At 40.0% G+C, this 60948-nt stretch overlaps 2 protein-coding genes across 5 annotated transcripts; one reads left to right on the top strand and one right to left on the bottom strand.

The window, feature by feature from the left end:
- Positions 1–242: 242 nt before the first annotated feature.
- On the top strand, positions 243–22347 carry ace (angiotensin I converting enzyme (peptidyl-dipeptidase A) 1). The gene is made up of 25 exons (XM_020651411.3): positions 243–873; positions 4886–5053; positions 5149–5236; positions 6276–6419; positions 6502–6693; positions 7929–8026; positions 8191–8360; positions 8993–9216; positions 9324–9468; positions 11478–11576; positions 12098–12220; positions 12310–12515; positions 12963–13099; positions 13372–13530; positions 15391–15478; positions 15606–15749; positions 16315–16506; positions 16905–17002; positions 17382–17554; positions 18600–18823; positions 18918–19062; positions 19173–19271; positions 19512–19634; positions 20831–21021; positions 21794–22347. Exons 1-25 carry the CDS (start codon positions 640–642, stop codon positions 21991–21993), a joined length of 3864 nt encoding a protein of 1287 aa, XP_020507067.1. The 5' UTR covers positions 243–639; the 3' UTR covers positions 21994–22347.
- Positions 22348–22398: 51 nt separating this feature from the next.
- Positions 22399–56019, bottom strand: itga3b (integrin, alpha 3b). Of its 4 annotated transcripts, none has more exons than XM_029280675.2 (26): positions 55658–56018; positions 38833–38960; positions 36887–36969; positions 36042–36291; positions 35771–35869; positions 35379–35583; positions 34761–34954; positions 34132–34220; positions 33576–33712; positions 33128–33214; positions 32971–33038; positions 32624–32766; positions 32290–32436; positions 32080–32177; positions 30938–31106; positions 30663–30737; positions 30477–30556; positions 30180–30257; positions 29963–30065; positions 29467–29640; positions 26692–26826; positions 25619–25732; positions 24755–24853; positions 24544–24669; positions 24224–24368; positions 23689–23828 (listed from the first exon to the last, which is right to left on the bottom strand). In XM_029280675.2, the coding sequence occupies exons 1-25, from the start codon at positions 55831–55833 to the stop codon at positions 24258–24260; spliced, it is 3168 nt and encodes a 1055-aa protein (XP_029136508.1). In that variant the 5' UTR covers positions 55834–56018; the 3' UTR covers positions 23689–23828; positions 24224–24257. The 4 variants fall into 4 exon arrangements, with proteins under 4 accessions (XP_065805379.1, XP_065805378.1, XP_029136508.1 ...); XM_020651413.3 differs by having other exon boundaries at positions 24211–24368; positions 55658–56017; XM_065949307.1 differs by lacking the exon at positions 24224–24368 and having other exon boundaries at positions 22399–23828; positions 32627–32766; positions 55658–56019.
- Positions 56020–60948: the final 4929 nt, after the last annotated feature.

Genomic DNA, 60948 nt, shown 5'->3' with positions numbered 1-60948 from the left:
CTCTCGCCTATTCAACCGTCAGCCTTCAATCCTGTCAGCCCCCCTCCTGTTTAATTCCCCTTATCCCCTCTCTCTTTCATTCCCTCTGCCTTTATTTCACCCACTCCCTCCCTCCCTCCGTTGTCACTAAGCTGAAGGAGGGAACTGAGAGCAAAGTATGTGGAGTCCCTCCCCAACACTCCAGTGCTGCTTCCTGGGGATCTGCCTCTCCACAGGCAGGCAGACACTTCTGATCTCTGATCTGCTGCAGACAGAGAAACTTGGATTTGATCAGAGATACATAGTGCAAGACTGGCAGGCTATTAAACACAGAGAGATACAGGAGAGGAAGAGGAGATGGTAAAGAAGGGAAGAGGAGGGGGGAATGTGTCCAGAGCTGTAAAGTGTTGAGAGGGAAGGCAGCAGAGGAGTGTGGGCTGGGTTACACTGGTACTTAAAAGACGCTCACTTTGGCTCCTGTGCATTTCACCAGCAGGCAGGCTTGGAGGGCTGAGAGGGGGAGACTTGAAGAAGCGCATGAGACAACAGCTCCAGGGGAAAGGTGCACTCTCACTTCATCGGAGCAAGTGTATTTTTAGCTTCTAACTCTTCCTTTTTTAAAGGGTTTTTCTTGCACTCTGTCTGTGGTGGAAGCTCACCATGGGCACCGGCTTGCACACATATGTGTGGACTGCGGTTCTGCTTGTGCCAGTCTTTGGACTCTCTGTGGCTCTGCCGAAAAGCTGGATGCCAGGGAACTACGAAAACACCAAAGACAATGCGTTAAAGTTCCTCAGCGACTACAACACCACTGCAGAGCAGGTGTTATTCCTCAGTGTGTCTGCCAGCTGGAACTACAACACCAACATCACTGAACACAACTCACAGCTTCAGGTAGGAGTCTTGATCTCGTTCTCTCACGCTGGTATGAAATTTGGCTCCTTTGCTGGAACCTTCTCGTCCAAATTCCTGCCTGGTCAGGGTCATGAATTGAGGATCTGAGCCCTGCTTGACTTGGAGATCACCCCTATTCATCCCTCTCCAGAATTACATGCTCAGTTTCCTCCCAGCGCAGCCAACTCAGCTTGTGTTTTACTGGAAATCTAAAATAGATCCCAACACCTGCCGCGCAAACGTCTACAAGTTTTGAATACATTTCTATGGGGTCTTGTGCACTATTATGTTGGCTGTTGGTTTAACCGTCTGTTGCATTATATTTTCTGCTTAAGAAGTTTCTGTATGTGCTGCAGGATGCAGTATTTCACACACTTATAGTCTTTTACACATCACCTTTGCAGGCTATGGGACGTTAGTTTGATAGTTTAAAAGGCTGCCATGGTTTGACAGTCTCATATCAACGTATGCTTGAAATGCATTTGCATGTCAGTAAAGACAAGGTCGAGAGTATGCCAGTAATAAAAGCAGGAGAAAAGCACAGTCAGGCAGAAAGTGAAATGCTGCAGGAGCTGATGAAACTGCAGAGGTGTGACCTTCCTTCAGGCAAGACAACAAAGTCATGCTCATAGATTCTGCAAACATACAAACTACGTCAGTCATATTCAAATTCATGAGTGCAGAGCTCGTATTTTTCCCCCCTATGTGTGCTTGGACAGCTGTCACAACGGGATTTCAGTACACTATCCTCAACAAATGAACAGGTGTAGCCCCCCCCTTCACCCTACACCAGTGTCAGCCAGGGTCAGGCTTCAGAATGTGCTATGCTCCCCGGAAAGGATGAAGCAGGATTGTAGCTGCCATGTATGAGTTAGATTTTTTTGTCCTGGGTGGGATCAAAGTGGATCAGGGTCTGAGCTGCATCTGATGTGGCAGTTAAGAGGGAAGCGGGGAGATCCAGCCTGACAGAGAAATGCTTAAATGATGATGTTCAAATCATTCAGACAATGGATTAAATTAAAACGTGCACTCTGCTCATGGCAACAGATACTCACTCTTTCTCCTTTGCAGCCTCAGAGGTGAGGGTGATTGGTTCACATCTAAACATGGAGAGTATAGAAGAATAACTATCAGAATAATACACTGTTCTAAACCTGAATTGTTTGGTGGATGGGTGTGGATGGATATTAATGACTCATGTCCTTTGAACCCAAACTGCCTTAATGTGTCACAATCCAGGAATCCAGTTTCTGTGTGAGAAACATGTAATTACAAGTGTGACAACTTGAAATACCAAAAGTAAATTTTTGTTACCAAGACAGAAGAACTACACCATGCCTCCTTACAAATTGTAACACTGATAGCAGCTGTGTAACACAAAGAGAGGGCAAGATAATGAGCAGAAAAAAAAGAAGTCTTATCTTTACTGTCTCTCTGTGGTGGAGAATGTGATTATCTGAGTGTTGGCAGGCATGGAAAAAAAAACACGATTGAGAAAAAGACAGAGATTGAGAGGAAGAGCACAAAGGTCTGAGTTAATACTTCAACTCGCTGTCACCTGCTTTCCCTCAAGAAAGCCTGTTATTTCAGTGAAGGCTGTGAGAAAGACAGATAAGGGAAGGCTTTAATGAAAACACAACTGGAGGGAAACTACTGTGCTGTCAGACTTTACAGGATGTGTTATGAACAACTGGTGAGCTGTGCACTAGATTGTTGCTCAGTGTGTCTCCAGATACGGTCTATTTTTTTTTTTTTAAGTCCGACCAATCAGGATGATGCATTTTTAACCTCAAAATGACAGAAATAAAAGTGTTGCAACAATAAAACAGATTTTTCCCCAGGCAAATACAATATTTGAGTTACAGTGCATGTGATACAAAGTAGTGTAAGCATACATTTGTGTCATTTTAAATAGGAGCAAATCAACGAGAAGCACATCTACTATCCATTCAATTTCCAAGCATAGCCCTGACCCCATCCATTCTATCAGGGCTGTTATTATACACTGAAGGTGTGTAGTGTGTCCATGACCTTCCATCGTGCCATAAAGAAAATCTCCTGACACGCATTGAGGCCATATATAAGCATGTGTATAAGAGACAAAGACATTTCTTTCTTTTTTTATATATCATCCCCTGCCCTGTCCTCGCTCCTTTTTATTGTTCCCAGAGGAAAGATGTAGTGTTTCAGCTGTCAGTGAAGAGACCAGGTAACAGATCATGTTTTAGGTATATAAATTTAAAAACAAGAGTGTGCAGACATGCTAGCAGCTCTATCATGAGGCTCTGCTGCTCACGGCCTATAGTCAGTATAAAACATGAACAAAAGCCGCTTTCACACACGCACTCCTGAAAATGTCTAAAAACAGACAGAAGACAAACCTTCCTGAAATCTCCTGTTGAAATGAGATCGCGGAGTACAACATACCGGCAAATAGAAAACATAATTAAGCAGTTTCATTCCATGCATGGAGATCACAATGGTTGTGTGATATAAAAGTTTTTTATTTTTATTTTTTATTTTCTATTAGGTGCAATAGAGTACTGGTGACATATACATAACAAATGAGGCACAAAAAAACAAACAGACAAGGTCAGGACAACGACTCCAAAATACAGTAAAAAAATAAAAATAAAATAAAATAAAATAAAACAAATAAAGACAGCAAAATACTAAGACATCAATAGACACACATCAGACTACAACCAGCATATACATTACAAAACTATATCAAATACCTAAGAAAGGATACAAGAAGTGAAAGAAGCGATAGAGAGAAGGAGAGAAGGGGAGGGAGAGAAGGTGCTTTATATGTGATATAAAAGTTATCACCCCCCCTGACTCGTTTGTTTGAATTTTCCTGAATATTTCCTGCAGCTTTCTTACAATGGCTCAACCCCACTTAATGCAGATAATTCACCACGGGGCTGGCAAGAAAATTTCCAATAAAGTTGGAGGGAGAACTTTGTCTACTTGCATTCACACATACGGCTTATCCTGAATGCTGTGATTTAAAAAAAACCCATCTGTAGTCTCAATGATGTCTCCCATTGATTTCTGAAGAGGCTTTATGAAACTTAATGATTGCATATGGGAAATGCTGACTCGACCTAACTTCAGGGCTGATCAGGAAGCAGGCATAAAAAGGTAGAATTGAGATAGGTTTAATTAGTTGCTGAAACACAGACATGTCACTTGTCTTACTCATCATGGGCGGCAGGAGTTCAGTCTGTAGGGACTTGGGTTGGGAACCAGAGGGTCGCCGGTTCAAGTCCCAGCATGGACCAAATATGGAAGTTGGTTTGGTAGCTGGAGAGCTGCCAGATTGCTTCCTGAGCACTGCTGAGGTGCCCTTGAGCAAGGCACCAAACCACCAGCTCAGCAGCGCCTGCCAGGGGCTGCTCCGTCACTCTGACATCTCTCCATTAGTGCATGTCCATAGGATCTTGTTTGTGCATGTGTGTGTATTTTCAGCCTATGTGTGTGTTGCATGACTTACAGAGTGTAAAAACAGAATTTCCCCTCGCGGTATCAATAAAAGTAAATCTTAAATCTTATCTTATCTTAAGCATATTCCAAATTATGACAAAAACACGTAACAAAGCTGTCAGGAGAGGGATTAGCTTAAGCTGGTTAACGGTGAAAATGCTTCAGTCTATCAATGGGCTCTAATGGGGATACCTTGGTTTGGACAATCGAGGAACCGCAGTTTTTTTGTACCTCTGCATTAGTTTCATTTTCAGTGGATCTGGGTCAGCTATAAGAAAAGTAAACCAAGGTACAGGCAGCATTACAAGTTTGACTTTACAATGTTGTTATATTAAGATATAATAGTATATTAATGCAGAGATGCAGTAATGCAGAGAACATTTATTGAGACTGAGACTGGACATAAGAAGTTGACATAGTCTCCTACTTTCAAAAGTGAAGCCAATGCAGATATTCCTGTCAGAGTTAAGAGTAATGAATCAATTCATCATTATTAATGACCTCCCCCTACTCTACTCCGTAGGTTCAAGCATCCCTTGATGAGCAGGCCTTCTCCTCAGCATGGGGTGAAAAGGCCAAGACGGTCTTCACTGAGTCCACTCTGAACTCTCTCACTCCTAGTGACAAGAAACTGATAGAGAAGATTAAGATCCTGGGTGCTGCCAATCTTCCCCAGAATGAGAGAGAGGAGGTTTGTCACTGCTTATATTGTCTACTAGGAAACTTGTATTCATGTTTTTGGATTTTCTGAGCACAAATCACAGACTTCTCTGTTTCTGTCTCCAGTATAACACCATTCTCAGCACCATGGACAACATTTATTCCACTGCCAAGGTGCATCCACAGCCTAACGTTAGCTGGAGCCTGGAACCTCGTGAGTACATCCAGTCAAACAGAAGGCCCTCAAAATGCATGAACTCTCACATACAGATGTTTAGGAGTCACTTAAAAAATAGCAGGAAAGGAGAAACGCTGAGGAATATGAAACAAACAGCGACGTGGAGGCGGGAAGCTTAGAAAGAAGTGCTTCAGATCTTATCTGCAGTTTGGAAAGAAACAGGATGGGCAAATGACTTCAGAGGGCTCTCCAAAGGAAGTGTTATGGATGTGCCCATGAGTGTTGAGTTAAAAGCTATAGAAACAACATGTTTGTGTTTCAACGCTGCCGGCTTCTGTTGTGAACAATGGCTCTGTGTTTTGTTTGCAACAACTGCCAAAACTAATTGTGAGAAACGCCTGTGAAGAAATACAGAATACAACCAGAGAGCAAAAAGCTATTATTTCTACTTAAAATGATCACGCTTGAACATAAGCAAGCTAATTTTACTGCCGTCAGGGTGTAGATTTTTGGTTTCCTTGAGTCTAAGGTGGAGCACGGTGATTCAAAGTGTGTGGTTCATCTCTTCACAAAAACATGGTGCCATTATAACAACAAACAGTCTCTTTTCCATCCTTAAAGCCATCCTCTGTCTTCACCTTTATTTCCCATTTTGAAGATAAATGTTGTTTGAAAAGAGGGTTAGAGTATCAAGGAGTCGCCGTAACTCAAAGCTAATCTCTTGTTTGTGCCCGTTCTGGATTTATCCTGTCAAGAGAGCATAAAGTCATCAAAACATCGATACATCTTGATTAGTTTAGTTTAGTTTGTTTGCACATTTTTTGAAAGAAGTTTCAAACAGAATAAAAAAACACGTGCAGGTGAGGTAGAAACCCATGAGGGCTTTATCTCAAAACCTCACCTCAAGAGATTAAACAAAGTTAAAATAAAATACAGTAAAAATAACAAAGTAAGAATATTTACTATCACAAATAAAATTTAACCAATTGAAAATTGTTTTAGGGAAAAGGATTAGGTAGCAGGCCATCACTCTTTTCACAGTGATTGAGGGTGTATTGTGTTTTTTTTATAAAAGATCTCACAGAAATCATGGCTAACTCCAGGAGCTACAAGAGGCTGCTGTACGCGTGGGAGGGCTGGCACAATGCGTCAGGCGTTCCTCTGAAGAAGTATTACCCAAAGTTTGTGCAGCTCAGCAACAAAGCGTCTCAAGCTGATGGTAAGAAACTCCACATGACCTTGAAATCACGTTTATAATGCTAAAAGAAATGCTAAAGAACATGACATTTGTTTCTGTTTAGGATTTGCAGACACAGGAGCTGACTGGCGCTCTTGGTATGAGACTAAGACCTTTGAGCAGGATTTAGAGGGACTCTACAGAACCATTGAACCGCTCTACCAGAACCTGCACGCCTTTGTGCGCCGCCAGCTCTACAACCAGTACGGCCCAAAATACATCAACCTTAAAGGACCTATTCCGGCTCACCTGCTAGGTACAACATAATGTTTGTTATGCTGTGAGCAAACACAATCTGTTGGTTAAACCGATAATATTTGTTGCTGATGGGCACTGGTGGATCAGTGGTTAGTGCGTGCGCCCCATGTATGGAGGCTGTGGTCCTCCAAGCGGGCAGCCCAGGTTCAAATCCAACCTGTGGCTCCTTTCCCGCATGTCATTCCCTACTCTCTCTCTCTCTGATTTCAGACTCTATCCACTGTCCTATCGCTCGAATAAAGGCACAAAACGCCCAAAAATAAATTTAAAAAAAGTGTTTCTGTTGGGACTGTAGGAAAACTGTTCGTTCTGAGGAAGAGAACTTTATCTAGTTTTTATGTCTCACAGAGGGTGCAGAGATTTACATGTGAAGGCAAAGAGGGTGTGTAGTTTCTCAATGCCAAAAAATTGTCTTGCAAAGTTACCTCAAAAATAAGTTACGTCATGAAAAATCAATCTGTGATGATACGCACTGTGGAGGCATTTTAACAAGAAGGAAGCCAGGATCCTCAAGTCTTTACTTAAGGGGAAAATAGGTTTTCAAAGGTCAGTTTTCAGGAAAAATAATCATAGAACATGATGCCTTTATTTAATTCTGTACAAAAATCATCTTCTTTATAATCTGCATTATTACATGCAACAGAACTATTGGTTACTTGAAAGTTTATTATAAATTGATCTTTTAATATAAATAAAGAATCGGGTACAAAAGCATTTTATTGATTCAATTTTTTTAGTTGACATCATAAAGTAACATCCAGCCTAAATCTCTGATGTGGCTTTCACATGTTTTGTCATTGCTCAGTGATTTATTTAAATCTGCCTAATGCCTACATTTTCTGTGATGAAATCTGTTGTTTGCTGCTGTGCCACAGTTATAACATCATTACAAGCGGAGGTAGTAAATGATATGGTATTTAAGAAAATATCAACAAATAAAACCACAGTGGTTTTCTTTGCATGCTTAATGCACCAAGCACAAGGTGAACATTTTGTTCGACAATCTTACAGAATGTAACTTGCCACATACCCCCAACCAATGCCAGTGATTTTCTTACCGTCCCCTCACATTAACTGCCTTTGTTTAATAAAGTCTTGGAAAGCGATCATAGATTTAATCACTCCTGTGGGCTGATCTCATTACTGTGAATGAGGCATTTCCTACGCTGCCTCCGAGCAGAGTATCTCATAACAAGAATTGTTGCTTAAGTGTGTTTTCTTCCTCACCCTCAGGAAATATGTGGGCCCAGACCTGGAACAATATTTATGGTATGATGATCCCATTTCCCGACAAACCCAACATAGACGTGACGGATGAAATGGTCAAACAAGTGAGTGTGGGGTGAAAGACTATGGAAAGAAAAATCCTACTTCAGGTCATGCTAGCACAAATTGTTAGCCAAAAACATCAGAAATCAAATTACTCAGTTCTTAGGTGATATAGTTTTATCTAAAAAGTTGACTTCTGATCTCTGGGATTGTTCCCCTTCGACAGGGCTATGATGCCAACCGCATGTTTCTTGTGGCCGAGGAGTTCTTCACCTCTTTGGGTTTGAAGGAGATGCCTGAGGAGTTCTGGAACAACTCCATGTTGGTGAAACCTGAAGGTCGAGAGGTTGTGTGTCACGCGTCTGCCTGGGACTTTTACAACCGCAAAGACTTCAGGTAAAATGCATTAATTCAATTAATACAAGTGGGCTATTAACTGTAGTTATACTAGTGTGGTTATACTGTCTTCATCGCAAAATGAATGAACATTTATTTACTTTAGATTTCAAAGAGACAGTGTTACACCTAAAGTTATGAGGGTGGAAAGAAAATAATCTTCAGAAAAGGTAAAGGGGTAATAATGGATTTGAAGTGTCTAAAAATGTAAATTCTGGTTTGCGGTTTTTGTTTTGGATTTTGAAAAATTCAAAAAATCTGAGAATTGAAAAAGACCAAGTACTTTGAGTTTTCTGTTGTATCTTTCATCACAAGAAGTACACTGATTTACACAAGTCTGTATATAGCTGTTTGCATCGCATGAACAGACTGACTTCTAGGGTTTTTTAAATTGGTTTTATTGGAAGTTTATTGGATATTATGTGTACACAATGAATACATATTATATTTAAAAATGTGAATTGAACCATAAGTTTCATGGTTAATGACAAATATGTTATTCTGCATGACTCAACACATTTTAGTTTTAGTGTGCACTGTATTTAGAGTGTTTTTACCTCACTGGTTGCCAATGTCATTAAACATGAAGATACAAAATCATTAATGAATGATATTCCTGTTTTATCTCCAAGGATCAAGCAGTGCACCACAGTGACAATGGAGCAGCTCTTCACAGTGCACCATGAGATGGGTCACGTCGAGTATTACCTGCAGTACAAAGACCAGCCTGTGGGCTACCGTCGCGGAGCTAACCCTGGTTTCCATGAAGCTATTGGCGATGTTTTGTCTCTGTCTGTTTCCACACCAAAACATCTGAACACCATTAATCTGCTGAAAAACGTGACCTCTGACATCGGTAAGGAAATGGATAACATGCCACCTAAATATCCTCACACAAAAGCAATAAGATGAATCATTCATCCTCAAATGTTAAAAAGAGTTGAACACCCTGTCTTCCTCCAGAAACTGACACCAACTACCTGTTAAAGATGGCTCTGGAAAAGATAGCCTTCCTTCCCTTTGGTTACCTGATTGATCAGTGGAGATGGGGTGTGTTCAGTGGACGAACACCTCCAGAGCGCTACAACGCAGACTGGTGGTACCTCAGGTAGGCTATGGTTTATTTTAAAAAGAAGACTTTACAATTTTCAGGAACAATGTGTAAAAACGTATTACTGAGAGTTAGATCGAAAAAATGGATACCACTCTCATGTCTCTAAAGTAAATATGAAGGAACATCAAATAGCAGGTTAGCATACTTAAGCAACACAATTGGAAACAAATACCGTATTTTCCGCACTATAAGGCGCACCGGATTATAAGGCGCACCTTCAATGAATGGCCTATTTTAGAACTGTTTTCATATATAGGGCGCACCGGATTATAAGGCGCATAGAATAGAACGTGTTTACAACTGAACAAGGCTGGGAGATATTGTGAATATATAAATATAGTATATTAGTGCATTCACAATAACTCAACGTTGTTCAAACGTTAATGTGCATATTCACAATATCTCCCAGCCTAGTTCAGTTGTAAACACGTAAAAGAAACACAGTCTGATACCGCTAATTCAAACGTTAGTGCATAACTCAACATTGTTCAGTTACGTATAACACGTAAAGCTCACTTTTTCAGTTCATTCCCCGTCCACGAATCCCTCGAATTCTTCTTCTTCAGTGTCCGAATTGAACAGTTGGGCGAGTACGGCATCCAACATACCCGGCTCCCTCTCGTCATTATCCGAGTCAGTGTCGCTGAGCGCCGTGTACAACCAGTATGGATCAACCAATTAACCAATTGATCCATATATAAGGAGCTCCGGATTATAAGGCGCACTGTCGTTTTTTGAGAAAATTAAAGGCTTTTAAGTGCGCCTTATAGTGCGGAAAATACGGTAGCTAATGTCTTGGTTGTTTGATCTGTAAAAAAACCCATAGTGAAACAACATGACAGGGCGAGGTCTTATAACTACTTGACTTGACTGTAACTGCGGTGGCCGGACTATAAAATATGCTTAGACATAAGCCTGACAGCTGTCAAGCCCGATGTTCAGAAGTTGGTGTCAGAGGGAAAATGTACTTTCTTATCCAAGTATTTCAGCCTTGTGGTTTTATTTTTATGTTTAATCAGCCACAATAATTTATATTCTGGGGGCCCGAATGGCAGTTGATGATCACTTTTTTTACAGGGTTTCACTGTCTCACTAGCGTTATGCTGAATGCCTTCATTTTTTGCTATCTGTGTCAAGCTGCAAAACAATGTTGACATCAAAATAGGGTTTAAGCTAGCTGTTTTCTAGCTTCTAGCTTCTTAAAGCTAAGCTAATCAGCTTACAATAGTCAATTATTTGACATGTTGAGAAAATCACTCGCATGAGATAATGGATTTTTTTTTTGTCCACTTGGGGAAAGGAACATGTAGTGAACAAAAATTCACATATTAGAATGTAAGTTGACGCGCCAATGTACATTTACTAATTTACACACTATACATTTTTTAACATTATTATTGGATATAAATCTAAGATTCACATGATTTGTTGGCTCCATTTTTGTTTCCAATTTTTGATTAATACTTGCTAATCAGTGCTCCACAATGTTCTACAGCTAGCCAACATGGTCAGTTCATTGTTAGATATTGATAGGTAGTTTATAGCAGGTACAAACATTGATATCGATATAGCAATATATGATTGTGATACGATTATCAAATGGCTTGTGAAAATATCAATAACTTAATAAAAAAATGTTATATATATTATATAATCTAAATAGATTTCCCTGTCCCATGATGCTAATGTGAACAGAGGTTAATTTGCCTATGAAGAAGTTGACAATTGTTAAATATTTATGAGGCTGTTATAGCTTCTTCTAACTGAACAAATACACTGAAACCTTATGAGAATGAGCAACAATAGATAAAGTCCAGCTGCTGTGTAGTAACGCCAGAAGACTGTGGTCGGGTCATACTCACTGGTTTTCATACTGAAGTGTATTTTTGTGATCTGATGAGTTCCTGGAAAAAGAGCACACATACCCAGGCTGATTAACTCAAAAACTCATGACTGTGTTATGTAACCCATGTTCTCAATCTGTCTCTTATTTCCTTTTAAAGGACAAAATATCAAGGCATCAGCGCACCCACCAGGCGTTCAGAGGAGCACTTTGATGCTGGGGCAAAATACCACATCCCTGGAAACACACCTTACATCAGGTAGCATCCTGTCCCAGCACCAATAAACCATGTACTACACACAGAAGAGATACAGACATCACTTCTAGTTATTTCACAACTTGTATTTCATCTTTTTGAATGCTTGGTTAAAACTTACAGAACAAAGACATCATAGAACGTGCCCCTGTTTTATTTTAGAGCACAATATCACATGGGCCAGCTTTCATGTATTAATGCACCAGGGAAATAAGTGAATAATGTAAATTGTATGACCATGCAAGAATGGCCGGTGAGCTGGGAATTACAGTATTTCATGCTGTAACCTGGACTGAATTAGAGGGTCTGGATGTGATTTAAACAATAAGAAAATCCTACATTAACAGGAAACAAAGACAGGAGGCTCCATAAGAAAAGCCTCTGACCTCAGATGTTTTGATAATTTAAAGATGTGAGAACTGACCAAAAAGTATGATACAATTTTTCATTTTGACATTTGAATTTGTTGTGTAAATGTAATTCACAAAAGAGATGACAAAGCATGTATTCCCTCCCCCCTGCAGGTATTTCGTCAGCTTCATCCTGCAATTCCAGCTTCACGAAAAACTGTGCGAGGCAGCCAATCACACCGGTCCTCTGCACACATGTGACATCTACCGATCCGCAGAAGCAGGGGCCATTTTGGAGTATGTGATTTGTTTACAAAGGGCATGAATACTGGTTTATATGATGACGCAGTGAAGGTGATCTATTGGCTTCATCTTCCATTCTCTAGGAAAATCCTCCAGGCCGGCTCCTCCAAACCTTGGCCTGAAGTGCTCAATGACGCCATTGGCACCAACAAGTTGGATGCCAACTCACTGATGAAATACTTTGACCCAATCATCCAGTGGCTGGTGAAGCAAAATGTGAATGAGACCTTGGGATGGCCTGACTTTAACTGGGTACCACCTATCCCTGAGGGCTACCCTGAGGACATCGGTAAGATGTTTGCTCCAATTAATAAAACTTAAATCAGAATAACAAGGATGAAATCAATACACATTACGGGAAAATACAATAAGCCTGGAAATAATCAGAAAATGAAAGAAAAGCACAATAAAAAAATTAGACCCACATCTACATTTGAATAAATAAACATGTTAGAAAGAGACGACAGGTTAAACACTGGAGATACATCTATACAATTGTGCAGAACGAACTAGATCAGGTGCAATGTTTTATTTTGCTCTGGTCAAAGGTCATGCAGTCTGATTAAAGACTTCCTCTGGATGCACACAGATATTACTGTTTTCTTTATATCCAAATCAGCCTGTTTGCACATTTGAACTCTAGGTGCGATGGTCTTTGTCAGACTTCATAATCTAGCGAATATATCCTTCATTCCTTGATTTCAGCTGATGTGTTTTTTTATTTTTTATAACTCAGACAAGAATACAGATGAGCTTGATGCAAAGGCATTTCTGAATGAGTACAACAGCACAGCTGAGGTTGTGTGGAACGCCTACACTGAGGCTTCCTGGAAGTACAACACGGACATCAACGAGGCCAATAAGCAGGCCATGGTGAGACCCGGACAGATCTACTTTGATTTAACGCTGTCAAGCATTTTGTCATGTTACATTGATATTATGAATTAGGTCAGGGAATCATTAAAGTGATTGCCTTATTCGAAATGTGTTTAATCAATAACTGATTAAGTGACTGTTTAACTCATCTATGCAGGGCTACCTTATTACCTATGTACCGATTTTTGACCATCCGTCCAATCACATGGCTTCCTCTGACACACAATGTAAAAAGACAGTAATGTAAATGTTTTCATCACTCATCTTAGCTCGAGAAGAACCTAGAGATGTCAACTCACACCCTGAAGTATGGACAGAGGGCCCGTCAGTACGACACCACTGACTTCCAGGACAGCTCGGTCAAACGCATCGTCAAGAAACTCAGCGACATCGAGAGGGCTGCACTGCCCTCTGCACAACTGGAAGAGGTATGAGGAAGAAGAAGATTCAGTCTGACAAATGTTTATTTAAAACAGAGCTGCTCTGGAGGCAGAAATAGTTCATTGGTTGAATTAAATCACAGTTGTCAGTTGTTCTTCAGTGCAAGAACGCCAAAAAACAATACTCTAAAGATGAATGCAAAAACTCTAAACTCACAAAGTGTATTTGTCTAATTTCTAGTCAGAAATATGTCATTACACTTGATATAAACAACTTTCACCTGACAAGTCCAGATAAACACGTTATTTCACAAAAGCAAAAAAGGAGTGCAGTAAGCACTGAATAAAGATATCATTTTAAGAAACCTAACAAGTATATTTTGCTTTACAAACAATTCAAGTCTTATTTTTTGCTTTTTATTTCTTGAAATTAGACCTTTATCCGGGCAAGCTGGACAAATGTGGCTTATAATGTAATGAGATATTTTTCAATAGAAATTAGACAAATACACTTGGTAAGTTATAAATTTTTTGCACTGTAGTTTGGAGGTTATTTGGAAAGCTCAGCCACATTCTGGAAATCTGTTTCTTCTTCAAGTCAATTTTTCTAGCAAACGTTAAAGCAGGGTTTCTCAACTGGTGGGTCAGGAGTTGGGACCCTTTCAATAGGTCACAGAGCCGTTTTCAGTGGGACATGAATGTGAATGTGTGCCTGGAATTTTTTTTTCTATGAAGCGCTTTTTAAACAAGTCCAAACTGTTTACTGAAATGAATCTGATTGGTTGGAAAACATCAGAAATTTGTGATTGTTCATGAGGAAGTTGGTGTTTGGCCTCGACTCCCGGGGCTAGAACCACTGTGCTAAAGTACGCCAGTTGGCACTAGGTCAGCTAACGTTAAACTGCGAATGAGAGAACTGATGGTTTGTTGCAGGATTGACTCTCACCCAGAATACACAAAGTAAGATCTAAAAAATTAACAGTATGTATCCAAGAGCAACTCAGCTGAGATGTAACTCTTAAGCTCAGGGTGGGGAGCTCCAATATTAACACAAGACATTCTGCCAAACCCTAAAAATGTCACTGCTTCCAGGATGATCAGCTACTCAACATGAAAGTCAATGGATAATTAAATAATCCAAAGGGACATGAGCTAATTTGATGTTAAACAACATAGCCTACTTGATAACTTAATAGTTAGCATTAGACAGCAGCTAATGCTAGCATTCAACTACTTCCTATCTAACAGTAGTGTCAGCCAGAGAGTTGCTAAGAAGTGGTTTTAAATAATCTGGTCTTGTTATACTTCCAAATTGTAAGGTTCCTAGCTAGGTGCAAAGTGGCTAAGCTAATAGCTAATAGGTCATCAAATGTCCCTCCAGATTTTCACTGTTCACTGTCGTTTCAGCTGCTAATCACTTTAGAAGAATTAAAATAAATTAGTTTTTTAGATTCCTACAAGTCAAATATGAATGTGTTGGAAAAGCTACACATTTTAAAATGTTTGTAACATTCTGTGGACACAAGAGGTGAAAAAACTCTGGATTTGTTTTTAAACCTGTTTTTATACTTGAGAGGAGCAATTTCACAAGCGCCGGCTGCCATGAATATGTTTGCTTGTGTGCTTGTTTGTTTAGCCTTTTGAGAACTGTATGTGTTGTTATGAAGACTCCTTTTGGACCAGACACACTCAGAACTTGAGCAAACTCAAAGCTTGTCTGCTCAGAAACACGTACGTAGTGTTACCATCGCCAATACTCAATTTGACCTTCAGGGTCACTTGTTCATGTTCATAGGATTTTCCCTCCAACTGAGCACCCCATAGAAAGCTAGCATCATCATTAAACAAATACGAAATGCTTATGGTTTAAGAGTGATCTAATACTTGATGCATGCCTTTACCCTTTAGTACAACAATCTTCTATCCAACATGGAGACCAAGTACAGTCTGGCTAAGGTCTGCAGAGAAAATCGGACGTGCCATCCACTGGATCCAGGTTAGAATACAGCAGCGTGCTTAGGATAAAGAATATATGGCACTCCTAGTTTAAAGACATTGATAATACAGTTTCTGTAACTTGTGAGAAATAGTCCATTAATTGCTTGTTTTCTTACTGGTTTCAGATCTCCAGAAGATCATGGCAGAGTCCAGGGATTACGATGAATTGTTGTTTGCCTGGAAAGGATGGAGAGATGCTGCCGGCAAAGTTCTGCGCCAGGATTACAAGAGATATGTTGAACTGGCCAACAAAGCTGCCACCCTCAACGGTATGAGCTTGAGGACTTGGATTTTGACCATCTTTAGATTCTTTCTTAGCTCGATCGCTTCTGCAAAGTTAGGCGGACTGGAGGAGGTAGAGGCACAATTTCATTCTGTAGAGCAGTAACACAATTTGCCTACCTACACTCCTGGAGAATAAAGACGCAGCAGTCTAAAATGTGATTTACAGATGCTAGTTTAGGGTTCAAGCTAAGAAATAGTTTGTTGGATAAACTTCAGTGTTGACTGATGTTGTCACCTCAAAGATGAGCTAGGTTTTTCCCCTGGTTTCTTGTGTTAAAGCATGCTGCACTTAGTTACATTTATCTCAATCAAGATCTTTTGTTGTTGTTCTGTTCTTTCTCTTTTTGCTAGCATTGGATTTTGGTAAACATGTTACCTAAGGCCAGCAAATCTAAATACTAAAAAGTCGTTTCTAAGCTTCCTCTTTTAATGTTAAACTAACTATTGGGGATATTTTGAAATTCTAAAAAAAATCTGATTAGTGAGAATTTGGAAATGATGGAAGTACACCTTACCGATAAATATTTTCATCCCTGGTAATGCCTGCAGGTCACACTGATAATGGGGCTTTCTGGCGCTCCCTGTATGAGACTCCAACCTTCGAGGAGGACCTGGAGACTCTGTGGAAGGAGCTGGAGCCTCTCTATCTGAATGTGCACGCCTATGTCCGCAGGGCTCTGTACAAAAAGTACGGCTCCAAGTATATCAACTTGAAGGGACCCATCCCTGCTCATCTGCTCGGTGAGTTACAAACAGAACTTTTAGTTTTCTATTTTATGAAGCTATACTGTGTGTATGCAAATATTTTAACTCTGATCATGGCTGCCTTTTGAGAGGTTGAGGCTAAAGTCTCCTCAGTCAAAATAGTCGGTGAATATTCCACTGAGGAATGTAAAGGATTCAAACACAGTAGACCAAACTCTTCTTTTATGTGGAAGCATACCACATCGATATTCTGCCGTTGACTGCAGTTGTATTTGGATTTTAGGTGGGATTTAATTTTCTTTCAAAAGCATCAAGCGTGAGATGGCGAGTGGCAGCTTCATACAGTCACAAATCCCACTCGCTCCAACTCTGGCAGATAAGAGCTCTGTGAAGCCAGAAATAGGATGTTTGATATCTGTCTTCTCTCCACTCAGGAAATATGTGGGCACAGACGTGGTCTGGCATAATGGATCTGGCCATGCCCTACCCACATGCTACGCAGGTTGATGCCACTCCTGCCATGGTAGCACAGGTGAATAAACACATGAATGCTGTTACATATGAGAGACCACAGCACACAGAAATACACGTGCGCTCTTCCAGCACTCACCATGCTGCTTTAGAGGTCAAGGGTCAGTTTGTATATTGAAGGCTAAATATAGATGCTTTTAGATGCATTTAATAAAGCAGCCATTCATTACTGACATGAAGTGTGCTCATAAATACTTTCAATGAGTTTTATCCTTCTTATAACTGTATTGTGTTTACACTAAAGTGCAGTCATCCATTTTCAAAATGTAGCTGTTTCCAAACATGAAGTATTTCATCGCCTCAAAACTATTTATACTATTCGGTATTTCTTTGCAAAATATATCCACATATTCACTGTCGCTTTGTTTTTTTCTGTTCAGGGCTGGAACGCCACCAGAATGTTCCAGGAATCCGACAATTTCTTCACCTCGCTGGGTCTGCTGCCGATGCCAAAGGAGTTCTGGGACAAATCCATGCTGGAGAAGCCGTCTGACGGACGCCAGGTGGTGTGCCACGCGTCTGCATGGGACTTCTACAACAGGAAAGACTTCAGGTAGGAAAAAACAAACTGCAGTGACATGATGTAATGTGGCCTAGCACAAACTTTATGAAGGAAGTTCAAAACTTGGGAATGAGTAAAGTAGCGATGCAGAAACTATCGTAAAGAAATTCAAAATTTTAAAAGACATCAAGGTTTTTGTTTTTTTTTATATTTTTTTGTTGGTCAAAACATTGGAGGTTTGCCTTCCCTGATTCAGTTATAATTACCTGTGGATGATTTACCATTAACAGTCTTGGTGTGATAGTGCTCTTGTTGATGTAGAAGACCATCTTTCCTCTCAATACACAGCATTAAGTAACTGTCATCCCTGCAGGGTAAAGTAGAGAAAATCACACTGAAAAAATCAAAAAGGAAATAGTTTCAAGATGTTTGATTTGTATTGCTCTTATTTATTGATTCTACTGTGTATTCAGAGGTTTGAAACTAGAGAGAGCCGGTATGAACTAAGGGGAACAGTTGTGTATAAAAAACCGAAAGTAAGGACAAACATAAAGAACAGGTGTATTTGGGTAAAAGGGCTTAACTTGTGGAATTAAAATTGTGTAGTTCACTTTCCAGATTTAAATTGTTGTTTAAAAAAATGGTGTTTAACAAATATAAAAGGTCGGTTTGATTATTTTTTGTGAGTGTGACTTCTGTTTTGTTTTTTGTTTGTGTCATTTGTTTTGTTTTGAAAGAAATTCTTGGAACAAATTTTGTTCTGATATGTTTTGTTTTGTTGTAACCAAACTAGTAGTGTCTTAAATAATGAGATTTGTAACAAGGGTAGGTATAATAAGCTAAAGCTTCAGCCTACACCTTTTTGTTCAAAATGTTTTTTCTTGTGACCGAAATAAATGATTACTACTACTACTACTACTGTGGAGGCAGCTAAATATATGCAGCACTAGAGTCCAAGACAAATATTCCATATTCCCAAGATATTCATACTTAAGATTTAAAAAGTACATTTTCAATAAAATGAAGTGCATGGAGGCCAGGAAGATATAATATAATATATAGATATAATAAGATGTTATGATGTCTGTACCTCAAGGATCAAACAGTGCACTGTGGTGACGATGGATGACCTGATCACGGTGCACCACGAGATGGGTCACGTCCAGTACTTTCTGCAGTACAAAGACCAGCCTGTGTCTTTCCGCGATGGAGCAAACCCCGGCTTCCATGAGGCTATCGGCGACGTGCTCGCCCTGTCTGTGTCCACGCCTGGACACCTGAAGAGCATCGGCCTCCTGGACAAAGTAGAAAACAATCACGGTGAGGGGGTCGAGACCACTAGTGCTGTTTAGTTACATGAACAACTAGTTTTATAAGAAGCTCATGATTTCACTGTTTTTGTACGTTCATCTAGAGAGCGAGATCAACTTCCTGATGAGCATGGCTCTCGACAAGATCGCCTTCCTGCCTTTTGGCTACCTGATGGATCAGTGGAGGTGGAAGGTGTTCGACGGACGCATCCCTTCAACTGAGTACAACAAGGAATGGTGGAACCTCAGGTAAAGTTCACCTGCATTTTAACTGCAAAATGTAAAATGATTTTTCATATAAAGTTATTTACTGTGTAATAAAGGATGGCATTAGTTTATTATTGGTTGTTACACTGCAGAATGAAGTACCAGGGTCTGTGTCCACCTGTGACCCGCACTGAGGATGACTTTGACCCAGGTGCAAAGTTCCACATCCCTGCTAATGTTCCCTATGTCAGGTAAATCTTCATGATTCATCAGAACAAACAGGAGAACTGATACTTTAGAAGCACAGACAAATGCCTTCACACACTCCCATGTCCCATGAAGAGATAAAAACACTTCACAGCCATAATGTGCTTTATGGCTTAAAAATGATCATTCACCATTATGAGCAACTGATGTGAGTCCGTTTTGACTGTTTTCCTGGTTCCTGCTCGCTCAGCCTTGAAATAAAGAGCTTAATGAATTTCCATTAGGTACTTTGTGAGCTTCATCATCCAGTTTCAGTTCCACAAAGCTCTGTGCAAAGCTGCTGAACATCAAGGGCCTCTACATACCTGCGATATCTACAAATCCCAGAAGGCAGGGAAGCTGATGGGGTAAGTACACACAACGTCATGTCACCACTGATTCTGTTCAGACGAGCTGCTTGTCAACAGGCAGGGCCGGCAACTGCTTGGGGGGACCCCAGGCCAATAATGGGCCCAAAGGGCTGACAAACTTTAAACCCGAGCAGTGGCTCCAAATGTGCACATTTTACAGTACGAAACCTCCCTAAGAGGGCCCCATCTGACAGCACTCACTCTCATTGCACTGATAAGCTTTACATGCATTGTTCCTGTGAAAACCTTTGTAGCCAAAGTCACAGAAGAACGAAGAGGAATTATCCAAATGGGAGCATAAAACAGAATGAGGAAAAAACAAAGCAAGACATCCGTACACATTTTTGACATCAGTAAGAGGCAAGGATAAAGTGTCCTCTTGAAATGCTGATGATGGTAACTATCCATAACATGAAGGTGAACGCTGATTGAAGGGCCACATGTACATTTTTGCCTAGGGCCCAATCAGACTCTGGAATCGCCACTGATTCTGTTCCCACTAAAATATCCAGCATCCAAATCCCATGGTATGTTTGTAAAATGAAAAAAAAACAACAACAATAATTACATAGAAATTTGAGTCAAATAACATTCATAATTCATTAGAAAAAATACATGTATAAGTACAGTATATGTGCCAACGGTAGAAGGACAGCACTTCTATGGCACTACTTGTATATATTCACTGTTCAACCCTCAAACACAGAATCCCACAGGAGAGCTACTCTGACACAAAGTTAGAACAATTATGAGGAAAAATCAAAGAATATAAGTATGTAAGAAAAAAAAACTTAAATAATGTGCAAGCTTTGGTAAATAATGTTTTCGATTCAGAATTTAAAAAAGTGAATGAACTGAAATGGAAAAAAAATGATGTACTTATCTAAAGTATTTAAAAATAGAGGTTGGGAAGTGAAAAAAAGTATACTTCTTAATAATCTGAAGGTCAAAGTGTGTTATTCAGTTTTGTACTTTTTTGTTCCTTATTGAATAGACATGATTACATCTTACAAACATGCAACAGCTCATTTTTTAATTGAAGCTTTATTTGGCTAGGTCAGTTCACTGAGGTCAGAGATCTCTTTACCCGTAGAAAATATTTCAGTGTTTGTCCAAGAAGGCAGCTGGAAAAATGTGCAGTTAAATCCATGTATGTTTGGATCCTCCTCTCTGACCTGCTCTCCTGTACACAGTGATGTGATGAAGCTCGGCTTCAGTAAACCTTGGCCCGAGGCGATGGCCATGATCACTGGCGAACCCAAAATGACCGCCCAGCCGCTCATGGAGTATTTCCAACCTCTCATTAAATGGCTTGAAGAGGAGAACAAGAAGAACAACGACGTTCGCGGGTGGCCCGAGTACGACTGGAAACCTTCAAGTACCGGTATGTCCAACACACTCATGTGAACAGAACAGAGCAAGCACTTTCATACCCCCATAGATACACAAATTAAAGTACACACATGTACGTAGGAAAAATGTGTGAAATTAGTTTTCCAATCTCAAAGCCAAATGTGTTTTGAACGCCTTCCCGGGAGAGAAACAGCGGTTGCAATGTCTCCACACAGAGGCATTCATGTTGTTTTTCTGCTCTGCTGAGGCTGAGGGGGGAATCAATCTGCAGCTCCTCTTGTTTTACTGATGAGATCCTGCTGAAAGGACATGTACAGATTAGATTGATGAGATTCTCAGCAACACAGAGAAAGAGATAGTAGGACACACAGAACACAGCTGTTTGCCGCACAGAACAAAGAGAGAAATAAGAATATAATGGAATGATGCAAAGGAAGTGACTTCATGTAGATTATGCTGTGTAAAACGGGGATAAGGTTCACCCTGCATGTCACTGTTTTGATAACTATCACATGGTGTTTTACAAAACAGAAATGTTGAGTTTCAACAAAGAGCGTGTCACACTTAAGAAGCATTAAATCCCTGAGTTTCATCCAGTTACAAAGCTGCACCAGCTGCATTTCCAGACCTGTCAAAGTCCATCTTGAGAAACAGAAAAGGAGCTAATAAAAGCAGAAAAAATTGGCAGATTTCAGCATGTAGGAACAGTGATTTCTTCTTTGAGCAGCATTTGTGTCGTTTCCTCAATTTGACTGAGGTTTTAGTGTAAATCTTACTAGTTTTTGTATTTGTTTACCCTACAGGTACAGGTGAACCTCCAGCTACTAAAGTGGACTTCCTGGGTATGAGTGTGAACAGCCCAGCTGCCGTAGCGGGCCAGTGGGTCCTGTTAGTCATAGGCATTGTCCTCTTGTTGGCCACGATTCTTTTGGCCTACAAATACAGGAAAGCAAAAAAGCCTGAAAAGTCCATTTCCATGTCGGAGCTCAGGCATAAGGACTAGTGGACAGTGACGGTTAACTGTAGCTAACTGTAGCTAACCCAGTGCCAACCTCAATGTGAACATCAGTGTTTGTGTGTACTGTACATCTGATTCAATCTGCCCTTCTTTTTTTGGTCTGCCTCCTTATCTAGTCTTGTATATTTATTGTATACACTCTGAGTCAAATTATTTTTGTCTATGCAAAAGATTATTACACTTTTGTAATTTATTTGCAATATTTGAATGTTTAGGGAGGAAATGTTGTAAATGAATGTTTGTAAAGTCATTAATTGTGTCAAGAATTTTTAAATATTTGATTTATTTTCCATCTTTTGTTGAATCCTCTGCATTTCTACAATAAAGACATTAAACATGTATTCTGCTTTTGTGTTCGACAGAAAATGATTGTAGCAATTCAACTGCAAAGATTGTTAAAAAACAATTTAATAACAAATGAAAACTGCACAGTAAAGAACAAAGCCACCACAGAAAACAGTGTGTGCATCAGCTTCAGCCCCTTCCCCTCTTCACGCTGAGTCTACAGAGTCTCTGTAGGAGCCGCAGTCACAACCTTGGCCTCTTAACACAGAGTACAGTGGTCCCATCAGAGACTGTCTCCTGGTCCAGTCTAGTTTCAGAGGGGCCACGAGTGCTTGGAAACAATCCAAGTGTCGGCTAACTGTGTCTTATGAAAAATAAAAAGCTGCAGGACAGTTAAACAACAAATCACATAAAAAGTAATTTAAAGAGCCAAATCTAAATAGCAATATTTACAATTACATTGTAAATCCATTTCTATAGTGTAGACAAATGTATCATGTATTTTCTACTCCAGTGTCGTAACTCCCTGTATTTGATATTTTTACACATATCCAGATAGTTTCTTAACAGTAATAAAACATGACAGTGTAATAAATAAGAAGTGTGCTCCCAGTACCTCATCGACATGTTAGCTAATTCTACATATGGTAAAGAAGCTATTGCTTTTCATCTTAATGCAGGGGGCTTAAATAAATGTAGCATTTAACAATGAGTACCTTTTTTATTCTTTGTACCTCTTTTTGTTTATTCCCATAAATCAGGGAAATAGTGAAAAATGCAAAGTCCCTTTTCTAGCTCCGTGCAATACCATGGACATTCACATAAAGATGCTCGTTCACCCATGGATGCTGCTTATATTCTAAGCAGCCTGAATGCGACTGATGTAGGTCTCACACAGACTTCAACCACTGACCACAAAGTGATGCCTGGGGACAGGAAAGGCAAGACATACACAATGACGGAATGTAACAAAAGACTCATTTTCTCTGATTAGAGAGGAAAATGGAGGAAAAAAGAAACCTCAACTCTGCTCAGAGGACTCGGAAAAACAAACACAAAGTTTGGTACATAAAAAGCCTGCAACATGATAGAAAACTTTTAGTCTTGAAGGCAACCCAGGTCCACTGTACAAGACTGCGTTCATTAAAAATACTTTACAAATTACAATCTCTGAAGCATATGTTTAGTGTATTGCACTGAAAAAGTTGGTGAAATCTACTAATAGTAAAAAAAAAAAGAAAAAAAAAAGAATTCTCTATCCAGAGTTGGTCCATGCACTGCAGTCCATGTGGCCCCGACAGACCTCAATGTTCTGTGTTTGGCCCGCGTCAAACCAGCGTGACAGTTAACGGTCCAAAGTAAAGGCCTCAGTAGTAGTAACGCTGCATCTCTGTCCAGTTGGTGATCCAATACTTTTTCTGCGGCTCCTCAGGCTGGAATCCCAGATTGAGCTGGTAGCGCTCAGCCTTGCAAATTCTCACCCCACGGTGCTTTGGCATTATCCGGTAGTAGATGGCTCGCTTGAAGAATCCAAGCTAGGGAAAGAGAGAGAGAGAGAGAGAGAGAGAGAGAGAGAGAGAGAGAGAGAGAGAGAGAGAGAGCAGAGAACGAGGCGACATTACAGAAGATACACTCTCAAATGGGAGAAGAGCTGAGATTTATGACTGATGGAGAGGAAGATTTAGGAGGAGGAAAATCAAGTAAAGTAGAAGAGAAACCCACACTGAGGGAATAAAGAGAAGAAAACAGTGATATAGAAAGATCAGAAATGCTATGCGTGTTAGCCTGTTAGCCTGAAACAGGGAAAGAAGCAGTGTTAGGTATGAGAGCAGACATAAAAGTGTTCAGCAGGTTGAATTACACCCCCAAGCTGAGCGCTGTAATTAAAGAGAGTCCACTTGAAGGGGTGTTTTTTACCCATCAGCCCTACTGGTGTGTGCTGTAGGGGGGACCCACGGGGGGCCTCAGTAGTCGTCAGTCAGCCTCTCTGTCTCAGAGGGCTGGATCTTCATCTCAGCCTTCTGGGCCTTGGCCTCATACATCTCCCTCCTGCTGGCACGCTGGAAGAAGCCACACTGCGAGGAGGAGGAAGGAGGAAGGAGGATGCATGGAGGAAGGAGGGTGAGTCAAAGGTTAGACTGATGGTGCGATAATGAGGCTGGTGTGGGTGATAAAGAAAATAAAAAAAACATGTGGAGAGATTCAGTTTTCAGTCTGTGCAATCAGTGCTGTGATGATTGACAGTCTCACCTTCCACAGTATAATAATGATTATTCCCAGTAGTAGAATTCCCGCCACAGCTGCCGAGATAATGATCCATAGTGGGAGCTCGTACGGCACCTCCACCCCCTCCACAGGTTCTATTTCTACTGAAAACTACAACAGATGCACACAGTTCAGTCAAACCCTCTTCATCATGATTATACTTATCTCTGTCCTTATTATTGTCATGATCATGTACCATGTTGGTCTGACTGTCCATCCTTAGTGTGGGTTTTTCTGTGATGAGCTTCAGTGTGGCTTGACCTTTGACCGTCACTCTCAGAGCATTGGGATAGTCCTGTACATGCACGCACACACATACACACACGCAAAACATTTTTAGGATTAAACAAAAAACTGTATTAGCTTGCTCGCAAGACAAAAAATGTAAGCCCTGCGTTTGTATCTGTGAGGCCACATTCAAGCTACAGACATGTGAGACAAATTGCTATCGTTAAGTATGACACTACTTAGGAATATCATGTACAAATCTTGACAAAACTAAGCATTGAACATGCAAGAGTATTTGTTTTATTTGACATGTTTACTTTAAAGGCTTTATATGTGATTTTTTGATTCCAGCAGATGTCGCCCTTGAGCACCAGCATGAAACCAAAACAACTTGCGCTGCATTGTTGTGTTAGCATGCTAATGCTAGCAATCTTTATTATGCTCGTATCTTCACACTGCATGTAAATTTACCTGAAATGAGCGTGATCTAGAAACACAGTTAAGCAGTGAGTACAGTATGTTATTCTTCTTTTCTCTAGTCCCTCAATTAAACAACTTTTAAACGCGAGGGGAGGAGTCAGCCGGACGTCCCAACGATGTAAACAAAGTGAAGATAGGACTCTGAAAACTCTGAAAACATCACAGACAGTGGGACTCGGGTGTTACACCCTTTGTAGACAGTCATGACTCACAGAGTTATTTTCAGAGGATATACTTGATTTATATTATATTTAAGTGTAAAAAATCACATATAAAGCCTTTAAGGCTTTGTGAACGCTTATGTAAGGGAGAGTAACATGTTCATGTGTGTGTTCATTGCTGCTTTGCTGACCTCCAGCATAGTGCCGTTCCACAAACGGGAGCGGACATAGATCTTCGTTGAGTCTGTCATGTTGAGCAGAGGACAGGTGAATGTCAGACATCTGGCCGTTCCCTTTGAGCATTCCTACAACACACAGGGAGAAAGAAGGTTTGCAAAATGTGTCATCACCGCCTGCATACGGTGAGAGTGTAGGGCTCCAAACAAAGACAGTCTAAAGTAAAGCTGAACATTCACTGCCTCACACATTCAGAATGTTTTATTCTGAGTTAAAGTAGGTTGTTGCAAACTGGTTCAGGCCACACTATTGGTAAAGTGCTAGAGATGACTGTGTGGGTCATTAATGATCTTACCGCCTATAATATCTAAGCAGATCTGAAAAAGTAGACCCTGACATGTGGAACAGATATACACCATCCCCAGAAGATGAATCTTTCTGTCCCTTGTCATCTTTTTACTTTTCTATTGGCTCAAACAGCAGGCTGACATTTGTGATTTGGAGTAAAAAGTCTCTGCAATTGCTTCATTTATTACTATGCTACATAGTACAGATATATGAATACACTCATCAAAACTCAGATGGTCTCTCTCTTAGAGGGTGCTCTGATTCACTGGAGACCTCTGCTTCTATATTTTGAGAAACTTCACCTGACAAGGTGTTATAGTAGTACACCATCGCCTGCCGATACAGATCCTTTCCCCTCGTGCCTGTCCAGCCCCCCCCCCCCCCCCCTCGTTTGTCTAGTCATTTTGTATTATTATTATTATTATTTTTTTGATACTACTCTTCTCAAATGTACTTTTATTTTTTCACGCTTATCTATTTATTTTTATTAAGTTATTGTATTTTATTTTTTGTGAGTTTTCCACTCTTGCACTTTTATTCTTGTCTTTGAACTAAGAGGTCTATTTGTTGAACTGGGAGTGTTGTTTATAGGGAGAAGTGATACTGGGTTTTTGAATGTTTCTGGGGAAAAAAAGAAAAATGTTGACTGCATCCTAATTGCGCTGTATGTCTTGAACTTACTTTAATAAAAATATGTTGAAAACAAACTCAGGTGGTCTTCTGACACAGGTTTTCTTACCAACAGGTAGGTCTCTTTGCGAGGACTGAGCAGCGTGATGGCTGCCTGTGGCTCTATAACATGCGGCTGCGTTGAATCATCAGTCTCATCCACCACAATCTGCCGTTTAATACGCCTTCGTTCCCTTTCTGACAACTGGAAGACAAGAAAGAGAGAAGGGAGGATGAAAGAAGGAAGCGAAGGAGACAGAGACATGACATCAGAGGGCTCGTGGTAATTACTGGTTTTGATAAAGACATTACCAAATTCTTCTCAGAATAGCAGTTTCATTCATTTCTACCGTCTAAATCGAGATCGCACGCATTGTGACTTTTCTATTTCGAGCTCTGTGAGGTTTGAGTGTGGCGACATCATGGATGTTTTTTCCAAGTAAGTGTATTTCTGAACAGCTGTGGTTTGGCTTTGAGACCATTTTCACACATCTTTTTCTGCCACTAACAGTTACTCATACTTCTCAGACAGCTTCACTTCCCTCTCGTGTCAGGAGGAATTACAATACATTTAACAAGGAAAAACACACAAAGTTAAAGGCTTTATATGTGATTTTGATCCAGCAGATGTCGCCCTTGAGCACCAGCATGAAACCAAAACAACTCACGCTGCATTGTTGTGTTAGCATGCTAATGCTAGCAATCTTTATTATGCTCGTATCTTCACACTGCATGTAAATTTACCTGAAATGAGCGTGATCTAGAAACACAGTTAAGCAGTGAGTACAGTATGTTATTCTTCTTTTCTCTAGTCCCTCAATTAAACAACTTTTATACACGAGGGGAGGAGTCAGCCGGCCGTCCTGGCGATGTAAACAAATTGAAGATAGGACTCTGAAAACTCTGAAAACATCACAGACAGTGGGACTCGGGTGTTACACCCATTGTAGACAGTCATGACTCACAGTTATTTTCAGAGGATATACTTGATTTCTATTACATTTAAGTGTGAAAAATCGCATATAAAGCCTTTAAAGTGACGCTTGCTTTCTATCAGTGTGGTTTCATGAATAGCCCTCTACAAAGTTCCCTTTTACATTATATTAAGGTTTATATGTGAATATTGAGCTGTGAGTTACTGTCACAATGTCCTTACATGAGAAACGCAATTTAAAATAGTAAATTGTTTAATACTCTCATGTCTCAGCATTTCTTCATTTGAAGTGCTAGCAAGCTATTAGCATGCTAGCATTAACGTTTAATTCAGAGGTTTCAGTCGTCAGTGTGTAAGTCAGTCTGTCAGTTATGTTTACATTTGTCTGAACATTTTGTTTGCGGCTTTTAAATTGATGGCATTTCTGTTCAGTTGGTCTGTCAGTGTGTTAATAATGTATTTGTTGTGTACTTTGCTGGAAACCTGACATTCAAATCCTCTTAACCTTTTACCCTCAACGGTTCTTCCTTCTAAGTGCAAATTGGCAAATGTTACCGCTGCACATTTCTTTTGTGTTAGCATGTTAGCATTCATGCATTAGCATTTCAATTTGACTCTTTCTTTGGTTAGTTATTTGCAGGCATGTTAGTATACAGGCATTAGTATTCAAGTTCAAGTTTGCAATAGTCTGTTGTCTCTGTCAGTTGGTCTGTCATTTAGGTTAGAAAGTGTTATTTGTCCAACTATTCCCAAATGTTACCCTAATGTTACCATCATGTTTATCACTGCAAGCAAATACGCTTTCTGGGAAATAAGGGAATGTTTAACCCTCAGACATCAGTTTAATTTACTACCCTCTTAAGTCACTAAGGACAAAAATGTCCACTTACAAAAAACTGATATAAAAATAGAACAGATTAATATTTTTTTCTCCTTTTTTCTACATAAATCTCTTAAACAACTTCAGCCCTGCTCAAAACTACCAAACATCCAATCATTTTTTAGGAATTTAACCCTTTAAATGCCAGTTTGGTTACATGATTCTGGCATTTAAAGGATTACATTCCTGATAATTATTTGATCGTTTTGAGCAGGGCTGAAGTCAAAAATATGAATCTGTTCTATTTTTATAGCAGTTTTTTGTAAGTGGACATTTTTGTCCTTAGTGACTTAAGAGGGTAGTAAACATGTTTCTCAGTGTTCTATTGATCTATTAAAAAATTAATCAAAAAAAATTTGTCAGGAGACTTTCTTACAAAAAATGGTTCCATATGCACTAACACAGACAAAATGATGGCCAGATGAAGAGGAAACATTTGACTAAATGGACAAAAATGTCCATAATGATGCTAGAGGGTTAAACCACGTGTACATCATTGCAAGAATTGTAGCATTCTGGCATTAGCAGTTTAGCTCATTGTCCTTCTGTAGCCTCGCAGAGTCACTAGCATGGATATAAAACCACTGTGTATGTTTCTGTGGCTAGAGGTCTTTACATGAAAGCCTGTTCCCCTCTCTTTATGGAACCTCATTTTGGCTTTTCAGACAGTAATGGGACATTTTCTGATGTGCGTATGTGTGTGGGCTGAATAAATAATGAGAGAACAGAAAAATCTTTGCATTGCTGACAGTACAAAGAGATAGGAAAGATTAGATGAGAAGGCATGACATGTATCAAAGGTCAAAGGCTGAATATAAATACAGGATGTTTTCATGTGGTTCTTCACTGGCTGAATCACTGGTATTGCTTTTGTTTTTTTTATAACTCTATTTTGGCCTCACAGGTAACAGTTCTGCTCTTTCAAGGTGTATCTGATCATACATTTGTCCATTTGGGGGAAAGAGGCTCATTTTAAAGCTTATATTTCAACTGGCTTTTGTAGAAACCAAAGTCTAAAAAAAGAGCCTTACAGTTAGATTAAGCGGGTTTATGACTTCTGGAGGGTTACATTCCACCTCCGATTCCCCTTTGACAACAATCTTGGTCAGGTACAGCAGCCACTTCCCGTTGGTGACTTCTATGGGCCACTCAAACTCCACTGCCAGGGTCCCCATGTCTCCCAGGCGCTGGCCCATCATGTTCACCTGGTGGTAAAAAAAGAAGAAACAAGAAATTAAATAAATGGTGTGAAAAAAAGAATATGGTTAAAAAAACAAAAAACAGTCAGCGCTTTGTCTGTGCCTCAGTATTTCGTAAATAGCATCCACCCCTGGTCTTGCATACACCACAAACCATGGCAAACATAACAGTCCCTTCCCCCGCAATATTAAACTAACTGAAGAAAAAAAAAGTTTGGCTTCAAAGACAGGGTGTGGTGAAGGAAATGTGGGTGAGCACCACACATATTATAGATGCCATATGCAATCCTGGAGGTCTAATGTAGTCCGAGTGGTGAAGGTGACTCACTTCAAAGGTGAACTCCACCAGACTGCCCACGTCACTGGTGTTGACCATGGCTGACTCGCCCATCACTGTGCCGCCGAACTCTGATTGCACCACAGATCTCACTCTGGTCAGGGTGACGGATAACGGAATGTGACATTAACAATGGTGGCATAAATGACATTTCTGTCCTCTTTACTGTATATGTAGTGGGCCGAGAGATGTTAGATAAGGGACTCACATGGAGAAGGAGGGGATGATGGTGTTTTCAATCAGCAGGCCTACAGGCACAGGCCTCAGGTCACTCTGCTGACTGAGGCTGTAGAAACAACACGTGTGTCAGTATGCTGTTTTGTAATTATGTTAGAGCATTTATGGAAACTCACAATTACAATGCAACTTTAACTTGTAAACCAAATTTAAGCACTACCTGCAGGGACATCTTTTGTGCTATATATGCCACGCAAGCTTTTAAATGTGATGTTATTTGATGAAAGAAGAAGAAGAAATCTTTGATGTTTCTGTATTAAGCTCTTACGTGGACAGAAGCAGCTGGGACTCAATCTCCTGTGTATACAGATCGATTCCTGACGTCTCAAACTTAAGGGCGAGTGACACCTGATTGAAAGGATGGAAAGTGTCAAACACATCTCAGAAGAGGAAAAAAACCTGAGATCCAAGACCTGTGGGGTAAAATCAACTTAAATAAAGTGTCCTGAATTACCTTTTCATTGCCTTTAAGTGGATTCCCCAGCTCACAAATAATTGTGCCTTCCAAAGTACATTCTACATCAACTTCCTAAAAGACATAATCAGCAAAAAAGACAAAAGGATGAGTGGAGGGTAAGAAAAATAAAGGATGCAAAGCTACTAAAATATGTAAATGGAAGAAAAAAAAAATATAACACTTTTTAGCAGTTGTGATTGAACACCAAGCAAGGCAAATAACTTGTGAAAAAAAGCAATTCTCAGTAATTTGCTGCCCTCTACTGGACGTACCGGAGACCTGACGCCTGAGTATTTGAGTGCGTCAGGGATGGTGATGTTGAGCATGGCCTGGTGTGCGTCTTCAGCCAGCCTCCCTCCGTCAGGAGTGTTAGACACTTCCACCATCAGTCTTATTATCTTTATGCTGCTATCAAACTGAAGGACCTGTAATTTACCCTGCCTAAAAATGGATGAGATGTGTTATTTATCCACATATTATTTTTTATCTTTATCTTTATCAAACTTATTTATTCTCGTTTATTTTCTTGGTTAAAACTAAAAAAAGCATTAGTTTCAGTATATAAGCTTTATATCGTGCTAATGCTAAAAGATAAACATTTGCAGTTGTAACACATTAATATGAAAACAAAAAAATACACTTTATATATCAGTATTCAAGGAATAGTTTGATATTTTTTTACTGCTTAGCAAAGACTAAGATGCAAAACCAAACACCTCTCATGTCTGTACGCTACGTGTGAAGCTATAGCTGGGATACAGTAGCTTAGCTTAGCATTAAGATAAGGGGAAACATGTAGCCTGACAGGTCAGAAATGTTAGGACTTATTTCACAATATGTAAAACAAATGACATGTAGCCAGTCCTCAGGCAAATGGAGTCAGTTAGTTATAGTTATTAAACCATACTTGAGGCAGTATGCTGAATATGAAGCTAACAGGTAAGGTTAGCATTTTAGAAATAGGAAATGTAGAGACAAGTAAAATGTCCTTTGTGGTCTGTCATGTTTACTCAAATAGACTTAGTTAAAGTTTTGCTTGGTGACAGACAGATGACAGTTAATAACATTCACGTCTGAATGCTAATATGAAGCTACAAACATTCCGGCTAGCCTGAAAAAAATTAAAATAAGAAAACAGGATGCCAAGCTCTGTCAAAAAGTATGCTGTGTGGTAAACAGTGAAATAAGAAAAGGTACCCTTAAGCTAGTTTAATATTTAATTCAAAGAAATGAGAGTGTGATCTACATTTTCCAGAAAAAACTTTTGGCTGGAACACAAACATTTCCCAAAATGTTGAACTTTTCTTGTTTAAATCAGATATTTCTGACATTCATTTAAAAGTGTTGTTTCAGTGTCAGTTTAAATACCTTATGGGGGCAAAGATCAATTCAATATTAAGAAAACTTAGTTCACCTGGGGTAAGGCTTGTCATCGTTGTCAACAAACTGGGCCTTCAGTTGTAGATTACTGCTGCACTGGTTGTCTGAGCCGCACTCCTTTTGAAAGTGAATCTGCAAGAAATTGGGAACGTAATATTACATGATACTTTTCACTACAAACTGTCATACATATATTTGCTATCAATAGTTAGCCTATGAATATAGACTATGCACAGCTACATACCTCCGTTCTTTGAGAAAGTTTCTGCTCCTGGCTTAGGGTTGGGAAGGAGTCCAGGTTCTCAAGGGAAGATGTGGATTTTGGTTTTTGTTCATGCAAGGACATGTTGAGGGAAAATACCACTGGCTCAAGTTTGTCCCTCACAGGCGCCTGTAGAGTCATCCAAGAATCTTATATTAGACTTTACAAGAAAAATGTTTATTCAGGACAACACTTAAAACAACTATTTAAATATCTATAGCTGTAAATAAATCCCCCATTAAGAATGCATAAGGAATATTATTTTGTTTGTCAAGAACACACACACACAATAAGGTATAGTGATATGACTCCTTACCACTACGGACAGGCTCAGCGTCTGACACTTAGATTTTGAAGATGGCACACTCAGTGTATCTGTATATGTGTCATGCTTGTTGTTCACAAAACGAACACGAGGGCTTCTTCTCTCCACGTCGGCCTCCACTGTGTACCTCACCTCTTAACAAAGTAAAACACATACAGCTTATCATAAGCATGTATTTCATGTATTTAGCTAAAAGTAAAACAGTTATAAAACGTGCAAGAATTCCACAGAAAATCAGCGCTCTGCAGCTTTTAAACTCTTGCTGAAAAACACACGACATGGTATGCCTTTAAAATGAAAATAAAAATCAATTCTTGAAGTAAAGAGATATGTCCTACTTAAGTTTTTCTTGAAGTCTTTGTTTCCATTGCTCAAAGTGAAAGACATACACAGAGTCACTGTGATGCTGTAAAACACAAAGAAAAATAAGTCTTTTTTTCCAAACAAAACTGAAAATGGCAGTTTCTGAATGTGATATTCTGAGGAAGATCTCACCATGGTTTGTTTTCTGGACACTGATTAGGGTCCACAATCTTTGGCTCGACAGTGAAGTCCCTAGTTAAGTGGATGACTGGGCGAGCCCTAAAAAGAAATGGAAAGAGAAATCAGGTTTTAAAAAGGTTACATGCGATAAAAACAGGTCCCACAACTACTTTTTACAATGAGACATCAACAATTAGTACAAAAACATCATCCATCCTTTCTTCTATAACACAGTGGATAAGATCAAAACTTGTATCAGTGCACAGTATTGTAATCTTAAGAACTAAGTTATAGAAAACTGCATAAGCATGAATGAAATATTCTGAGTAAAATGTAAAGATCAAAAATGATTGTAAGACTATTTTCACAACTTGCACTGGTTGTAACTTTTAATTTAAGCACAACAAACAAAAACAAAGAGGAAAAGTCTTCACCCAACAATGCAGAGTTTTATGCTGACCTGAGCAGGGCTATGCGGTCGTCTAGTGAGCCGACTAAGATGTCAGGATAACTATTGCCATCCATGTCCATCCCTCCATTGAGGGAGTAGCCGAAGGTCTTAAATCCTCCGTTCCCAACAGATTTACCCTCGATCACCTGCAGGGGGCAGCAATGGCACACGGGAGATCAACATGACAAACCTGGGCAGTCCCTATAAGATGAAGATTGTATGGAAGCCTATTTCCGCCAGTAAAAAAAATAAAAATGAAAACTTGGCTTTGTTGAAATTTTTTATGAGATAGTTCAAAATTATGACATAATAAAGTCATAATTATGACATTCAAGGATGCATCTCGGTTACATTGAAGACTGCATGAATGTACATACAGGCCCCTGGAGCAGAAGTCACGGAATAAACCACTTGAGAAAGGGACACAATAAACAAAGAGAAAATTTTGATCTTTATCTCATAATTTCAACTTTTTTCAACAAATTTTCAATTTTTATTTTTTTAACTGGCGGAAATGGGCTTCCATAAGATTGAAGTTGGTCCATGCGATAAAATCAGATGTTACCTGGCTTGGCTCTTCTGAGACTCCCTTTTTGCTTCCCATCCATATGTAGACCTTTCCTGTATCGTGGAACGGAGCTCCAATAGCAAGGTCTGCACACGTGAACAGTAGAGTGAAAAAATTAAAGGCAACATGAGAGGGCATGCTACAAAAAATGTCTACCTCTAGATGGCAGCATAGCACTAGTTAATGATTTGTCCAACATTGTAGAGGCAGAGTAAAGTTTCTGGCAACAACTTCACCAACTTCCAAGGTGCATGGAGAATGAAAAAAGTTTGAAGAGGTCAAAAAAGCTCATGCAAGGAACCCACCACTTCCTTTCTACAACAGCTAGACTACAGAAAACAAGTTGATAATATAAAGGCATGTACATAGTTTATACAATAACTAATAACCATAAGTTCCCACCTAACCATTTCCCATACAACTTTGAATCTATAGCACTTTTAAAACACCCAGTTACAACGTGCGTCACAAACACGGAAGTGAAAACATCCAAAATCTAAAGTAAATATAAATATTATTTCTTAGAATTTTTTTTTTTGTTGGTTTAACAAATGTAGTGTTGGCACACAAGGTTACACTTTTACACAAGGTCTGTACTTGATTTGCCTTTGTGTTCAGAGACTTGCCTTGGAATCCGTCTTGGTTGACGTCACCAATGGCAGCCACTGAAAAACCAAATGCAGAACCTGTTTGACCCTTCAGCACCACTGAGGCAGTCTTCTGGAAAGATCCATTTTCATTCATGAAGATGTACACAGCTCCTCCTTGATGCTTCATCCGGTCAAAGTAAAATGGGGCACCAACGATCAGGTCATTCCAGCTGTAAAGGGAAAAACACATGCATGCACACACAAGTCTTTAAGATCCTACAAGGGTTCACTGGTGCTTTAAAGGAGACACATGATTTCACCATGATGTCATCGCGAACACCTTATCTCTGCTGCTGAAAGGACAGGTTTTCATCCGAGCTCGTGCATACATCAATGTCATGCATTCTCTACATAGCATTACAGAGCACTGAAGCGTGAGGCAGCTCAAAGCACAAGAAACAGATACAGACAATCCACTGACACGTTTGAACAAAACACTTCTACTCTCCTGTTTCTTTGTTATCCTTCCTAAATGTAATCCTTGTCTCTGTGAAACCTACTATTAGTGTAATTAAGTGCATCTTGTAGGGTCTCATAGTATAAGAAAAGAAAAGGTTAAATAATGAGTTTTCACTGTGATGTGCACAAACGTACTCGTCATTGTTGAGGTCTGTGACAGCCAGGCTGCTCCCAAAGTATGAGCCCACTTGTTCCCCCAGGATGATGAGCACCGGCTTGATGCTATTGTCAGTCTTTTCCCCGAACACTACAGAGCCCTTGGATTCATCCCTGGGAGACCCTGTAACCACTGTGTAATCGTCATGACTCAGTAGCTTTTTCTCCTCTACAACTGAATAACCTGCAGGAGATAATATTCAGAGTTGTTGTTAAATTGTCATGGTACATTCTTAAATTTAACACAAAAAACTTTGAGATACCACAGATGGAATTTAATCTGACACTTTTTCTAAAAATCATTTAAATTGTTCTGGGTCCTCAGTGATTTTTCAATGATAATGATGCAAAAAAACCCTCTTTATATTTACCCATATAACTGTATCGTCTATTTAACTGTCCAAAGTCTTTTACTGCAGAGTCCCAGGCATTCACTGGATCTGGATCCCTCCATGCTACATGAACATTTCCTTTATAAAAAGATGGATTAGATAAAAATGTCACATCATTTCATGTACAAGTTTCTCAGACAGAAAAAATCCCAGTGTTCGAAGAGCATTAAGGAGACTCGCAGAGGGTTTAATTTCTGCTTCAAATGAAAATCAATCGATTTTTAGCCAGCATAAACCCTTCAGTGCTCACCTTGCCACAAATAGCTGCCCGTAGCTCCGATGTAGACATCACTCTCTGTCATGCCTCCTGAGATGCCCATATTGCACATCCCCTCCAGCTCCAGGTCGAAGCCAGGGTTGCAGACCTCATAACTGTAAGTTTGCCATTCGTCGTTGGGGTCAAACGTCAGGTCGTTACTCCTGACGTAGCACTTTCCAATCATGCGCCGCTGCTCCTCACTGCCGCTCTGGACGATCTTTACATAGCGATGCCCGCATGCCTGGAGAGCAGAGAAGAGGTTGGATTTGAACCCCCCAGGTTGGATTTGAACCCGTGCCGCCCGCTTGGAGGACTACAGCCTCCATACATGGGGCGTGTGCACTAACCACTGTGCCACCAGCGCCCCAATTAAAGTTATTTTAATGGTATATTCTGCTTATATTGTATAGAACAGCTGAAGACGGACAGGAACGGTTGGGAGCGAGAGTGGGAGATGACATGCAGCTTTGGCTAATGTCAGATTCAAGCTCACGGCAGCTGCAAGTCTCTGTACATGGGGTGCGCATCTTCATGGCTTCTCCTACCTGCACGTGTCATTCTGGTGTGTGTGTGTGTGTGTGTGTGTGTGTGTGTGTGTGTGTCTGTGTGTGTGTGTGTGTGTGTGTGTGTGTGTGTGTGTGTGTGTGTGTAATGACTTGAAATGAAAGCATACGGTTACAGTATGAAGTAATAAATATTGCGACACGCACACTCTGTCATCTGTGACATTAGAAATAAAATGTTTTCATCACACCCTGCATCCCCTCTGTCTTACTAGAAGAATAATAGGCCACCTGTGACACTAACTAATAAAGTAAAACAGAATGTCATCTCACCAGCATGCGTCCCCCCGGCTGGTCTCTCTGACTCGCCACGGTCACACCCAGCCACATGCCCTCCACCATCTCAGAGGGGTTTGCTGTAGGTTACATGTAAGGGGTAAAAAGGTTACTATATGAAGTGCACTACAGAAAAAGATCGCTATACTCGACATTTTAAGTTTTTGATTTAAATGTAATTTGAAGAAAACATTTCAAATGGTATATATTATAGTCACAGGGAAACAAACCCAAACAGTAAAGCCTCATTCAGGCTGCATCAAGCCCTGACAAATATTAACCACAAATATGTGCTGTGACTGAAGCTATAGTCACTCCAACCTCAACATCAAAAGTAATGAGCAATCCTTTTATTACAGGTCTTACGTTTAGCCTCCGGAGGGCCTATTCACCTGCAGGTAAGTAAGCAGTAAGTCTATCAGTTAATAACCTTTAATTAAGGAAGGACGCACTTTCAGAGTTATGTATCCTGGAGCTCAATATGTGGGTGGAGTGTATTATAGGACATGCAGGGGATTAGTGAGAAAATGCTTCACACACATGCTTTGTCTTGTGAATAAAGAGGAAGCTAGCTAGCTTAGCATCAAGTTGCTCTCTTAGCTACAAGTTCTCAAAAGTTCTATCTGTTAAAGGGAAACTGCCTGTGGCTTTGGAGTAACGTATTACAAGTCCTAGAAAGTAACCCTGAACAGTCACAAATGGTTTGGCTATTCCTTTTCTTGGGAAGCAGATTTTTTTTTTCAAACTTAAGCCTCAATTACAAGTTTGAAAAAAAGTTATCTACACAAGTGTGGTCAATTCTCCTTTAATAGGTGTAACAAACAATTCAATTTCAATTCAATTCAATTCAATTCAATTTTATTTTTATAGCGTCAACTCATAACAAGTGTTATCTCAAGACACTTTACAAAAAGCAGGTAAAAGACCTTACTCATTGTTATGTTACAAAAAGCAGGTAAAAAGACCTTACTCATTGTTATGTTACAAAAAGCAGGTAAAAAGACCTTACTTATTGCTATATTACAAAGACCCGGTCTATCCATTTGATCCTTCGATGTCGGCTCTTCCCATCATTGTGAAGCAGAATTCACCAAGCGTTGGATTGTTCATCCACTAATAGGGAACGTGTGCTGGGTTTAGACCGTCGTGAGACAGGTTAGTTAGGGTTAAAAACAACTCATTAACAGACCCTGTAGAGTCCTCAAGTCTGTCCGTGTGTAGAAATTTCACTTCCGTCAGCACAGTGTCAAACTGACTAAGTGATCCTTCAAGAATAATCCCATGTGCACTCTCTGAGAGTCTATATGGGAGGAAAAGTTTGGTAAAATCTCAAAGAAACACTAAAAATAATAACAAAAAAAACTCCTGTTTAGGAGCTCTGTCTTTCAGAGAAAAGAGTCGTTTCAAGCCAGTCGTGAGGCTGAGCAGCGAACCCACCGTCCCTCAGAGAGAAAATACTGATGGATGACTCATGGGAAACGGAGAATATTTTTTGGACTTTAACCTCCAGAAAGGATATCTAATTTTCCACTACTTCAAAGTTTTAAATTCAACTTTAGGGAAACAAAAAGCAAGAAACGTTTTTTTGTCCAGTCTAGTTTGGGACAAATCTGCAAAACTTAAGACTTTTCAGTTTAACACAGTTTTATGTTTTTGTTCATTGTAACAAATTCCTGCCTCATCATGTTACCATTGTGAGAACGTTAGCATGTGTCCATTAGCAATACACCACTGTGCATATGTGAAGCCACATAGAACAGCTAGCATAGATGTAGACTATGTCAGTCAGTCAGTCAGTCAGTCAGTCAGCTTGGAGGCAGATTCCATTACTACTGTGTATCTCAGGTTCACACTAAGAAATAACCACAGAAACAAATAATACTTCAACCCCTGCATTCCCTTTTTAAATCTCAAAACTATAGTCATTCTTGAGTGTTACATACTCGTGCTGACCAGGTCCATTCGGGTGCAGTCGGTAGTGTCCGTTGTGATGGGGCAGGAGTAGACGGCCCCAGTTTCATCGACATTTTGTAGAGAATTGGCTTTCTCTTTGGGCGCTCCTGTGAGAAGCCTTAACACACACACACACACAGACAAAAAGAAAGGCACAGACAGGTTAGGATGATAAGATTATATCAGTCCATCACGGTGTTAGGTATTAAAACAGAGAGACAGTAACAGCAACATAAAAAGGAAGAGGATTACAATAATCTTTCCGAGCTAAATACAGAAAAGTTAAGAGTTGTTCTGATACTCATGGCAGTATCTGAAATGCTTCAGAAACAGCCTATAATGTGCTGTCAGGTTTTCATTGTGAGCACTTACTGTTCCGTTTTAGAGTGGCAAAGATCTGATTTGAGTGAAATTCAAATCTGACCTATATAAGGAAACAGCAACAGTGAAGTGCTAGCAGCTAAAAAAACGTTAGCTTAACGTCAAAAAGTATTTTTCCATCACACATTTTAGCCTTTTTTCTTTTTTTATACATAGTAAAGAGTATTACAACATATGGAAACTGAATACAATTGTTCAGTTTCAATTGAATACAATTGTTCATGTTAAAATTTTGTATTTCTCTAATGCTGTTTTGGCAGTCAAGAGCCAAACTGCAGCTAATGCTAGCTAAGTCAGAGGGTCAGAGAGCAGTCAGAGCATGACCTGTGACAAGTCTGGACACCAAACAACCCCCTCTCCACACCACACACACACACACACACACACACACACACACACACACACACACACACACACACACACACACACACACACACACACACACACACACACACACACACACACACACACACACACACACACACACACACACACTAGCCTTGCAGTGATCAGACCTGATCTTTTTGTCCACCCCCTACATCAGCACCTTTAAACCCACCACACAACTTTGAAGTGGAGGGATAACTCCCTGCACGGCCCTGTGCTTGGACACTCTATTTACTGTCAGCACAAGATTTATTAGCTCCACTTTGTAGGCAGAAGGTGCAGACAGTCTTGTTTACAGTGTGTGTGTGACACATGACCCGCTGTAGGTGGGACACAATTGCATATAGTAGTGAAGTCAAAGGGCAGAATTTAACCTTTTTTTTTCATTCATTCAGACTTCAGTTCATTCAGACTTGTCTTCACAAGATGCTGGTTGAACTGACATTTTGCTGGGAGTGGAGAGCAGTGGAAAGTGTAAAATGGTCAGTCAAGCAGTTAGTGTAGCTTGTGAAGGAGCAGCTGCCTCCCTTACAGGCACTGATATGAGACATAGACAATGGATACAGACATAAAAAATGTACCTTTGCAGTAAAGTCATTGTGCCATCAAATTAAAACTCCTCTCACAAGTCAACCCTCTAATTTAAGGCTGGATTATTTTCTTCTTTTAGGTAAATCATGACAAAAGAATGAGCCATACCAACAGGAAAAAATGTATTTCAGAATATGTATACAGTATATTCCTTACAGGTTATGTGCAACTAGGTACCAGGCTCTATACCACTCCATCACAGACGTCTGTTTTCATACACACCCTCACAAAGACAAAAGGCCCCCGTACATACTTCTACAATCTAATCATGAGAGCATCTCAAGAGTCCAGGCGAAAATATTCTCTCTTTGATGCATCACCTGAACATGAACAGACTCAGAGATTTTGTCTAGGAAATCAGTCATGTGAGTTTGTTTCCTGAGTTTGTTGATGCTAGATTAAATTAACCCATTTACAATTTGAAGCTGGTGGAAGCGAAAGTTGTAATCGTAGAACATGAAATGTGTTGAAAAGAACATAGCAACCTAAGTAGCCACTTCATCTACTAATCGGTAAATCCGTTAATTCATTCGATAATGCAGCTCAAACTACAATATTTTCATTTTCAACTAACGCATGAAAATACTGATATCCTCCAGTCTGCATAAGTTGTAACAGAGGGGTTAAATTCTCAACAATCTTTGCTTGAAAAATCATGACAAAACATTGATCAATTCTTTGGTGAATAATTTCCCTTGATTGACTTATCAACCAATAAATGAATCAATAAATGAATGAATCCATTTAGGTCAACATTGAATATCTTCATCTATAGTATGATAAACAGACATCCTCCAGTCAGCATTATATGAAAAGGAAAGGTACAATTATCCCCAAGGAATCAATTGTCTTGCCCCTGTGATGACAAGAAGCAAGAGCCAAGATGGCCCCCAAGGGCCGGCAGTTTCCAGTGAACTTGGATGTAGAGGCCTTGGTTCAGGTAATCATTCAGTAATGTAAACAGCATCTAAGATTCCACAGAGGATTGTAGTGGTTACATGGACTGACAGACAGATATATGAAGAATCAGGGCCACATAGTCCCACTGTGACTGTAGAGGCCCTACAGTGTTTGTTTCCAGACATGAAAATGTAGGGTTGTTTTCTGCATGCGCGTCTTGCCTTTCTACTTCTAGAGTCATTTAATCAGTAGTCACGGCCACACCAAATGTTTTTCAGCTGTGAACAGCACAGAGTGTCTCAAAACACCGACTCACAAGGTCAGACGTTCCCACACAGAATCAAAGCATTGAGAACAAGAAAGGAAAAGAGAGGGGGTCAACAGTGTTATAAAACACTTGGCTGGTTTATGTAAACTTTGCTCACACAGAAAATCATAAAGGGATTAGGGCGCAGAGTTTAGCGCTAGTCACACATTGGGTAACCTCGGCTGTTGGAGGAGGCCTGTTGAAGCAAAACCAGAGACAAAGTACAAGTCCAATCCAACTTTGTGAGCACACCCACTGTGATGTCATCGTGTTTTAGAGCTACGTGTGTTTGTTGTGGAAAATGAAAAGTGATGTCCCAGGTTTGACATCCAGAGACAACATGTTTTATACGAACAGAGAGGATGTTTTCACCTTGATTAAAGCAGGTGTTATACTGTAAAAATTTAAAACAGTAATACGTTATAAATACTGCAAAAACCTGGGAAACATTTGGGAAACGAGGTTCATCTAGTTTGATGCCACTTTCATGTCTGTTTAATGTAGATGAAGCAAGCGCATAAACTGGAAACAGGCCGGCAGAGATAACACCTTATTATTCAGTGATGTTTTTGTACGAATTAAGCAGATATAAAATCATTTATGTTTTTAATGTATGTTCATTTAAGTTAAGATAATAATTATTACTATTAGTTTAATTAAGATTTATTTAAGTCTCTTTTAAGTATCTTGCTAGCTAGCATTTGTTGCCTATATCCAGACAGGCTTGCTGTTATCCCATTTTTTTCTCTTTGGGCTTCGTATTAAGTGTCCCTGACTCTTGTCAAGACAGGAGAATAAGCATATTTCACAAATGGAACTTTTCAAAATCAGAATCAGAATCGGGGTTTATTGCCAAGTACATTTACACACACAAGGAATTTGACTTGGTGTATTGGTGCTAAACAGTTAACAAGGAAATAAAGCAGAACTAGCAACAACTTAAATAGTACACTATAAGAAGCTATTACAATATATAAAATAGACTTTATGTAAAATGTAAGATATAAAATATAAAAAACACAAAATGTACAAAAGGTGCAATGTAGGAGCTGTGCAGTGGACTATGAGAAAAACAATCTTAGTGTGTGTAACTACTCACAGAGTGCATATACATTCATCTACATTCAAAAGGACTCCTTATTTGCTCTGAACTCTCCTGCAGTGAAAACAATTGAAAAATCTTGCTGTTCAAATATGCCTGGGCAAACACTAGTATGGAGTAGACCAAACAATACAAGCAGCCAGTCCTTCGTCTCACTTATCTGGAAAGTACCTCTCTCAAAACACTAGCAGTAAAAAAAAATTGTTTCGTCAAATGTATTAACTCTAGTTTTCCAGTTTGTTTCGTCAAATGTATTAACTCTAGTTTTCCAGTTTGTTTGAGTGGATTAAAAAAAAGACTTTTCAACTAAAGCATGAAATTCACCAAAACTTGAGTCACTCAGAAATGACTCGGGCCTGACAACACGCCTCATATCCCATCCTGTTTCCACTGCAACAATGTGTGTTCTCCCTCTATCTCACTCCCCGCTCATCACCTCCTCATAAACAGTCTGTCAGAGGGAGAGAGGGAGGGAGGGAGGGAGGGAGGGAGGGGGCCACTGGCAGCCGCAATCCTCCTCTGAGGACATGTTGAAATTCGCCCCCTCGGCCTAACAAGTGATCCGAACTGCTGGCAAAACCAAAACATTTACTGCAGCTAACTCACCTCGACAAAGTGAGCGTGGATGCTTTATCTACTCCCGGAGAGAGAGAGAAACCTTTTTTTTTTTTTTTAAGAAGGGAGCTGGACTGACTACTGTACATTTTTATCAGCTGGTGTTTGGTTAAACAAACAGAGGTCAACTTATCTGGTCAATTTAATCATCACTGCCCACCAGACTGACACTAGCACAGAGGAGGAGAGGGAGGAGGTAATGAAAAGTGAGGGAGTGAAGGTCGCAGAGGAGAGAGGAGTGCTGAGGTCAGTTCTTTTCTCACATGACAGAAAGAAGATTTAAATTAGTACTGGTCCATTTGAGTTCATTCAGCAAGACACTTTGTAGTTACTAATAAGTTAACACACCCTTCCACCTGATTCTGACTCAGAATAACATCACCTGTGCTGAAAGCACACTTTATTACATATGACTAAACCCTTTAGAGGCCTTTCTCAAGACCAACAAGACAAGACAAATCTACAGGAGAGAAGAAAAGGTGTCTCATATATGTACTTTATAAGTGAGATAAACTGACATAAAGTCAATGGAGAGAAAATATAAAAGTTTGAGTTACAATAAAAAAGAAGAATTCAGAAATATATATGTCATTTCTGGGAGAAAAATTATGGAGATAATAGTGTTGCAGTACAAGTTATAAATCTCTACACAGATCCACAAATGCATAAAAAAACATTTTCAAGTACTAACACAATTCTGCAAATATGTTGACCAATTTATAAATTACCTACATAGTTAATAACCCATACATTTATTCATTAATAGAAATGAAAATATATACAAAAGAAATGAAAATATATACAAATAAAATTCAAGTATTCAACTACAAGTACATGTGTGGGATTATATGACTGCACATGTTTGGACGGTTTCATGGTAAGCAGTGATAAATGTTTGAGATCTGGACAAGTTGGTGCATAGCATTAAGAGTGTTGCATGAGTGGGGGATGAAAAAAAAAGGTTGAAAGTATTTTGTTAATCTTTAACCCTGTTCAGACTTGAACAGGGTATGCCATGAGATGTTCATAATATAGTTCTATAACTAACATCTTTACACTGCTGCAGCTATAACGATTCAAAACTGTGTGAGAGCGGGTAAGAAAGGTGAAAAAAAAGGGAACTTTCTATTTCTTCTTTCTGTGGTGGAGTTGTCTGTATCGCAGTGCATTCCCCATTATATCTGCCGTTGTGTGTTTGAAAAAGTCGGCCTTACACGAGTGATGGATCACCCCTTCAGATAAGACTTTAAGACGACCTGTTTGTCACAGGGTGCGGCTGGGTGGCCCTCAGGGCAAAGAAAAAAAAACCCATTGCGGCTTCATGTTAGAGAACCTCAGGGCCTGTTTTTCACTGTCAGCCGTGTTTCTCTTTCAAGATTAACTGACGATATGAAAACTATACATGACACACAAATCCAGGACTGTGGCGGTGCTCTACTTTAGAGCGTCCATTTTTCTATCTCTCTTAAAATGATACTCATAAAACAACTTAGTATGTAAATAACACCAATCATTTGAATGATTATTTAGAGAACATTAGAACAGCATGCAACACATTGATATGCACCAGCTGTTTCACTTCTTCTGCAATTATAATTGTGATGCGTCAGTCTGCTGTTATAAGACCCACTGGAAAGCAAGTAGACACATGTAAGCGTTGCCCCTGGTAACAAGGTGCTGTTGGGTAAGGTTACAGAGAGAGAGGATTTGTGGAAATAAACCGACCTAGTTCAGTGATGCACCAATCTGATGTTGATCCCAGATATTTGTCTGATGGGTAGATTGGGAAACATCGAGCATGTGGCTGACTGAGAAGAGCTACTCAATTACATTCTAGTTTTACATACATTTCAGCTTACCATCACCATCATCACACCAAAGGAAGTAAATTTGATTCAGGAAAGAGGGCTGCATACAACAAGGCCTCCGACTTAATAACTAAACACTGTTAATTAACCAGTTCTCATTAGGGGTCTATACCCAAAGCTCATGCATCATTACCCAGTCCAAAAGATTCACATTAGTGCATATGCATGCAGCAGTGACTAAACATGATTCAAGATTCAAGATTCAAGATTTGTATTTGTCACATGCTCATACAGATGTGCAGTGAAATGTAAAGACTGTTCCACAAGGCCATGCAATAAACACTCAAATTACTAATACACATAAATATACAGTAATATAGAAATATAATGTAAAATTAAAAAAAGAAATATTTTAACATATTAATGTAAACAGTGTAAAGTGTCCAGGGTGTCAAAGTGCAATGTGCAGATTGTAATGTGTGGTGTGTGTGCATCATGTAGTCACAGTTCTGTTTTTTTACTCATGAGGTGCTATGTTAAGATGAAACACATCCCATTGTTGTAGAGGGAGTTAACCAGCCAGAAGAAAAGACTTCATGTGTGAGCAAGTTGTGAATTATGAAACATACATTAGCCTTTACTTTAGCTTATACCAGCACCACAAAAAGTGTTTTTCTGTGTCGTACAATATGTCTGCACGCTGAGGAAAGAAAGCAAAACATGCTAAATAGAGTTGACCTGGTTCAAGACGACATACAACACAGTCACATCCAACACCGCAGCACACACACCTGAATCTCACTGACACTCCCAAATCTAAACTGTGGAACATAGCAGGACAACACATTGCCGATCAAGTAGAGGCAAGAAAAGGGAGTGCTAATAATCCCCCCCCCCAATCCTAAATCTGATTACAAAACATGTTCATTAACCTTTCCTGCAGGATGTTATAGAGCTATTGCACTACAGAAAACTCAAATTGATTCCAGGGAAATATCACCACTTAGAGCCACTTAGCAATAAATGGAGATAATATTGAAAGTAGTGACTCAATTTGAGGATCAGGACAGGAGCAGCACAGGGCTAAAATCTTTTTATGCTCCTGTAATGATGTAATGAACTCAGAAGATGGGTTATCTGATAGAAATGTTGTGTTAGTCCAGGTCCATCATAAGTGTGTGTGTGTGTGTGTTTCACTTGTATTAGTTCTCAGGTAAATCCAGGTATTTCTACTTTCAGGAAATATCTCTCCAAGCAGCACGTCTGGGTGAGCAAACACATTGCTATCAGACTATTCACCGTAAGCACGCCTTGTTATTAACTTTCTGACGTACAGGACATAACTAACAGATGAGTACTCACTGGACAAACATTCATAGATCCACCTGCTGAAAGTAACAAAGTGTCGGTCAGTCACACATGCCCTCACAGCAGGAGGCCAACAGGGCGCTGATAATGGCCATGCTTTCCTGTCTTTAACGAGGGTTAATTCATCTCTTTAGAAAACAAGGATGTTTCCTCGACAAACATGTGAAAAGTGTCTGCTTGAATTGTTGCCAACGTTGTAAATGGTGACATTTTAGCCAACAAGTTCACAGTCAGGACTGTATAGTAGGATTCTACAATTCTACAATTCACTTAGCAGTTGCTTTTATCCAAAGCGACGTACATCAGAGAGTAAGTACAACACAAACAAGGATCTAGAAAAAAGGGAACAATGTCAGTAAGAGCAAACGATCAGCTTTGAGTCCGATTGGACACACAGGTGCTGACAGGAAGTGACCAGAGGCAAAGCACAACATTGAGGGCAGTTCTTGAGAGCTCTAATCAGAATAGAAACCATCTTATAAGTCATCGTTATCAAACAAAAACCATCGTCATTACCATCATCATCATCTTGAACCAAGTGAGCTTGTGTATATGGAGAAGAGAAGGGGACCAAGCACTGACCCTTGAGGTACCCCTGTGGATAAGCTGTGCGCTTTGGACACTTCTCCCTTCCACGACACTCTAAAGGATCGCCCAGAGAGGATTCATACATGGATATTAAGTTAAGACATACAGTAAATGTGTGCTTTCGTTTCCTCCAGATATGTAATCAGAGCAGACAATCTTGTTTTACTGTAGCCAAAGATACAACAGTTGTCAAGAGGCTGCCCGTATGTGCTAACATGAAGGTCTTGATGTTTTCTAAATATTTGGGAGGATTCAAACTCATGTTATATCGCCATTACAGGTTAACTATCACGTTATCTCAGGATAACTTACGCATCAATGAATGATCTCACAAATAATGCCAATGAAAATCTAATTATAACAAGCGAGCTTGTTGTCATGTACGGAAGCCCAAAGAGGACATGTATCCATACATTTTATTTACCTCAGTTTTCCCAAGTATATTTTGGATCTTGAGATCTTGAGTTATTCAATTCAGTTGTTTTTTTTTAAATTATCATTGGAGAACCGGTGTTGTTATCCCGAGATTCCGAGATAAATAAATTGAGATCTTGAAAAAACAACTGAAATGTACTCATTATCATGAGAGACATTAAGGAAACATGCTATGCTGAAGTGCATGTTTCTCTGACAACAATGCAGCAGCCAGTATCTCCTAAATTTTGATTCCAGTCCGGGATGATCTGTTTTTGTTTTGACCAGAGAAGGTTGACGGTTTTAGGGCAACCCCACACAGCCGTTTAGGACGCCCCTCTGTTTGCCAGATATGAGACCAGTTATCAAACCGACAGGTAGAAACTAGTTCAGAAATAACTGATTGTACCCAACCTAAAAAGCCTCTTCATGCACGATCAGAAACGTGGTAAAACTAGGATAAATGTTGGAGAGGCTTTTGAAAAATGGAGAGAGGTTAGAACACAGAAAGGTTTTTTAAGACTGATGCAGAGCAGGTTAAACATGGAAGCGTCCGAGTCCGCAACATGGCAACCTGCTTGACCTCTAGGGAGGAGGGGGCAGGGGGGGAGACAGCGCTCTCCAGTGTTGTGGATTTGGACTGCAGCACCCATTTTAACCACTAGGGGTCAGAGTTATATATTGTCCCTTTAAGCTTTCTCATAATAATGTGTATGAGGATTTCTATGAAAGAGTACAATAATAAGAGGATGACTATATGATGGGACTATCACACAGCCTGAGCCAAAACATTAAACCCAAAAACCCATCAGAACACAGCTGACCTACAAGACGTGCATGACTAAAAGGAAGTTAGTGGTGAACCGTGTGCACCAAGCAAACCAAGTAGAAGTCCCTGTGGCCAGTCGAGCTCAAACTGTAATCCCACAATAACACCTGGTCGGACACAGTCAGAAAAGCACTTATTTGCATCTCTTCTTTCGCCTCTTAGAGCCTTTAAATACTTTCTTATAAGTCAATCAAAAGAGGAAACAGCATAGAACAATTAAGAGAAAATGAAAAACATCAGTGTGCACCTGTGCTCTGACACGGGTCGAACAAGGTCCCTCAGCTGGACAAACATCCTGTTTAAAGACCACCATCTGCTCTTAGTGAAACAGTAACAGGAGAGCAAACTCATCTGTGTGACAAATTAAACATGGTGGCTCATCCCCTGATAATAAACTAACTCACTTTTTTAACAGCAACCAGTGAAACTCTTGTCTCACAAGGACAACATTGTTTTGGCTGCAGGTGTGCACCAGGTTTGTCTGCTAACCCCCCACCCCCAGACAGACGCACAGACTCACACAGCAGGATCGAGCTTGGACACATGTCACCCAGTGACCCGCATACACACATCTATCCCATACAGCCAACTCCAATCCTGCAGCTGCAGCACAATTCACAAGAGACTAAAGTTTCACAAACATTGTTTCCATTAACATTTTGACCCCAGCTGCATGTAAAAGGGGGAGAGGGGTTGTGTAAGTGTGTGCTTCAGTAGTTATAGTAAAAAAAAGGATTGTGTTTCAGCCATACGCTTTTATCAGAGTTTCTCTTTTACCGTATTATTAATAAAAGTTTAAAACTTTATCGTGACTGCAGTTGCCTTTTTAAGTCAGCGCTGATCGTCTATGAGGACTTTTTGAGTTGAGCCCGCTGATGGTGGTTTACAGGTGGACTACCTCACAGCCACAACGGAGCATACACTGTCACACACTGTTCGCATGCCTTTGTGTTGCCAAGTTTTCTCTCACATATTACTCAGCTTTGATAAAAGCAGCACAGGTGTTCGTATGAAACATCTGTTTTTACCTGTAAAGGCCTGGAAAACATTTTTAAAAAACACTCCTGCAACAGACATTTGTCCAATATGTAAAAAAAAAACTTTAATTAAAAGATGCATTTTGTAGCTTCCTTTCAGCACATTTTGTTATGGTTGAGGACATGTAACAGCACACACTGACTTCCACATTCCAAGTGTAAACCAATACTTCAGGATCATCTCCGCTTCAAAGATGAAAAATGGAATTTGAGGGAAAGCTATTGAAGCATATAGTTTTTCTAGCTCCAGGTAGCCCTCATTAGCCGGAGGCCGGGCTACACGGGCTCCTTTTCCATGCTATTTAAGGGAATTTGTGCAAGATGGGAGAGAAAAGAGGGATCTCTTACACTTTTGTTAACATAGACACAGACCTCACTGCAGGTATTTCTAATGAAAGCCCCACCATAGAGAAAGTCCCTTATGCAGATCAGCAGGAGGTACGAGGTCCCGCTGGGATCCATTTCAACGTGTTATTAGAAGCCATCATTCATCCTCCTGCTACACAACATGCTACTCAAGCCATTAGCAGCTGATTGGACACAGGCAATAAAAGATCAGGGCCTGTCACTGAGGACAAACTTGCACTTCAGAGAGGTGTTGTACGGTTGAAGCAGCTCGGCTTGGACTCCAATGAATGAAAAACAACCTAACCTACAAACACTGACCCATAACTTGCTGATTGTTTCACTGTTTGCTATTTGGAAAACTTTTCCAGCATGTTGATTTTTGGTTATTTTTGAGTACAAGTTTAATTAAGACGCCCCTTTCTAAGGGTTTATGAGCTGCAATTAATGACTTCAACACGGGTTGATAAATAGTTTACTTGCGCTCCATGGATCAAGAGCTGTGTATTCTTCATTGCTTCCTCTTATCATGTTTGTCAAAAGAAAAGTATTTCTAAGAGTTCTAAAATGATGTTTTCTCTTAAAAAAATGTTATTTGATAAAAATAATTCATGTCATGTAGCTCACTTTGCATTGAACCTATACTGTGGGAGATTTTAATTGGTGATGAAACAGTCGGTATTAAATATTGATGCTTCTCTATAAACAAAAAGTACTAAAGTAAAGCAGCCCATTGGGTAGAAGACCATACATCTTCATGGTTACTGTCAGTGTCACAACAGCTACCTGGATTCTGAGGAAGGCATTTACAGCCTTCAGATCGAAAGTGAATGTATTAACATTTCCTCCAGCCAAGTTTCACAGAGTGGTGACTGAATAAAAGAAAGCACAGTAGAATTATGTAAGAGAATAGTAAATGGTTAATGGACCTGAGCTTGTAGCGCTTTTCTAGTCTTGTGACAGCTCAAAGTGCTTTTTACACCACAGGTCACACTTACACATTTACACACTGATGGTAGAGGCTGCTGTGTAAAGAGTCCATCAGTATTAACTCATCCATTCATACACATTTGGCAGTTCAGCGTCTTGACTTCAAATATGTAGATTAAATGTCTCAACATTACATTTGCCATGCTTCCTTTTAACTGGGACACATGAGAAACAACTTCCTCTCATGTAATGTATATATGAAGGTCTAACAGACAACGCAGCATTGTTATCTGAAAGAGGTTCACTTGAGCGTGACTAGTGCTCTGATATCTCCAGAGACAAAGACCACGCAGATTTCTGTGAGGGGGGGTGGATGTTGGATCACTGCCAAGTCAGACTGATCCACCTGCATCATTTACATCAGCCTGCACTGCAGTCGGCTGTGAGTCGGCTGTGTTACACATTAAATCATCCAGCTTAAGTTATATGACACCAAGAATTTCAGAAGTGTTACATATCCGCCGTCTTCAACGAGACCTCTTATATATGGTACTTATGTACACTTAGAGCTAAAAACCCAATACATAATACTGTCCTGCTATGAAAAGAAAAGAAAAATGGCTTTGCAGAAAGTGTACAGAAAGTGTAAAAAGAAAGGAGGAGTATATAGACATCAGGCTTAGTTGTATTTTTTTCAGCTGTAAAAAGAACTGCTCCAAATTGCTTCCAATGTCGACTCTTCTCTTACCTTTAAGACACACATTGACCATATCATAAAAAAAGGAGATTTTAGTGCTGGTGTTTTATACCGCTCTAAACATTGCTTCACATTAAGTGTTAAAAAGAAACTTATCTCACAACTCATACTACCAATTATTGACTATGCTGACATTGTTTACCAAAATGCATCTAAAACTGATCTCCATCCCCTTAATGTTGTTTATAAAATAGACTCTGCAGGTTGTTCTTTTTTTAACACATCACTGCACAATGTTAGACAGTTTTACAGTTCCCTTTGTTTCAAAGGAAGTTGGTAACAAAGCTTTTATGTTTTGTGCTCCTTCTGATTGAAATAAGTTACCTTTAAATCTCCGTTTCTTGTCATCGTTCCACTTATTTAAACATGTTTTGTTTTCTCATCTTCAAACTGATTGTGTATGTTTTCAGTAACGTCAACTCTGTTTGTTTATTTCTCTGTGTATAGACTGAATCTCTCTCCTCTAAGGTGTTTAGTCTAGAGGTGGTAATGGTTGTAGCTTATTGTTGTATCTGTTCTCTGAGCTGTCCCTTGTTTTTGTTTTGTTTTTTGTGTTTTGTTTTGTTGTTATTGCTGTTGTTTTTTGTTGTATGCATTACTTTGTTTGTTTCGTCTGTAGTGTGTTATGTTTTGGATTTGTATTGTTGTGTTGTACCTTTCTCTTTGTAAATATCTGTTTGGGACTCCCCTTGAAAACGAGGTGATACACCTCAAGGGGCTTATCCTAATATAATACATTTCTCAATGTAACTGAAATGATTCCATTGAGCACAATGCTTAATCAGATCATCCCAAACAAAATGTGTAAACAGAACTTGGTTAACACATTATGTTTGTCTTACACTCCTTGTATTATTTTCTTTATTAGACAGACTTTAGAGGTCGCTAAATAATAAAAGACGGGTATTCAAAGATCTTAATGTCTGCAGAGTTACATTAACTTTGCAAAAAGAAAATGATATCAAACTCAAGACAGTTTAAAAGTGAGAATGAGTCTGTGCATGTTCAAACTCAACATGTTTGTGTCTGTAAACCTTACAGCAGGTTGACTTATTTAATGTGTACCTCATAGCACAGAGGGGAAGGCCCCGTCAAATTAAATGGCTGACTTTCATGGCCTCGGGCCGCTGCAGGCAGACAGAGTCGATCTGGAAAAACAGAGGCACTTAAACTCTAATTAAATATTCATCAGTCACAGAAATTAAATACTTCTTCTCAGGGCGCAGAGGTTCCCATCTGTTTAATTAAGGCAGCTTTAGTCCGCTAAAGGATGATGTTTACGTGTTGTAGGGTTTGTGTGTGTTCCCCAATAATAGTCCCCCCACATACATCATTCACACCCCTCCTGTCTTGTCTCAACCTGAAACCTGGCAGGTTGTGACTGTGCAGAGAAGGGGAATACATTCCTCACATACCATGGAGTCAGGGGACTGGAAGAGCCAATAGGTGGCCAGCTGACTGCCCATTCCCTCCTCCCTGCTACCAATGAGAACAAAAAAAAAGCCCTCTCAGGGGGAAAAAAAAACCTCTGGGAGTCTTTAAATGGGTGATTCACAGAGACAAGGGAGGGGAGCAGGAAGGTGAATACCCCCGAACAAATTGGCCTCAGGTATAGCTGTGAGATAATTCAGGTGAGCCCCTTCCCTAAAAGGCATTACTGGTCTCCTTATTAGATGTATCCCCCCCCACCTTAATTTGGAAAGGCATTTTTAAAAATGGCTTCAGTTAAAACGCTTCAAATGTTAGTCTTAGTCTTATTAGATGTCCAACCAAACCATGGAAAAACTTTATTGCCCTCGTTTATTTGCAGAACAGGGAGTGGAAAGCTTCCGATTCAACTTTCATCCTGGACTCTGTTTGACTCATTCATCCACAAAGAACGGCCACTTGTGCAAGTCACAACGGGTTTATAGGCCTCATTCTTGAATTTTTTCAAACGTACATGCTCTAGCTTTGTTTCAATAATGAGGAACAAGAGCGAGAAACAGCTCTGTGGTGTGGTGGAGTCAGACCAGTTAAGACCAGGGGCCACAAAAGAAGCCAGACAAACACAAGAGGAAACAGACAGGACTGTAAAAAATCAGCCTAAGTCAAACATGGGAAACACCATCAGCACATTGTGATGTGTCTTTAGAGAGTATGTACACAGCTAGGACTGAGCACTGGAGGGCTGGCTTCACTCGAGCCGAGGCTACACAGATATAGGCCACTTGACAGCTGTGATACAGCAAAACAAACGGGTTAGAAAGGTGTCAATCTTTCTCATCAGCCGTGATATTTTGTTTCAGTGATACATTGTGAAAGTAAAATATTGGTTTCAGGTGTGAGAGCTCACTTTACTTTTGATTCACAGGTCACATTCAGGGTGAAAGATCCTCACTTCTACAAATTAAGAAGTGTTTTCACTGATAGAAAATAGTCCGCCAAAAAAGTACACCATGAGGATACATCTGCTAGCCTATTTAATCGATTGCTCATTGACATCATTTCATGATTTCTATGTTTTTAGCCTTGAAAAGAGGACAACACAATGCAACACTGAGGAAGAAAACCACAGACACACAAAAAAACTTTGTGTGATCTATAATTTCTCACTTAAGTTAAAAGAATACTGCGCAAAACCCTTATTTTCTTTCTTGTCCAGCTATTATGTTTGACTGCTAACAATGAAGATACCGGCAGCAGCTGTTTGGGATAAACCTAGCATAAGACTTCATGACATTTACAGTTGTTTTTCTGGTCAAACAATGGAAAATTGGACTACCTTCTATAGTTTTTTATTTCAGCTATGCCTGGTGATGCTAAAATAAGCTATGTAGCTGCTAGCTGTAGTATCATATAGTAAAGTACACATCCAAATTTCTGATGAGATTATTGACCATGGTATGCAGATTATGTGTATTTTGGTATAAGTGCATCTTTAAGACAAAATGGCATCTCATTTGAGTGCTGAAGATATATTCCAATGTAATCGTATAGCGATGTGTAATAAGTGAGCTAAAACCTCTTAGCTAGCTTCAGACTGATAAACATTTTTACAGCCTCCTTGTCACTACAGGCCACCTCATTAACACAGACATGTGGACCCCCTCTAGGGTTGCAGTCTGTGGACGGTGACTATCTCTCTGGAGACGGGGTGATCAAGTGTCATCTGGACACTGAGATCTATATTGTGCATCTGCAGAAATCTCTGTGATGCACACAAATCCAGCACTTTACATTGAGGGTCTTGATGATAGACTTAACATTCAAACACTTCAGCTGTGACGTCACTGAGGAAGTGGGCTCTGGTTTACAATGTTCTTCCTGCATCGGGCTTCAAAGCAGAACGAAGACACAGATAACAGCGAGTTAAGATCACGCTGTGTGATCAAGGATGTGGAAGGATGAGGGGGGCAGCTGTAATTGGCCGAGGGAAATCCTACACTAAACAATGGTACAGTTTGAGGATCTTCATTAAGGAAGCTATAGCCTACAGGAAAAGAAATATGCATCACACACTTGCTTTTCCTTTAAAATAAAACTATTCTTGACAAGCATTTAGACCAGCCTAAATGTTCATCTTTTCTCCACATGAACATTCATGTCTCAGTAATAACAAACATACACAAGTGTTACAGGCTGCTAAACTCTTTCATTGGGAAACACTATACTTGCGCGCTAGCTGGAAGTCATAGCCTCAGGATATAGTTAGTATAGAGATACAGTATGTTACCGCTCTCTGTGCATTAGAAGACAAAGCAGGCGTTATTGTTTCTGGATATTTACAAAGTCACAATTGTGAACACAAAAACTGATCTGAAGTGGCATTTAAAAAATATATATTATTGACTCTTCATGACCTGTAATGACCCTTTAAACACGTGTTCCTGCATTGAACTCGTGTTCACCTGGCACACCTGGAAAGCTTCAAGCTCTACATAGATACATGTTTTAGGAATTGTCAAAATAATGCATTTTGATCAATTAGAGCAGAGTCAAATTACAGAACGACATAAGTAGCTTATAGATAACATACGGTTAAGTTTATTTAAAAAAATAAATGTCCATATAAACGTTCGTTTATTACAGCTTTTCACACGTTTACTTAATTAGAAGACACAAGCCTGCATTAACGTCCAAACCTCTCCGGTTACTTTTAACAGGTGGTTTCCTTGAGAGGAACTACACGCAGCGAAACAGAAGTTTGTGATACGAATGGATGCGTTTAACAACTCGGGGAAGTTCATAAAGTATCTACAGGTGTTAACACGCAGTACTAACCTACTGCAAAGCTTTACCGCCGGTGGGTTTTACGCAGTACGCGTCTCTGAGGCGGATCAAATGGTTGTTTTTCCTAACGCCTCCTGGTCCAAGGCAGGTGCTACAGCCGGTTTGAATGCGGACCTTGTTTTTAACCCCTAAATGAAAAAAGGAACTAGAACATTTTCTCCTAAATGCAAAGCTGGTAACTTACAAATACTGTGCTGTCCCCTCTGTCTGATGATGTAGAGCAACTGAGAATCCGAATAAGCTCCCTTTGGTTTGCCCTTGTTTGATCACAGGAAACCGTTCATCGATATTAAATCCACTGCAGGTTTGAGTCCAGTGGCACGAGGCCAAAACAGCGCAGAGGAAAAGTTTTGGAGACATGTTTTTGGTTATCCAGCAGATCCACGATCGGCGTGGGCACTATAAATCTCCAGCGATGAGCTCCGACAGGTAGGCTTTGCGCTTCACAGAGACCTCCCCATTGAGAGCCGTCAGAGCTAAACTGGAGCAAGGTGTCGGTGTCTGCCTCCCTCTGACTCTCTCTCTGCCGCCCTCCCCTGATCTCCCTTCCTTCCTCTCTGCCCTCCACACCCATTTGAAACAAGTGCATTCACACACTGCACACTGCACCTCCATCTCTCGCCCTGTACCTCCTCCCCGTGTCTGTTTCGCTATTTTGCATGCAAAGTTCTGTTTACACCGTGTCAAGTCCTCCAAGAAAAGAGACTGCAATTGTTAAAATTTTAAAACAACATTTCGAGAATAACGTAAATGCTGTGGCTCTTTTGTATGCAACATGTAGGTAGACTAAATGTCTTCATGTTTTTGGAAAGGTTTTAGTCATGCCTTTTAAAACTCCCTAATTTAAGTTATAACAACGATTCTTCCCTAGTTCCTTTGTTATTTAAATCAAATTCTTATGAGCAGTTAAATAAGCTTAGAAACAGAGATTCTCTTTACTACTTGTCTTTTCTTTTAGAGAATAAAGAGTATAGTTAAAAATACTATACACGATATGAGACAAAGTTGAATTGTTCCATGGTATTAATGTTTCTGTTAAAGGGATATTTTACCCATCTGCATTCATCTTTGTATTATTAGAAACCTGGTAGTATTTTTAAATGGTCGTGCATCCCGCCCTCATTTTCCCCTGAGATGGGAAATCTTTGTATTTCTGAGTCTGAAAAGAAGCTTCCAGTGACGCAAAATGACAATTTTTGCGTCACTGGAAGCTGTTGTGGTTAGGGTGAAACTACATTGTAGTTCCTCATACTTTCGACCACAGCTACAGCTGACCAAAGTGCTGTACATTACATTAAAAAAGAAAAAACAACTTCAGATCACAACGTCCACAAGATAAAAAAATATATATGTATACATATAAACAAATATAAAGAAAGAATATATAAAGAAAGCAACAAAATAAAGAAAGCAACAAAATAAAGAAAGCAACAAAGGAACCTGAAAGAAATGGTCTATTCAGGACCAGGGGACTCAAATGCTAAACTATAAAAGTATGTCTTGAGACAGGACTTAAAAGAGTCAACAGAGGGTGCAGACCTGATAGAATGAGGGAGGCTGTTCCACAGTATAGGGGCTTTTACTGAAAAGGCCCTTTCTCCCTTTAGTTTGAGCCATGAGCGGGGAACAGCCAGGAGGCCCTTGTCTGATGATCTCAGGCGCCTAGATAAGGTGTACGGCCTGAGGAGGTCGGTAATATAAAGGGGGGCCAGGCCATTCAGGGCTTTAAAAACAAACAACACACTCTTAAAATCGATTCTGAATCTTATTGGGAGCCAATGAAGGGACGCTAGGACAGGACTGATATGCTCCCTCTTCTTGGTTCCAGTCAACAGCCTTGCTGCAGCATTTTGGACCAGCTGCAGACGGGACAGGGACGACTGGCTTATCCCGGTATATAAAGAATTGCAGTAGTCAAGCCGGGATGAAATGAGCGCATGGGTTACTGTCTGTAAGTCACTGAATGAGAGGATAGGTTTTAGCTTGGAAATTGTAGGAGCTAAAAGAAACCGGATTTGACAACTGTATTTACCTGTGGATCAAATGTAAAGCCTGAGTCGAAGATAAAGCCAAGGTCCCTGGCGTGGGGCCTAATGTGGCTGTATAAGTGACCTAAACTGTTGGAGACCTGTTTGATGATGTCGGGGGGGCCAAAAAGAACAGCTTCAGTTTTTGACTCATTTAATTGTAGGAAGTTATCAGCCATCCAGTGTTTTATGTCTTCAAGGCATTGTGTAAGAGAGGTGAGTTCTGCGAGATTGTTTGGTTTGACCGGTAGATAAAGCTGAGTGTCATCTGCGTAGAAGTGGTATGAGAGGTTGTGCTTCTGGATAATCTGACCCAATGGGAGCATGTAGAGGGCCTAGGATGGATCCCTGTGGTATCCCACAGCTCAGACCAGATTGGGAGGATGTGGCGTTGGTTAAGTTTACAGAGAAGGTTCTGTTGTTCAGGTATGACGTAAACCAAGTCAGGGCTGTGCCCCCAACACCAACCCAGGCAGGCAATTAATTAAAATTGTGTGGTCGACAGTGTCGAATGCTGCAGTAAGGTCCAGTAAGATCAATCACAGATCAGTGGGTGGGAACTCACTCCCAGAATCTAAACTTAACCACCGCCATCTTGCTTGGAAGCGATGTTAAGAGGCTCTATGGAGAAAGCTGATAATGGCGAAAAAATATAAATATAGCGGCGAGACGGCTGCTGCCGACAGGCCAGTCTTGTGTTTTGGCTGCTGCAGCCGGTGTTCGCCGGGGCCGCCGCTAGCAGCTAGCAACACCAGACCGGCCTGTATGGCCGGCCTGCAGCAAACGTCTCGCGGCTATATTGCTGCCAGCTCAGCAGCGGAGACATAATGCCTGCCTGTGGAGGCAGGCAGGCACGAGGAGCCCGGGCCGGCTTGAGCTGGGGCGGACTAGTGTCCGTGCTCTCACCGTTTGCCTATGGACACAGACATAGAGTCTGTTTTCTGCCAGGAATTTCCAAGATCAATTCAGGAAGAAATCTGCTATACTGTATATTTTGGAGAAACTGTAACGATCGAATTTCCCTCTGGGATTAATAAAATATTTTTGATTCTGAACTAGAGGACCTTAGTGGGAGTGGCCACATGAGCCTAAAATACACTTTCTGTCTTTTCTCGGCCAAAAAGGCACCAACTTCAAAATGTATTTCACATTTCTACTACATATATGACCAAATGTAAATACAGGTTCATGTTTCAACCTATGGTTTCAACAGGTGAAGTATCCCTTTAAGTCTGTTATTAAATAAATATTGCGAGGTGTATAAAGAGTATATATAAAGAGGTGTGCTGTGTAAATATCAGGAAAGTAATCAGAAATAGAGTTTGCAGATCCATAACTTCTCTGTAACTGGACAAACTGCAACACACGCTTTGCACTCATTCTTTGTTTAACATATAGAACACCTGAAGACAAGTAATACACATGGTCCAAAAGCTGTTGCACTGTATCCCCATACTCATGTCGTGTCTCTTGTCCAATCAAATAACTTGGTTTGAACTAACGTTTGTATTATAAAAAATGATTTGAAAAATGTTGCACTCCAAACCTACAAGATTACTTTTCCAGGCGAACCAGATGGATAAATGGATGAATTATCTGTGTTGTAATTAGTTAAGCTCAATGCAGAGTATTTGTTTTTATTTAGAAGGAACTATATTTTGAGATTCACAGCCCACTTACAGACACATGGCCCACCCTCACATGAGCACTCTTGTGACAGCCACTCTCTGCCTTGCTCCACCGCCTTTATCGTTCAAACTTCTGGCATCCAACAAGCCGTCTTAATCCATAATCCCCTTAGAGAGTTCATGAAACAGGTCAGACTTTTTTTTAAAGATTCCTTTCCTTGAACCCCCCCCTCCAACATATCTCCCCTTTTTCTCAACAACAACACCCCTGTGTCAAGAGACCAACTTCGTCTGGATCTCCTCTCTCTCTCTCTCTTTTTCTCTCTCTCTTTTAAAATCTCTGCGTCAAAGTGCGACCTTTCATGAGATCTACTTTATTAGCCGACTCCCTGCTCAAATCTGGCACCGCTGACCTCTTCTAATTGATGAACTGAGCTCCCACTGTGTATCTCCTCACTTTCCTGGAGTTTCTGTCCCCAAGAGAGGTAATGCCTCCTCCAATCAGAGTGACATCATTCCTCATGGGGAGTAAACTGTTCATGTTCCACAGGCCAACTGGGAAAGCTAGGACATGGACAAATTAAAATACAACAGTTTTACACAAAATATTGATTTTTTATTAGATTTAAAATGTCTATAATTTTTCTGCTAAACAAATAGTCTGTTGGTATCTGCAGTAAAGGCCGTTTCCATAGCAACAGTTAACTAAGTAGCCTTCTTAAAACGACATAAACCTACTAGACTCAAATCAATCTTAAAATGAACTAAGCTAGTTATTGCTCACATTAAAACTGATCATTTCCACTGTTTGGCTAAATTCAACAACCCTGGTATGCACATTTGGAACTTTGTTTCTAAAGTTAATCCAGAATTAACCTCTGTTTTGTGTCACATAATCCAGCAAGTGAATGCCTCAATGCTCAAAGGTGAGCGTACAATACAACATGGCAATGTATACAGTGTCAACATCCGGTTGTTGCCTTATCAAAGCATGCATCAGGTATGGCAACCTACGCTAAACAGATCATGGTGATCATGAAAATAAAGACCCACTCAACCGCCCTGACTTGATTCAAGAAAAACGTCCTGAGAGAGAAATTTACAGGGAGTAATTCACATCGACAAACTGCAGTAGAGCAGCAATCTAACCTCCTCTATTATTTTACTCCAAGTACCAATTTTAATGTGTTCTGCAAAAAAGATTTAGGGAGCAACTGATCCTTCACCCCCTGGGTCTTAGTCCCGCCCTTTTCACATCTGGAAAGTGTCACTCTTGAAAAGTGACAGCTGATACTGACATTCTTTATTCCTCTTTACTTTCAGAAAAAAGATACACTTGTATGAGGTGAATAATTGCACTGACAGCAAGCTGTAAATCACTGTACAGCTGTCTCTTTAGTTATACTAAAGATGCTTTAAATTATGATTTAAGAAGTCAAAACAGTATCTGATAACTTGAGTCAAACTCAAGTCAAACTCAAGTCAAACTCAAGTCAAACTCAGCAGTTCAGCATTTTTTTGAAACTCAGCAGTTCAGTATTTTTTTTTTTTTAAGTTCCTAGCTTTTCAATGTGAATACCCCTCACAAAACTGTAAGCCAACACCAGCCTCTGTGTGAACCACGGGGACAAAGAATTGAATGAAGTTACTGCTGTCCACAGAGTCCTTTTCTCTAAAACCCTCCAGTCTAAGCCCACACAACACACATGGGATGTAATTTGCAATTTATCTCCCAGTTTCCTGTTTTTTTCTTCACCAAACCCACCACCACTCCCCCCCCCCCTCCACAAATAATGTAACCCTTCCTTCTATAAGTCTTC

Source organism: Labrus bergylta, chromosome 21 (genome assembly GCF_963930695.1).
Source record: "Labrus bergylta chromosome 21, fLabBer1.1, whole genome shotgun sequence".
Lineage (NCBI taxonomy): Eukaryota > Metazoa > Chordata > Actinopteri > Labriformes > Labridae > Labrus > Labrus bergylta.
The sequence above is the reverse complement of the archived record's forward strand: the minus strand, read 5'-3'. Positions and strand labels throughout refer to the sequence as shown.

What these genes read in the sequence shown, in the direction of transcription:
- ace (XM_020651411.3), top strand. Translation starts at nt 640, where the DNA reads ATGGGCACCGGCTTGCACACATATGTGTGGACTGCGGTTCTGCTTGTG. An exon ending in TATTCCGGCTCACCTGCTAG is followed by an intron (nt 6,694 to 7,928) that starts GTACAACATAAT and finishes CCTCACCCTCAG; the next exon opens with GAAATATGTGGGCCCAGACC. An exon ending in TACAACCGCAAAGACTTCAG is followed by an intron (nt 8,361 to 8,992) that starts GTAAAATGCATT and finishes TTTATCTCCAAG; the next exon opens with GATCAAGCAGTGCACCACAG.
- itga3b (XM_065949306.1), bottom strand. Translation starts at nt 55,833, where the DNA reads ATGTCTCCAAAACTTTTCCTCTGCGCTGTTTTGGCCTCGTGCCACTGG. An exon ending in TGGTGGAGTTCACCTTTGAA is followed by an intron (nt 29,641 to 29,962) that starts GTGAGTCACCTT and finishes TTTTACCACCAG; the next exon opens with GTGAACATGATGGGCCAGCG. An exon ending in GGAACGGCACTATGCTGGAG is followed by an intron (nt 24,854 to 25,618) that starts GTCAGCAAAGCA and finishes GTGCATGTACAG; the next exon opens with GACTATCCCAATGCTCTGAG.